Genomic DNA, 60,948 nt, shown 5'->3' with positions numbered 1-60,948 from the left:
GAGTTAGGTCATAAGTCATATTCATAAGTTCATTTTTCAAACTCAGTCGAGAGTTGCTGTGGGAAACAGTTACAGAAAACAAACAATTAAATTAAATGCATTTTATTTATTTAGAAAAATATTCCATTAAAGATTCAAAAGATTTTTCTTTATCCAGTTCATGAAGATGGGCATCATGTCAGGATTTTGCAAGTTGTTTAGTTTTGAGGAAAGCGGCTTTAAACTTTGTTTCATTGAAATAAATATGTTAAATGGATCTGTCTATCATCACAGTATAACTTCACATACAGTATGTGGGTGATTCTTCAGTTATGTGGCTCTTAGTCATCTTGGAAGCTTGACAATGAAACTTCTTCAAACTATATGACATGGTCAAATTGTATGATCATAATGACATAAGTTTTTTTGAGAAAAAGTTGGATGAGACTTGGACTAACACAACAAGCTAATGTAGCAGCCAAATAACTATAAGAAATATACAGTATGAAAATGTGCAATGTATTCCCTTGATTTTAACACTTTTTATTATAGAGGGGAAGTTAAAAATTCTGGGACACGCCCAAAATTGAGAAATTCTGGCAAAAGCAACCTTCAAAACTCTTAATAATTAGGAATATAAATTAAACATACACAACAAAAAGGTTTAAAGCTATTAAAATAATCATTTAATTAACTAATGGTTGATTTTTAAAGTGTTTTTCAATCACTATATAGGAGACATAAAAAATAAAAAAAATCCCTAATTGAAGAATCAATGACAAACAACTTTACATTATCTTTTAGAAGAGACACCAAAATTTAAGTCTCATTTAAGATTGTTCACTGAAATTATCCAGTAAAACATGTGATTATGATTCATAAGATCATAAGAAAAAGGGAAAACATAAAAAATGTGCTTTCTGTACAATTTAAATTAAAAACACTATACACTCATTCATTCACACAAAATTACTCTGGTGATTTATTTATTTCTTATTAAAGAGATAGTTCACCCAAAAATGAAAATTCTCTCATCATTTACTCACCCTCATGTTTTCCCACATGTGTATGACTTTCTTTCTTCTGCAGAACACAAATGAAGGTTTTTAGACAAATACAGGTGCATCTCAATAAATTAGAATGTCGTGGAAATGTTCATTTATTTCGGTAATTCAACTCAAATTGTGAAACTCGTGTATTAAATAAATTCAGTGCACACAGACTGAAGTAGTTTAAGTCTTTGGTTCTTTTAATTGTGATGATTTTGGCTCACATTTAACAAAAACCCACCAATTCACTATCTCAACAAATCAGAATACATCATAAGTATATGATATGTTCATTTACTGTATATGTACTCAATACTTGGTAGGGGCTCCTTTTGCTTTAATTACTGCCTCAATTCGGCGTGACATGGAGGTGATCAGTTTGTGGCACTGCTGAGGTGGTATGGAAGCCCAGGTTTCTTTGACAGTGGCCTTCAGCTCATCTGCATTTTTTGGTCTCTTGTTTCTCATTGTCCTCTTGACAATACCCCATAGATTCTCTATGGGGTTCAGGTCTGGTGAGTTTGCTGGCCAGTCAAGCACACCAACACCATGGTCATTTAACCAACTTTTGGTGCTTTTGGCAGTGTGCGCAGGTGCCAAATCCTGCTGGAAAATGAAATCAGCATCTTTAAAAAGCTGGTCAGCAGCAGGAAGCATGAAGTGCTCCAAAATTTCTTGGTAAACGGGTGCAGTGACTTTGGTTTTCAAAAAACACAATGGACCAACACCAGCAGATGACACTGCACCCCAAATCATCACAGACTGTGGAAACTAAACACTGGACTTCAAGCAACTTGGGCTATGAGCTTCTCCACCCTTCCTCCAGACTCTAGGACCTTGGTTTCCAAATGAAATACAAAACTTGCTCTCATCTGAAAAGAGGACTTTGGACCACTGGGCAACAGTCCAGTTCTTCTTCTCCTTAGCCCAGGTAAGATGCCTCTGATGTTGTCTGTGGTTCAGGAGTGGCTTAACAAGAGGAATACAACAACTGTAGCCAAATTCCTTGACATGTCTGTGTGTGGTGGCTCTTGATGCCTTGACCCCAGCCTCAGTCCATTCCTTGTGAAGTTCACCCAAATTCTTGAATCGATTTTGCTTGACAATCATAAGGCTGCGGTTCTCTTGGTTGGTTGTGCATCTTTTTCTTCCACACTTTTTCCTTCCACTCAACTTTCTGTTAACATGCTTGGATACAGCACTCTGTGAACAGCCAGCTTCTTTGGCAATGAATGTTTGTGGCTTACCCTCCTTGTGAAGGGTGTCAGTGATTGTCTTCTGGACAACTGTCAGATCAGCAGTCTTCCCCATGATTGTGTAGCCTAGTGAACCAAACTGAGAGACCATTTTGAAGGCTTAGGAAACCTTTGCAGGTGTTTTGAGTTGATTAGCTGATTGGCATGTCACCATATTCTAATTTTTTGAGATAGTGAATTGGTGGGTTTTTGTTAAATGTGAGCCAAAATCATCACAATTAAAAGAACCAAAGACTTAAACTACTTCAGTCTGTGTGCATTGAATTTATTTAATACACGAGTTTCACAATTTGAGTTGAATTACTGAAATAAATGAACTTTTCCACGACATTCTAATTTATTGAGATGCACCTGTATTTCAGTTCTGTAGGTACATACAATGCAAGTCAATGGGTCAAACAGCACATAAAGGCAGCATAAAAGTAATCCATAATACTCCAGTGGTTAAATCTATATCTTCAGAAGTGATATAATAAGTGTTGGTCAGAAACAGATCAATATTTAAGACATTTTTTCTATCAATCTCTACTTTTACTTTCACATTCTTCTTCTTTTGTTTTTGGTGATCCGCATTCTTCGAGCATATCGCCACCTACTGGGCAGGGAGGAGAATTTATAGTAAAAAAAATACTTTTTTTTATATTGATATAATATAAATAATATTGAAATATTGACCTGTTTCTCGCCCACACCTATAATATTGCTTCTGAAGATATACAGTAGATTTAACCACTGGAGTCGAATAGATTACAATTATGCTGCCTTTATGTGCTTTATGGAGCTTCAGCATTTTGGTACTTATTCACTTGCATTGTGAGGACATACAGAGATTAAATATTCTTCGAAAAAATCTTCGTTTGTGTTCAGCAGAAGAAAGAAAGTCATGCACATCTGGGATGGCATGAGGTGGGTGAGTATATGATGAGAGAATTTTCATTTTTTGTGAACTGTCCCTTTAAGATAACTGTTGGTGTTTAAGTGCACTTAGAAAAAGTTTGTTTAATTTGTATGATATTAGGCTGTATGATAGATGTTGAACATTGAGCATGGCTGATATTTTATAAATTTTCTGCAAATTTGTGGAAAATCTTTTTTTTCCTTGACTGAACTATTTGTTACATTGTTAATAATGCAGCAATAAGTAACCCATAACTTTACATTTATAACTGTACACAGGTAAATCTGGAAAAACAGTTCTAAAGTAAAAGTTTGACGGATTAGTTCCCCAGCCAATGAAGTGAGCAGCAGCACGTGCCAGAGAGGGGCGGATGACGTGTCTACGAAGGAAGACGGTTTTGTTTTTCATAAGGAAAAAAGTCGAGGAACAATGTTTAAAAATGAGATTTTTCAGCTATGTTTGATATCGCTATCATACGCAAATATTCCATAGAATATGGCTTCCTTCGGGATAATTAAAACACATTTCGGCATCTTGAAGGTTGTTTGACGCTGCTCCGTTTGGGAATTCGCAGAAGAAGAAGGGAATTGCGAAGGGACGGACTGAGGAGAAGTGATGGCTCCAAGTTGTTCCGGATTGGATTGAAGGGATCTCTGCAATGATTACCAATGTTATTCGGATGCATACGAAAGCAGAGATAATTTCTAAAACCCGTATTAGTCTGTCTGTTTAATTAATGCCATAATTTGGAGTGATCATTTGCGATCTAGACACTCAAAATGGCGGAGGGATGGCCCACCTTCCAGGTCCTGATCCTGTTCATAGTGAGTGTTGTGGGCCAGGACACTTGCCCTTCTCTTTGTATTTGTTCCAGTGGTCCAGGTGCGGTTCAAAGGCTGGATTGCAATAAGAAAAGACTGTCTACTGTATCCCTGGAAGCGCCAGCATGGATCACCCATGCGTAAGTAAAAGAGTCTCCTAAGTAAAGGTTGTTTACGTGCCCTGATGATCAGCCTCAAGCACATGTTAAGGGTTGCACTTGCACATGTAGAATGCTTACAGTAGTTAAGGTGCAATTTATGATTGGAGCTTCACAGGTATCAGATGTAGTTTTTAGTAGAGTGTTAAGTATGTAATATATTACCATATCTTCTGTCATGGAATGCATATATTCCATAACAAAAGATCCTTTGCACAAAAATCAGAATGACAACCATGCAGTCCTCCAAAATAACTTACTACAATACTACTGTATATGTGTGTTAGCTAAAACTGTTATTTTAAAAATGAAACTAAATCGCAAAAAGTTTGATGCCACATACATTTTTGAATTACGGTAACAATAGCCCAACTGTAGTAGTAACAATGTAACTTTTTGTGGGAATTTCACCCACCTTCACTTACCTGAAATTATCTGTTTCCCCCCTTGTAGTGTAGTTTGGGTTATTTTCATTGAAACTATATTCAAGTATAAAGTGGGATGAAATGGTGCAAATTATAGACCGGAATAATAGGCCTGTTCTGTAAACATGAAATGAATGGAAATGAAAAGTAACAAATAACTAGGGATCCACCGATATTATTATTTTTATATATATATATATATATATATATACATTTTTTAAATGACCGATATGCACTTTTAATTTCAAGGCTGCAGAAATAAAGTTTTCATAGCTGCATTATCATACTTCGTGGGAGTCTGTAATTATTTTGAGTGTTTTGTCATCAAAATGCAGCACATCATCTGAGTCTTCCAAAAGTGTTTCTGCCATCAAATGTCGCTTTTCTGCGTTTTGTATTGCTAATAAATGTAGCTCTATTCTCGGACATTGCTATAGTAATGTTTCATAGGGCTGGGAATCGATTCCGAGGCGTTGGGAATCGAGAACCAACTCGAAACGTTGAAAGTTCTGTTAGATAGGTTTATATTTTCTATTGGTGTTTATGTTTAATAAGAACACAAGACGCAGAACAGTTGAATGAAACTGAATGGCATCTCCTTTTCTGAGTTGTAACTTGACACCTCGTCTTTTAAAAGTGGCGCGATAAACATGACAACAGTCAAAGACGTCTGCCTAATGCATGTTATATGCAAAAAAAAAACAAAAAACGTCAAAATAGACCAGATTGGTCAGTTGGTTACACTAAGCCAGTCTTTCTCCCTCTGTTTACGATTCGAACTAAACGCCAGTGGGCTGGGCTAAGTGTGTGATGATGCATGTTGTGGGCCATGTAAATACAACTGAGCAATGTCTCATGACGTCACGAACACAGTTTTCAAAACGAGACGTTTCAGAAAGGTGGGAACTATAAATGCTCTTTTTAGATTGGGGAGGTAGTTTTGAGTTCTGAAATTTACAGTATGTTTTTATAGTACAGTTACCTCTTATATGTCTAAATATTCAGGAAAATTCGTTTTTCCATTTTATGACCCCTTTAAGCAAAATCAGAGTTGACGTTGTTAAATGCAATGTCAATGTTAATGCCATTGCATGGCTCAACTAAAGCGATGGTGACAGCGAGATTCATAACATCTCCGGACCCACTGCAGCCAAATTAGGTACATTTCTTTCAGGGCGCGCACTCATGAGTAAAAGACTAGGCTGAATCCAGCTTCTTTATTCTGATTCAGTAAAAGAATTGTGGTGCTGAAGTTCTTTGCCACTACACAACTCAATCTCTGGCGAGTAAAATCTGAATATTGTGGCTAATTACAGACATATTTTAGTCGCATAGCGCGAATATGATATATGATATTTTGATGCGTATGATATATATGCATGTGATATTTTGATGGTACTATATGATTAACATATTGATATACCATGATATGGTAAGGCACTTCAAAGAATACCATGGAACAAGACATTGTTGGCTGAGTCTTTTGCTACTGCCTTTTTATTTTTATTTTTATTTTTTGCAGTAGTTAGGTTCATAATTAGAGGTCAACCGATAGTGGATTTTCCTGATACAGATAATTTAAGTGGTGAAAAAAGCTGATAACTGATTAATTGGCCAATAGTTTTTAAAATCGATTTATATAATGTTAAAACATTTCTTAGTCTTTCCTTACTATGACAGGCGCAGACACAGAAGCTACAAGAGTCCAAAATGAATAAAATCCCAGATCCAGTTTATTGTTAAACCAAAATCCAGATAAACAAGCCAGAAACACACCATGCACTCTTATTTTGAAATGACGGACACTTGGCTCCATTACAACGCTCTATATTTGGCTCTATATTTAAGTATTTACTAAATGAAGCTATTTATTTTATAGCATGTGTATTCACTAGATGATGTTTAATAAGGATCAAGGTTTATTATTATTCATAAGATATCAAGTTGGAGACACGATGTATCTGCTCATGGAGTATGTTTCCTTTTTTCTTTCTTTTTTTTTTTTTTTGAATGCCCTTGCTTCAATTTAGAACACTTATCAAAAGAAAACAGAATCATATGTATTAAAATGATTAAAGATTTAGGTACACCAAATCCCTACGATGTGTCAGTGATTGTTTTTAGTTCACCTCTGCCGCTGTTATACTCTAGAATCCTGCAGTGGCCACAACTATCAGCATAGATTTTTACAGATAACCGATAGTTCCAAAAAAGGAAACTATCGGCAACGATTAACTGGTAAAACCGATATATCGGTCTACCTCCATTCATAATATTATCTCATATTGTTCTCTGAAACATTTATTAACTGAGATCGGTAGATCCTTTTTTTTAGACTCCTTTTTTCAGGTTTTAATCGCTCTCTCTGTTTGAATTTAGGTCCATGAATCAAAATGAACTTGAAGCGCTGCCTTTCCTTGGAGATGCCTCATCCAACATCACAGTGTTGTCACTGTAAGTTACCCTCCTTGTTTGCCATTATTCTGGTTTTACTGCTGTTTATGGCTTTTGAAATATGTGGAGGTGTTCTGTAATAAAGATTAGCTTTCATTCATAAAGCTGAAGGTTAAAGCCCAAAGTATACTTAGGTCACACAGGACAGGACAGCGTGACGTAAATTTCATCATCAGCAGAGTGCTCATATAATTGATTTTTCTAACAGAATGCATATACTTCTGGAATTATTTGAACTGAATAATGGGTCCACAAGGAGGCACCACTCACCGTTAAGCTGTTGCTTTCACAACAGGAGACGAATCTGGAAATAACAACAGTGGATGTGCATGTCTAGAACACGGGTCTAAAGGAATGTAAAGACAAGTTTATGGGTCTAAACTCTTGAAGAGAAATAGTCCAGTATGTCTTAGCAGTCTTAGCACGCATGCGCCAACTGCCTGTGTATGCGCACAGTCAAATTAAGTATACTTTGAAAGGCGAGCGTTCAGCTGTAGGCAGATGCTCCACGTTCACGTCAAAACAAAGTATACTTTGGGCTTAACGCTACATAGTTTGACTGATTGTTTACTATTTTAACATTTCTTTGAAATTGAATGGTCATTAACAAAGATATGAAATAAGTTTGATATGTCTGTAACTCATGTACCATCTGTTGTTTACAGTGTTCATAACCGAATCTCTGAAATCGTTTCGGAACAACTGTTGCCGTATTCATCGCTGGAAAGTCTGGATTTGAGCTCGAACTCTATAAATGAGCTCAAAGCTGGATCATTCCCACCCATGCAGCTGAAATACCTGTAAGTTTTTAATTTGTTATACAGGTTTTGTCTCCAGGCTTTTGTTTTAAAAAGTTACATGAATCCATCCATTGAAAGTCTCCATTGAACTTCTAGGCTAAACTAGAGTAAATAGAAATGCTTTCAAAAGACCTTGAGCCTTTAAGCAATCAGTTGCTGTGACATTACTCAAAAGATTGTGAATCCTCTCTTTTGATTAGTTGTGAGGTTCTTAATTGTCTTTCTATTTCCTTTCTCCATCACTATAGTAACCTGAGCAAAAACAAGATAAGTTCTTTGGAGCCTGGCTGTTTTGGAAACATCAGCTCCCTTCTGGTGTTGAAGATCAACCAAAACCGACTGTCTCTGCTGCCAGATAAAGTGTTCACCCTCTCTCAGCTCCAAGTCTTGTGCGTGTTCATGACTTAAAAATAGGATTTTATTGCATCACTCAATTAGATTGTATCTGACAGGATTACTGCTTGCTAAACACACTGATAATATCAAGTCGGGAGTTCCTTTTTTTGTCGATGTCTCTCTGCGATTGTTAGTACCATGCTTTCCATTATCACATCATAATGTGCCCCCTCTTGACATCTTTTTCCAGAGAGTTGAGACGAAACAGGATCCGTGTGGTGGAAAGTCTCATATTTAAAGAACTGAAGGCTCTTAAATCATTGAAGATGCAGCGGAATGGCATCACAAAACTGATGGATGGAGCTCTATTTGGTCTGGACAACATGGAGGAGCTGTGAGGCTTTCAGGGTTTCTATACATCATGAACTGCTCTGTGGGATTTCACATTTTAATCGATTACATCACTTAAAGGGATAGTTTACCCAAAAATGAAAATTCTCTCATCATTTACTCACCCTCAAAAATATCTCGGTAGGTCCTTAAAATGCAAGTGGATGGTGATCAGACCTTTTGAAGCTCCAAAAATCACAGACAGTCAGCATAAACATCCATATGACCCCAGCGGTTAAATTAATGTCTTCTAAAGCGATATGATCGCTTTTGGTGCAGAAAAGATCAAAATGTAAGTACTTTTCAACTATAAAGCATCTCTTCCGATCAGCAGCAGTATACCCATTCACGCTGAGTTCACGCGGTGTCTCGTGTGACGCATTTGCATGTTACGGACCTAATCTCATGTTCTTCTCTCGGTTGAGACATCCAGGATAAGCACAAAAATGCACCATTGTGAGTAAACAAACAGAAACAAATACAGATCTAAACCAAAACCAACAAAGCTTCTGTACAGTGTTCCTCCTACTCGGTTGTAAACAGCGCTGCTCTTCCGGGTGTGTCGCACGTGCGTTAGTTCTCGTGTGAACATGGCAACGCGATTACGTAACACGCATACTGCTGCTGATGGGAAATGTTGCTTTATAGTTAAAAAGTACTTAAATATTTATATTTTTTGCACCAAAAGCGATCGTATCGCTTTAGAAGACATTAACCGCTGGAGTCATATGTATGATGTTTATGCTGACTGTCTAGAATTTTTGGAGCTTAAAAGGTCTGATCACCATCCACTTGCATTTTATGGACCTACTGAGCTAAGATTTTTTTTTTTTTTTCTATTTTTCTTTGAATGCGTTCTGCTGTAGAAAGAAAGTCATATACATCTGGGATGGCATGAAGGTGAGTAAATTATGAGAGAATTTTCATTCTTGGGTGAACTAACCTTTTAAAAAAAAAGTTAAATTGAAACTTTTCATCTTTACGTTAAAGCCTGTGTTCCGCATGATTCAGACTCATTGGTTGATGGCTGTTTTGTGTTCTGTTAATGTGTCCCCCTTCAGAGAGTTGGAGTACAATAATCTAACAGAACTGAATAAAGGCTGGCTGTATGGACTGCACATGCTTCGCATTCTGCGAGTCAATCAGAACAATATCGGACTCATCCGAGCCGACGCCTGGGAATTTTGCCATCGCTTGGAAGAACTGTGAGTGACCTTAACTTTTAAAGGGATAGTTCACCCCAAAACTAAACTGTTGTCATCTTGTTTTTCACCCTCATGTTGTCCCAAAACTACTCATGCACTATTATAGTTTATTTCTTGACAGCTTTCTTAACATTTTAAATGTCAGCTCTTTAAATGCATCTTATGTCAGTCTCTCGTTTCTTTCATTTGTCTTTCTTTGTGTTTTTCCACTAGAGTGTGTCTGTGTGTTTTGTTTCCAGGGATTTGTCCTTCAATCACTTGAGTCGGCTGGAAGTTTGGGTGTTTACTGGTCTTAGCCTTATTCAGAGTCTGAACTTGGGTGACAATCAAATCACACACCTGGGAGAAGGAGTGTTCAGCAGCCTGGCTAACGTCCGCACACTGTGAGATAACCCACATTCCCACTCATTCTCTAATTTTATTCATATGGTCATGAACATTTTTATTAAGCCTCTAGCTTCTATATAACACATCAAAAAGGTATTCATAAAGGCTTGTAATACACCTAGTAATCTTACCACAGTTAAAATTCATAATGATACTTCTTCGTTGAGTAGTATTAAATGAAAAGTTTAAAGAGCACAGTGCATTGATTCCTAGTTTTATATCATGTGTTACACTGTTTAAAGCTCAATTGACAGCATTGGTGCCATAATATTGATTACCACAAAAAATATGTGCAACTCGTACCTTTAAAAGGTACATTCACCCAAAACAGATACACATTTGGGATTGCATGAGGGTGAGTAAATAATGAGATCATTTTCATTTTTGGGTGAACTATCCCTTTAATAAAATCTTGGTAATGCATTATTTAAACAGGCTTCCATACCTTCTTTACTACATTAGTCTTAAAAAAAAAAAAAAAAAAAAAGGCAACTTTACAGCCACAATACAAAAATACATTTTGACAAACACTGTTTTCCTATGATGATTATATACAGTATGTATGTATGGTAATATATATATATATATACACACACACACACATACAGTACTGTGCAAAAGTCTTAGACACATGTTTCACAAAAGCATTTATCTTAAGCTGGTTATTTATATCTTCAGTTTTAGTGTCAATAGGAAATATAAATGTTAGAGTCCCAAACATTACTTTTGCAAATAGAAAAGATTAGAATAGAAGAACAGGGAGCCTTGCAACAGATGTCATGGCCCCCACAAAGCCCCCCACTGAACATCGTGTCAGTCTGAGATTACATAAAGAGACAGAAGCAATTGAGACAGCCTAAATAGATAGAAGAACTGTGGTGAATTCTCCAAGAAGCTTGGAACATCCTATCTGCCAACAACCAAGAAAAACTGTGTCCAGGTGTACCTAGGAGAATTGGTGCTGTTTTAAAGGCAAAGGTTGTCACACCGATTTAGCTTTTTTATGTTTACTGGACTTTATATGACCTAAAGTGATAAATGAAAACTATTTATGTCATTATTTTTGGAGACATCCTCACTATACAACATTTTTCACAAGTACCTAAAACTTTTGCACAGTACTGTATGTGTGTGTTTTTATACTGTAAGTATATATGTAACAAATATTAATGACATGACTCTTAATAGCATGGAAGTAGTATAGTGCTCTAGCTCTACAAATTATATTGAGTAAATAGTTGTCAGTAGATTCAGTTTATCCCTTTAGTTAACACCAGCTCACTCCATAGAGAAAAAGAGCACTTTCAAATGTGCCCACCTTACTTAACCTCCAGCATGTTCTTTTGGCACAGTTGTTTACAGATGTCAGCCTTTTGAAACCAACAGTGCACGTAGACAATCTCACAAAACTCCCACATGCCAGCAAGTCTACACAAAACCTCCTCGTTACGCAATAGAGCCCTAGAAGCTCCAGTCCATTTCTTTATGTAGAACTACACTCTCAAAAAGAAAGCAACTCTGACATTGTAAATGAATCATTTAAAAAGCATTGTTCTCTGCTGCAGTTTGGAGTTTAATATTCTGATGGTTCTCTGTTTGATGTTTCTTTTTGATGTTTGTTCGTTCCAGAGATATTCGTAATAATGAGATATCCCTCGCCATCGAGGACTCAGTTGGCATGTTTGTTGGTTTGAAGCGGCTCAACTCTCTGTAAGTTTATTGGTGGATACAAGTCGTTTGATGCAACTCAGATATGAAGCGTGGCTTGACATGTGCATTTGTGTGTTTTTTAGGTTTTTACAGAATAATAAGATCAGGACCATCACTAAGAGAGCGTTTGAGGGTCTGATGGAGCTTGAGCATTTGTAAGTCTCTTTTAGCCCTTCAGAGTATTTCAGGAACATTATGTTTTAAGATAATGGATGCAGTCATATTTTTTGTGCCCGATACCAAAAGCTGATAACCGATGTGATGACACATTATTTATCCATTCTATTTTGTCTAGCAAACTTTGCATTACTATTATATACAGCATTCACTAAAGCGCCAAACTGCAATTTTTCTTGCTTAAGGAAAAATCAGGCAGCAAAATGTTATAAAATGAATACAGTAGAAAAGGAGGATAACACATACTTTTGATACCTTTACCTGGTATTGAAAAAGTATATTCGTTAAATTGGGGGAAAACTTGATTTCATCTGCTTTCGATATTGGCCTAATTGCTGATGCCAGAAAGCAGTTTGCAATTTATTTATATAGAACTGTTCACAATGCATATTGTTCTTTACCAGTTTTTAATTGGCCAATACAGAAATGGTCACTGATATACTGTGCATCCCTACTTAAAATGTTGTATGAATATTGTTAAAGATTAGATCACACAGAAATATATATTTAATACTTTTACATTATTCTGATTTGCATATGTAGAATTACACTGTGAAAAAAAACAACAGCTGTAAAACCCAATGTTATTGCTGAGTGACTCCAGCCAGGTCTCCTAAGCAACCAAATTGGCCCGGTTGCAAGGGAGGGTAGAGTCACATGGGGTAACCTCCTCGTGGTCGAGATTAGTGGTTCTCGCTCTCAATGGGGTGCGTGGTAAGTTGTGCGTGGATTGCGGACAGTAGCATGAGCCTCCCATGCTGTGAGTCACCGCAGTGTCAAGCACAACGAGCCACGTGATAAGATGCGCAGATTTGCGGTCTCAGAAGCGGAGGCAACTGAGACTTGTCCTTTGCCACCCGGATTGAGGTGGGTAACCGTGCCACCATGAGGACCTACTAAGTAGTGGGAATTGGGCATTCCAAATTGGGAGAACAGGGGTTAAAAAAAAAAACAATGTTATAACCAGTGTTCATTTTAAACACAAAAGATTTGAAATAATAATTTTGAATTTTGCTGCATCCTTTGCAGGGACTTGAGTAACAATGGTATCATGTCTATTCATCCGGATGCATTCTCCCATTTGAAACTTAAAATACTGTAAGTTTTTTTTTCCATCAGTCTATTGTAACAGACCATACTGACAAAATACAGGAATCTATATTGGAAGTATATAATGTTTTCATGTTAGTATAATATTTTTTATCTGTATTTTCAGTATTGCATGGATATTTGCCTTTTTACAGTGATCTGAACACCAGCAGTCTCCTGTGTGACTGTCAACTGCAGTGGTTTGGCCAGTGGTTGATTGACAGCTACTTCCAGCAATCCTGCACTGCTGTGTGTGCGCATCCCATCTCCCTAGCAGGATCTAGTGTGTTCATGGTAAAACCAGAGGAGTTTGTCTGCAGTGAGTGACCTGACTGTTGAAACTCTCTCTTGCACACACATCCACACACTTTTGTACAGTACTGTAAAGAACTGTCCTTGGAAATGATGTCTCGAACATCTAAATCCAGTGGACTTAGTCAGATATACTGTATGACGTGACCAGTAGCTCTGTGTAGGATGTAATTGCAATAAAAAGTGTTTGACATTATATAAGAAGAAATCTAGAAGCCCTTAACACATTTATTATTGTTTTTATGCTGTGAAACCTAAAGCTCTTTTTCTTTCTTAAGTATCTCATTTTGGCTTTGAGACATTTTGGCAAGTTCTTCTAGAAAATCGTCAAGTTTGTGACCCTCTCTAGACATTTCATTAACATTTGTTGTTCACTTTATAAGAGGTGTCTTTAACTACTATGTACTAACATTAAAATACACCATACAATGTATTTATTATGTAACTACATGATGTTCCGCAAAATTCTCACAAGATTTATATTTGCTTCCACTGAGGTTGAGGTATGGTTGGGTTTTAGGTTGAGGTAGGTTTAGGTTAACAGTGTCATTAAAGATGTAATAAAATGCAGGTACTTTAAATGTAAGTAAAATGTAACTTGTATCTGCAAGTACATTGTATCAAATTTTTATGTACAAGGTGGTTAAAGACACCTAATATAAAGTGAGTCCCATTTGTTAGATAATAAACATTTGTTACAATTTTGAGTTTATTCAAATTCTTCCTTTCTCCACATTAGTTGGGTTTCCATAAATGGATTTTATGCAAACTATAGGATATTGCATTAAAAATGGTGGAGGTAAAAAAATTTCATGTTCGTTACTTGAGGTGGATAGATTTTTTTATTCGGTAAGAAAACAACAATGGAAACAAAATTATACTGTAGAATAAATTCCTAGATTTGCATCAGAAATGTCATATGACTTTGCCTCAAGTCTTGTGACTGAACAGTTTGCTCATAGCCAAACGAACCAGCGGACCAATATCATCGCAAACCACTACTTTTTCTCCCAATTTGGAATGCCCAATTCCCACTACTTAGTAGGTCCTCGTGGTGGCACGCTTACCTCAATCCGGGTGGCGGAGAACAAGTCTCAGTTGCCTCCGCTTCTGAGACCGTCAATCCGCGCATCTTATCACGTGGCTCGTTGTGCATGACACCGCAGAGACTCCGCATGTGGAGGCTCATGCTACTCTCCGCGATCCACGCACAACTTGCCACATGCCCCATTGAGAGCGAGAACCACTAATCGTGACCACGAGGATGTTACCCCATGTGACTCTACCCTCCCTAGCAACCGGGCCAATTTGGTTGCTTAGGAGACCTGGCTGGAGTCACTCAGCACACCCTGGATTCGAACACGCGACTCCAGGGGTGGTAGTCAGCATCAATACTTGCTGAGCTACCCAGGCCTCCGCAAACCACTACTTTGAAGTTTTTGCGATTTATTGATTTTTCACAAAAAGTTTATTTGCAACTTGGATGGAAACCTGACTACTGAGTTTGAAATGGTATTTGACAAAACATGGACATGAACGTCATGGTTTTACACCAAATTTTAAATGTATGTATAATGAAAAGTAAGGTTTAACCAATTTTATGGTTAGTAAATGTTAAGCATTAAATAAATAAATAAAATGAACTCTTAAAAAGAGACATTTTGCTTTTTGTGATGTCTGTCTTGTCCTGCCCTTACAGATGACTTCCCGAAACCTCAGATCAGTGCTCACCCCAAGACCGCAGTGTCCTTACGCGGCACCAATGTCACTCTGAATTGTTCTGCGTTCAGCAGCAGTGACTCGCCCATGAACACCGCTTGGAGGAAAGATGGAGAAGTGCTGTATGAAGGTCCGGTGCAGAACTACGCTAGGTACCAGGACCACCACCTTCTCTACACCACCATACTTCACCTGCTCAACGTCAACTTTACAGATGAAGGACAGTACCAATGTGTGGTCTCCAACCATTTTGGCTCCAACTACTCCACTCTGGCCAAGCTCACCGTCAATGGTTAGTCACCGCTAATGGAGTTTTTAATTTATAGAAATGAGATGTGCTGTCAAAGGGCTGTTAGGATTTTCTTTTCTTTCCTTTTTTTGGATTTTTTCCCCTTTTTCACCCAATTTGGAATGCCCAATTCCCAGTGTGCTTTTAAGTCCTCGTGGTCGCGTAGTGAATCACCTCAATCCTGGTGGCAGAGGATGAATCCCAGTTGCCTCCGTGTCTGAGACCATCAACCCGTGCATCTTATCACGTGGCTTGTTGAGCGCGTTGCCATGGAGACATAGCGCGTGTGGAGGCTTCACGCCATCCACCGCGGCATACGCGCTCAACTCCGAGAACAAACCACATTATAGCGACCACAAGGAGGCTACCCCATGTGACTGTACCCTCTCTAGCGACCGGGCCAATTTGGTTGCTTAGGAGACTTGGCTGGAGTCACTCAGCATACCCTGGGATTTGAACTAGCGAACTCCAGGGGTGGTAGCCAGCGTCTTTTACCACTGAGCTACCCAGGCCCCCCCGTTAGGATTTTCTTATTTTTGTCTTTATTTTCTTATTCTTATTACTTATTCTTACTATATTTTGCACTTTCATAGCATTTCCTCCCTCTGAATTCTAGTTGTGTTTGTCAAGGTTTCTTGCATCAAAAACAGACATCATTTAGTTTGTCACATGATAAAATGTACTTTCTTACTCTTAGAATTAAATATGCTGTTTTTCTGCTGTACAGGCATTGCAAATACAGTTGTAAAAGCAAGCACTGCTCACGTTTTCTTTGGAAAAATGAAAACTCCAGTCACAGAGTTAACGTGTCTGATTTTCTGTTAAAGTGTTGATTATGCTGCATTAGGATGAATTTGTAAGTGTCTGTAGGGCTTTTGTTTTGGTGTATTGCTGAAGTACTATAATCTTTCCATTGCTGTGATAAGCATTTTGGCTCTTGTTCTTTTTCGGCCGTTATTTACCTTCATTTCCCCAAAGCGGTTTTCAGAGCTCTTTAATGTAATTTTCTATTTCTGTTGTACAAAGACTTAACAACTCTCTGGGGTGCAGACCTCGGTGACGTAATTATTCTGTTTATACCAGTTTATAATACAGATGTAAGAGCAGTTTTGTTCGCTAATAATAGAATTTAAGATTATCAAACATGATTCAAAAACTAAATGAGGTTTCACGATTCTGTAAATGGGAATAGTGCTCTTTAAAAGTTTGATTAGCCAGTGGCCTGCATGTTTTGTGCTAGGTGTCCAATCAAGAAATTATGCTGTGTTCATGTCAAAATTCAGAGTTTTTGGAAGTTGGAAACTCTGAATTTTATGAACACTCTGACTTCTCCTACTTGACTATTGTGATGTCATGTAAAAACTACCAAAATGTCAGCGGCTTCATCAATTATCTTAAGGTAGTTAGATTGCAACCTCTATACATTTTTGTGTGATGTGACATTTTACTATAGCCACTTTCTTTGTTTTTCAGTATTTTCCAAGAGAATATATAGGCGAATTAATGTAGTGATTAAGTATTTTGCTGTCATTATTACTAACAAAGGTGCACAAATGTGCCATAGAAACAAGTAATTTGTCTAAATATGTAAACCTTTTTTTTGTACATGTAAACATTTACTAACCCAAATGTCCATTAGGCAATAAGTAGGCAATGACATTATTATAATTTAGATTTTCATTAAAATAGTTTTGGAAACAGTCTAACTGAAGTTAAAGGAAGAGTTAATCACAAAATGATAATTCTCTAATCATTTACTCACTTTAATGCCTTCTCAAACTCGTATGACTTTCTTTGTGGAACACAAACAAATATATTTTTAAGTAAACATGATGTGTGTTTGTCTATAAATTGTATGTCAATGGGGTCCAAAACTTTTAGGCACAAAGGCAGCATACAGGTAATCTATACGACTCGAGTGGTTTAATCCATGTCTTCCGAAGAGATATGATCGGTTTTGGGTGAGAGCGCTCTGTGCATGCAAGAAGCACAAGGGCGTTTGAACGAGCTTCTCTCACGAACGTGCCAAGGAGACTGCAGATGCTAAAATGTATAGCAAAAATGTTATATTGTTTCTCACACAAAACCCATCATATTGTAAAAATGCCACCTTGTTGGCCCAATTGCGGAATTCAAGTGGTGAAGGTATCAGCACATTCATCTTTTTTGTGCACGTGTGGCTGTAGCATCATAACTATTTGAGTTGGTTAAGACCAAATCTGACTCCATTAATAATTTAATCTGACTCAAGTTATATTAGATCTCAAATTTAGATTGAGATTCTAATCATTATTGATCATCAATTGAGATCTTATCTAGATTTGGATACTTGATTATTCTAGTTAATTCTATACTTTTGCACTCATTCATTTTGATTCCTTTTAGTAGAGTCTACGCACCGGCCGAGTATATACGTGATCATTCCACAAACTGGCCAGTATTGGGTCATTATCCAGAGGTAATTGACTAATACTATTCAGACAAGTTGCTCCCTGCATGCTTTTATCTGAATAATAGTTTTGTTTGGTCCCCCTAGATCTGCATACACTTAATTCAAATAACACTACTCTCAGCCTGAAGGAGTGTCTAATACTATCTGGGTAGGCCGACCAATGCTACCGTATCTAAATAATACATCTAATTAGTCTCCATTGTTTCGTATGTACCCTTGGCCAGAATAATGTTAACAGTAATCAGAGATAATGACCAACATTATTTTGGTGAGTCAACCAAAATTTAGAAAACATTTTGTTGTTCTAAATAGTGATTATATATAATCCCTACAGTCTAGGTACCCTTATTTAATGTTGAATAGTTAGCCAGAAAGCTAAGGTCTCAGAAGACATGCCCGATGCTCTATCAACGCTGAGCTGTTAGTTTGTACTAACACTGATCACATATTTGTGTCAATAAGAACTTAACATAATCTGCTAAAGCAAGAATATCTGAATAACTCAGAATCAAGTCTAACAATTTATTAGTCAGGTAAATATGTATCAAGCCAATTACATAATCAGTTCAGAAATAATACAAAACCTCTAATGCTCAAAGATGAATCTTAAGAGTAACAGATGCATTCCTGACTTCAGCAGAGTACTTAGTTTGTAAATACGGGGATTTATGGCTACAGAAAATTCCAATAAACAATGTGCTAAATTTCCTTAAATACCCAGACCACAACCAAATGAAGTGACAATAAGAATTTGGGGATGAATAGGTTTGGAAGTCCTGGGGTCTCACCTTATCTGCATACAGGAGGTAGGCACGCCCACCGAATTTGGTCAGACATTCTATACTCTCATAACTGTGTTAAGATGTATTTTACAGTTAAGGTAATGAGACCTTTTCAATGATATGAAACGTGAATAGCCAGACATATAATTAGACATTTGCTACCTACAAGATTTACATATGTTTCAAGGTGATTTTGAGCTGAGAGGGACAGGAGGGGGTAGGAGGGGAGAGACCAAATATGAGAAGGAAACAATGAGGCAATTCTCAGTTGGGTGTGAGATGGTGTCTTTGCGAGAAAGGTTCTATGATGATTTTCTCAGAGATTATATATTTGCTCTTTGCCTACCTGGGGAGTTCTGTCCTTTGAATGCAAACACCTTGGCACCCCGCCTTACAGTCATATGATTTCAGAAGACATGGATTAAATTATTACCTTTATGCTGCCTTTATGTCCTTTTTGGAGCTGAAGTGTTGGACCTCATTGATTTGTATGGACAGGCACACACCATTTATCTTTCAGAATTTCTTTGTGTTCTGTAGAGGGAAGACATTTTTGGGTGAACTATTCCTTTAACCTTGGATAAAGTATATGACAATACATCATTTTTCAAAATGATGTGAAAATAATAACGCATAATTTATGGCTTTCCTCAGAGCTCCCTGCCTTCTTGAAGACGCCCATGGACCTGACGATCCGCACGGGCACGGTTGCTAGATTGGAATGCGCTGCAGAGGGACACCCGACACCCCAAATCGCCTGGCAGAAAGATGGCGGTATCAATTTTCCCGCCGCTCGCGAAAGGAGGATGCATGTCATGCCAGATGATGACACTTTTTTCATCGCCAATGTGAAGGCCGAAGATATGGGGGTATACAGCTGTACGGCCAAAAACGAGGCGGGCAGCCTCTCGGCCAATGCCACTCTTACTGTGTTGGGTAAGATGCTGATCTTACATCATTACAAAATGAAAAAAAGATCCTCTGGGTCTTTTATCAAACATCACAAGTCTTTATTCTCAGAAGAGTATATAACTATGATTTGATACCTAAAAGCTTCACTACGGAACTTTGGACTTTGTCTTTCTATGGGGTTGAAATCTAAAATTGCAGAGGAAGATTTTACGCTAGTTGTGTTTCGGCACAGCTGTTTTGTGCAGATGAAACTTATGGCTTGAGGTGACCTGGACTTTGCCTATGATCACTCCGAGATATTCACCTGCAGAGCTAGAGTAATAACTAGGGATGGGCGATATGGCTTCAGAAATTCTCTCTCTATATTTTTCAGCAAATTGACAGTATTCAGTATATATCTTGATAATTATGTTTTTGCTCTGAAATAGCATGTGTGGTTTTTTTTTGGTTTTTTTTTCGATCAGAGGAACCATCATTTCATCTAAACAGCCATTGTAGCCAAGTAAAATTAATATTTCAAAGGTATTAAATAACAATCTATTTAAAAATAATGAAGGCATGTTTCCCACAGTTTTTCACTAAATTAACACAAGGAGAGTAAAATGTAATCATTTTCATTAATTTGCACGTTTATACTATATTTAACAAACAATCATACTTGAAAGCTTAATAAAAATCTTATTTACCTTCATATATTTTACTAAAACATTTGGCTTTGTGAATGAACAAGGTGTGCAAAAATTACTTATTTTTTGGAAACCAGATGAATATTGCATCGTATTAAATGATTAATGTGGAACCCAGTCAAGTTTATTATTATAATGAGGGGGGCCTGGGTAGCTCTGGCTACCAAATTCGAACATGTCAGCGGTCATGAACAAATCTGCTGTCATCCCTGCTTTGCGCCGACAAAATAGTTAAAGCTTTGAAAGAGTACAGAATATTTTTTTTTTTCGTTTCAACATTGCTGTTGTGTTAACCACAAAAACTTTTGAGTTATAAACTTTATACAACGATGACGGTCAGACCACTTATTGTTTTGAAAATGAATTCACAACTAAGAGTTGATAGTTGGTTAATTTTTTAATAATTCAACAATCGGAGAATGTCATGGAATATGACATATTTGGATGAAAATGAATGTTTGAATGCACAATTAATCAAATAAAAATTGCAAAAGTCTGTGATTTAATTGAATAAATATATAATCTGCAATTTATACACATTTCAAAGGGAATCTGTGAAGCCGGCTGCTCTTAAACTGGAAACACCTCATGATCATCACGCACGCTCGTGTGTGAGAGATGACAGAGAGCAGAGCACTCTGAAGTATGCAGCACAAACAGACTATGTATTTAATTAAATCACAGTTTATGGGGATTAATAATCACACTGGGCCATGCAACACACTACTTATTTGGAGGTGAGAAACTACCATTTAAAAAAAAAAAAATAAAATCGCAATTTAAATGGAAGCATGTGTTTTAACCCTGGTAAACCATAATACAATAGTAGACCTATGCACATGATAAAACTATAAACTAAAAATACAAAAAGGGGATTTAATAATGGAGACTAATTATACTTTATTCAACATTAATATGAAGAAATATGCAAAATAACAATTACAATAATTAATCGTTCCTTTGGAAATAAAAAGAAATAATAGAGAGGTGGTCACACGTTAAACAAATTAATATGCACATTACAGTGCTATGAAACGGTATTATAAACCACTTGAGATGACATTGCTGCAGTTTTGAGGTTCCCTAAATCTGTGTGTCCTGAAGTATGTATGTGTGTGCTGTTGTTTTCTCATTTCTCTTATTTAGTTGTTTTGTTACTTTACATTGCGCTATCTGCGACAATGAGTCTTAGGCATGGACAGAGTTTTAAATACTTTTTTTTTGTTTTTTTTTTTTGTGCTTGCTCAATTAGGGACTTTTGTTCATTTTAACCGAAAAGTCTTCCAAAGTGCAGCTTGATTAATCCAATATTTTCTGGTAATCAGGTATATCTCAAGCCTGTCAGAAATGTTGTTCCGTTACATATGGTGTATTTAACACTAATTATTCATATACCATCATCCTAAACTGTTCAATAACTAATGATAGTTCATACTTTTCTGTCTTTTTCAAAGAAACTCCATCGTTCCAGCGCCCTCTAGTGGACCGTACCGTCACCCGAGGTGAAACTGCTGTCCTCCAGTGCATAGCTCGAGGTAGCCCCGCCCCCCGCCTTAACTGGACCAAAGACAACGCCCCATTGGTTCTGACAGACCGTCACTTCTTTGCCGCAGCCAATCAGCTCCTCATAATCGTAGATGCCGGCCCGGCTGACGCAGGGAAATACACATGCATCATGTCCAACACACTCGGCACAGAGCGCGGCCATATCTACCTCGGTGTCTCGCCCTCGACCAACTGTGACCCGGTGGTCAGCGTATACGGTCAGGATGCATGGACAATGGTTGGCATTGTTGTGATGGTGGTTGTCTGCTGTGTGGTTGGCACCTCACTTGTATGGGTCATAGTCATCTATCACATGAGACAAAAGAGTGAAGACTACAGTATAACAAATACAGGTCAGAGGACAACAAACATTTAAAAGCATTCGTAGAAGCATTTGTGAAATGTCCAGTTGAGTTAGACTTTTCATCCTCCTTGTAGGTGATACAAAGGCATTAAAACTGTTTGACAGACTTTTGAAATTATTAACTTTGTACTAGTTATTGCACACAAATCAAATATAAAATGTCAACTTAGAAAAGTCTGTTTGTGTTACAGATGAGATGAACCTACCAGCTGATATTCCCAGTTACCTGTCGTCTCAGGGTACTCTGTCTGAGCCGCAGGAGGGCTACAGTAACTCAGAGAATGGAAGCCACCAGCAGCTCATGCCCTCTCATGGTAACGGTTATGCCCACAAAGGCACTGACGGTAAGATCATCCTGTTCAGGCCTGCTGTATCCCTCTGGCAAGAGAGAGTCCATTACATTACTGACATTTATTTTAATATAAAACTTGTGCAGTCAAGAGAGAAAATCTTACAACTCTTGATGTAGTTTCAACAGGTCTCAGGTCTGACTCTGGGCCTCAGTTTATTGCTCATGTAAAGATTATCAGTATTTCACACAGAAATCATGATTCACATTTATTCTAAATTTACAATAAAGTGCAGAACGAACCGCAACAACACATGCTCCTGAGGCTCTAAAAACATGGAATGTTTTGAGCCAAAATATATATATTTTTTATACATATTATTAGTTGTAATAGAATAACTAAGTTAACCTACTATAAGTCTTGCTTGGCATTATAGCTCGATCTGCATTAGATTCTACATAAAAATGCAGATGAATACATGTAGTCTTGATCTATTCACCTAATTAAAAGATGTTTATTACTTGTTTTGAGAGCGGCACACTTTTTATTATTGACGCGTCTGTGCGAGGGTGCGTACGGAAAAAAAAAAGTGATGGAGATTAGTGCAACCACTGTTGTACAAGCAATTTTGGATCATCTGTTTAGGATGTGTGACATGCCAAGGGAATGCATAAACAAGACTTAAGGATACGTTTGCAGAAAGTGACAAATGGCTGTACAGCTGTGTGGAAAGCTCCTTATGGAGATAATTATCAACATTAGAATGAAAGTGAACCAATTTGTTTGCGCGAATTCGGCGGAAATTTTGCACGAGTACTTTTTCTGCACATACAAGTGTGCAACTAGAAACAGATCTACCGACTGTGAGCATTGAAGTGTATATAATAAATGTTTAATACTATAATGTATACATAATGTATGTACTCTACAGGAGTATGTTATGGTGAAGTGAGCAGTGAGGTGGACCCAGAGTCTAATGGAATGATGGGGAGTCATGTGGGCTCTTTATTTGCTGGACTTAGCAGCTTCCACCGCAGTGAACCCAGAGAGGGACAGGCAAATGTACCCAATGGTCAGTACCCAACAGTAGGCTGCGTGCATAAATATTAGGGTTCCCACATTCATGGAAAACCTGGACATTTCCAGGCCTGGAAAAGCTCAGCTCTAAAATATTTCACTGATTAGAAATGGCTAATTGTCAGTGTAATCTCTATAAAATGATTTTTAAACATCTGGAGATTCCTGAATCGTCATGCATTAACTAATCATAGTTAAAGTTGCATACAAAACAGTTGTTTGTCTTTTCAGGGGGAACAGGGCCTCTGATCATCTGCTCAGATTGCTATGACAATGCCAACGTCTACTCTCGTACACGTGAGTACTGCCCATATGCCTACCTGGCTGAGGATGACCCATTGGTGGCGCAGCTCTCCGGGCACCAGAATGACCATCAAGAGCGGGACCAGCATATAGGCACAGCACTGGAAAGTTTGACTAGTCGGCAGAACACATCAGTTTTCCTCACAAACCATGTACCACAACTGCAGGCTTCAAAACACTATAACACTGGTGAGGATGAACACAATTATACACTTGAAAATAGTGCCACATAGTGCATTGATTTATTTGTGTCTTAAATATCCCATATTACATTTTCTTTGTTCCAAAACCTGATTTGGCCACCAAGGCAGCTTGCTCCCAACACAGGTTGTTCCAAAGAGTTAAAAGATAACCTATAAGACACACTTTCTTTTAGCTAACATTAAAGAGAGCATTTTTTTTTTTTTTAAAGGTGAAGTGAATAATTTCTGTTCTACTAGTGGCACCAAACGGAATTACAAAAATAAAGTGTTTTCAAACAATCTTTGGCAACACCCCTTAGACTCATCATGCCCTTTTGCGCTCTCTAATTCTCTGAACAAATAGGCAATACTAAATAAAAAGGTTAAACGTTTAACATCGTAATGAACAAGACCACTAAAACAAATACACCGGGCAGAAAGCATGACAGAGGAATCCGGTCGTCCGATAACATCGCCGGATTGAACGTCAGTTGGTGTGCGGGGGATCTAGCACAAGAGGTAGGATAATTCTTGGTGACTAGTAAGCGTAACAACAGCACTGTTTCTGACCATTTTGGTGCCCTAGGCAATGAACAGTGGGGAGGCAGCGGTGTATTAGCAACTTGTACGGCAATCTCGTTGTTGGCGCTTCCATTTGCCAGAGCGATCTCATCATTGGTGGTGTGTGTGTGTGTGTGTGTCCTTCTCCTTGTAAATGTGACTCCAATGTTCACTCTTGTTTTACTCCGTTCTTTGTCTCCATGTCTTTTAGCAAGTCTTTGAATTTTGGCTTTAACATCTGTAGACGAAGCAAAATTAATTTTCCTCTGTACAAGTCTGCCATGGTTGTTCATATTCTCCCAGCTGAACAGCTAGTTCAAGTAGCCACACCCCTAACTCAAGCTATAGGTTTAGATACAAAGAGATTGGTGGAGCTGAGTGGGCTGCTCAAAATCTAAACATCAGTGTTATTATAGTGCCTGGGAGGCTCAGTGTTTATACTTTTGGGGGATGTAAACCCACAAATGGCTTACTTATAGTTGTCAATGAATAATAAACTGGGAAAGTAGAATGTACCAATCAGCCACAACATTAAAACCACCTGCCTAATATTGTGTAGGTCCCCATCATGCCTCCAAAAATGCGCCAACCTGCATCTCAGAACAGCGTAAAGGTTCTGCCCTATTCCATCCAGTGTTTAGCACTCACATGGAGCTGAATAAAATGTTAGAATCTAATGTGAAAATTGGTAATTAAGAAACATTTGCAATTATTTCTATGGTTCATACGTAGGAATTCAAATCCATAACCTCAGGTATTAAACTTTGGACTCTGCATTTACTAAGGACTTACTATTTTTGCCTGTTGGATGAAGAAACTGAAACAATCTCATAGACTTCCATTGGAGGGAGCCGAACCATCTAAGGACATCAGAGCTTTGAGTGTTGGGTCTTTTGACTTGGACCAATCACAACCTTGAAATAGCAATGCACTAAAAAGCAGTGTTATTTCATAGTTTTGAAGAAAATAGTAATAATAAAGAATGAGGTGGTGTGAATAAAACCTTTGCCTGGTAGTGTATCTATTTTCAGTCTCTCTATTTCTCTTCTCCCAGATGTCCCTAGCAGATCATTTTGGGGTGGAAAAGAAACTCACTCCTCCATCCTTGCCCAGGGCTCAGTGACTGTACACAAGTCCCAGACGGATTTGCCTACTGGGGACAGCCGAGAGGGGAGGAGTGGGGTGCTGGAGGAAGAGACATACAGGACTAACTCACAGGAAACCAACTCTGCGCCCACATAAACCCATCCAATTCTGCCTTCCCCAATGCCCTTGACCCCAACATCACCACTATCCTCGTCATGGTCAACCCCCAGTGCCCTCAGCCCACTACCTCTTCTGAGAAGCCTCATTATCTGCCAAATGAAATGCCTCTCTTTATAATGTTTACACACCTGTTTCTCCCCACCATGTTACTTCGTAGTCCACTGGGATGTGCGTGTTTTGTGGAAAACTCTCAGAACTGGGAGACAAAATTCCTTTTTACCCGTTCCTCAACAACCGTCTGGTCAGAGCCGTGGCTCTGAATGTAACATTTCCAAGAGTTCCACTAGCCCTACTGAAACTTTTGACAGACGAATCAGCCATGTTTCTCTTTTTCCCTACATACTTCAGAAAGATGAGCCTTTTCGCATATGCCAAATCTTGACCAAGATTCCCTCGTTAACTTCCTTTTATCTGGGAAAGGAGCTGTGTGAATTTGGACTGTGAAAATATTGACCCTTTCAGGGCGAGAACTGGGCAACCAGCCTGCCTTAACAGGGCAGATATGTTCTCTGAGTGACAGAGGGCCAATTATCTGTTTTGTATTTCTCATTCCTGTTGGCAAATTGTACTGACTGATTGCCATTAATATAATAGAGTTAATGGCTCTGTTCTTTTCATTGTACGCCGAAGTTACTGTTGTTATGCAGTTATTGTATTTTGTGTAGTGCTTTTCACAAATGCAAAAATATTCTTGAATATTCCTTTCTCCATTTTCTTAAGGCACTAGATTAGTCAGAAAGACAGGATATTGCACCTTTGACAATCTGCCCAGGACAGCCTTAAACGAATCAAGTTTTTTTTTTTTTTTTACGGTTCTCTCCCATATTAATCCTGTCTTGCTATTTTATTTGTCTTTTTCAAACAAAATTTTAAAGGGTTATCATTAAAATAGTTTTGTGCCCACTATGTGTACTATAGAAAACAAGCTATAGGGCCTATCTATGTATATACAGTGCTGTGAAAAAGTATTTGCCTCCATCCGGATTTCCTCTGTTTTTGTGTATACTGTATCATACAACATTGTTTAAAAAATTTCAAACAAAATCAAAAGGCAATTGGAGTAAACACAAAATACAATTTTTAAATGATAATGTTAATTTATTGAAGCAAAAAAGTTATATAATACCAACTGGGCCTGTGTGAAAAAGTATTTGCCCTTTCCTTACTAAAGTTACTAAAGAACCACAGTGAGTGCCATTATCTCCAAATGGAGAACACTTGGCATAGTAGTGAACCTTCCCAGAAGTGGCCAGCCTTCCAAAATTCCTCCAAGAGCACAGCGATGACTCATCCAGGGAGTCACAAAAAAGCCAAAGACAGCATCCAATGAACTGCAGGCCTCTCTCGCATCAATAATGGTCTCTGTTTATCACTCCAATATCAGAAAGACACTGGCCAAAAATGCCATTCATGGAAGAGTGGCGAGGCGAAATCCACTGATAACCCAGAAGAACATTAAGGCTTGTCTGAAGATCATCAAGGTGTTTTGGCAAAATTCAAAGCTTTTGGGAGAATGTTCTGAGGACTGATGTGTCGAAAGTGGAACTGCTTGGAAGACAGGGTCCCATTACATTTGGTGTAAATCAAACAGAATTCCACAAAAAGAACATCATACCTACGGTCAAGCATGGTGGTTGTAGTGTGATGGTGTAGGGATGGTTTGCTGCTTCAGGGCCAAGGTGACTTGCATTAATTGTGGGAAACATGAATTCTGCTCTTTACCAGAAAATCCTAAAGAACGTCCGGTCATCAGTTCGTGAGTTGAAGTTCAAGCGCATCTGGATTATGCAGCAAGTCAGTGATCCAAAGCATAGGAGTAAGTCCACCCCTGAATGGCTCAAAAGAAGCTAAATTAAAGTTTTGGAGTGGCCTAGTCAAAGTCCTGACTTGAACCCGATTGAGATGCTGTGGCAGGACCTTAAACGTGCAGTTCATGCTCAAACTCTCCAATGTGGCTGAACTAAAGCAGTTCTGAAAAAAAAAAAAAAAAAGAATATCCACCAAAATTCCACCACAATATTATGAAAGACTGATCTCCAGTTATCGGAAGCGTTTGGTTTCTGTTGTTGCTGCTAAATGTGGCACAACCAGCTATTAAGATTAAGGGGGCAGTTTTTCACATGTGTGATATAGGTGTTGGATAACTTTGCTTAATTCAAAAATATATTTAAAAACTATTTTGTGTTTACTCAGGTTGCCTTTGTTTTATGTTATATTTCATTTGAAGATCTAAAACAATTTAGTATGAAAAATGCACAAATATAGAAGAAATCAGGACTGTATTTCACAGCACTGTATACAGTTGAGTGCATAAGTTTGCACCCCTCTAGCAGAATCTGCAATATATTTATCGTTTTATAAATTTTAAAACTGATTAGTAAACTAATCTTGAACTCATCTGGAGTTCTTTGCCTTTTTCAAAAAATATTAATTGTGAAACACAAATGCTTGCAACCTTCACGATTTTAGGCCTAAAACAAAATTAGACATATTTAGGCATAGCCATGCCTGCTATTAATATTTTAAATTGCATTTGGCCTTAAAAACAAAACCAAAACAAAGAAAAAACTAGATTTTGACCTCCTTGTTTGTGAACACTGAATTAAAAGGATACATTTACTCATCCATTTGCCATCTCAAACTCAAATGTGACTTTATTTCTTCTGTGGAACCCAAACAAAGATATTTTGAAGGATATATGATGTGTTTTTGTCCATACAATGCAACCCAAAGGGGGTCCATAACTTTCAAGCTCCATAAAGAACATAAAGGTAGCGTAAAAGATACGATTTACATGGTTTAATCCTAGTCTTCTGAAGCTGTATGACTGGATTCGGTTGAGAAACAGACCAAAATTGTAGTCCTTTTTACTATAAATTTTGACATCTGCAGTGTCCTTGGCACATCAAGAGCAAAGAAATGTGAATGAGCTTCTGTCATGAACCTGCCAAGGAGCCTGCTGATGTCATAGTGAATGTTATGGACTTGCATTGTATGTGCAAAAACATGCATCATTCAAAGTGCTTTTGTCTGCCACAGGAAAAAAAAAAAAAAAAAAAAAAAGTCAAACGAATTTAAGATGGCATAAAGGTGAGTAGGTGATGAGACTTATCACTTTTGGGTGAACTATCCCTTTAAGAGAAGTGGGCTGTGTCACAAAATGTTAGTCAATGATGTAACAGAGAGCCTTTCCTTAAAAGGCATGTTTTAAGAATACTGTTTTCACGCTGAATTTTAATGCACCATAACGTCACTTTGAATGATCTTGGACAAATTTAAGTGAGTTTAGGGAATATTTAATTATCAAAATGCTTATCTATCTGTAGAAATAACAAATTGAAATTGATTTCAGCCACTCCATGAGATGCTATTTTTATAGTTTAGGCAGTATTTTTCAAGTTTCAGACACAGTCTTTCTATTCTTTGAGGTTATTGCTTTAAGACGAGCTACTTTTCACATTCAGCCTAACCAGTTCTACTACGGATGAATCATAGCCATGCTGATATTCAGTACAACAGCACTCTTGCTTCTGCATTATTGCTTAAAGGGATAGTTCACCCAAAAATGAAAATTCTTTCATCATTTACTCACCCTCATGCCATCGCAGATGTGTATGACTGACTGTCTTCTGCAGAACACTATTATTTTATTTATTTATTTATTTTTTAAGAATCTCTCATCTCGGTAGGTCCTCACATTGCAAGTGAATGGTGACCAGAACTCATAAGGTCCAAAAAGGACATTCAGGCAGCATAAAAGTAATCCAGTGGTTCAATCCATATCTTCTGAAGCCATACGGTAGGCGTGGGTGAGAAACAGATTCATATTTAAGTCCTTTTTTACAATCAGTCTCCACCTTTGACCACTCATTTTTGGGTGAACTACCACTTTAAATGGCCCAAATCATGTCTCATCCAGTGGCTTCCGGCAATCTCTCAATTTAAACATTTGAGCTATACTTTTTGTTCACAAGGCTCCACAACACGGCAGTACACGGTTTTGATTTTTGCACTTTCTTTGAACTTACAAAAGCTTATGGATATTCACAGCAGCAGATAACTGTGGTCACTGTCCTGTTATTTTTTTAGATTCCATTTCTAAACGCTTTCAACCACTATCCAACTGTGATAAAGACCCATAGATTTGCATATTCATTTGTTGCATTTTGCACAGTTTTTTGCCTCAGTTTGCTGTACATTTATACTAATCAGAGACCTTTATGCCAAATGATACGACTGACTCCACGCTGTGTCAGTTTCTGTTGTTGATAGCAGAGGATTATGTGTCATCCAGTGGCTTCCGGCAACGTTTAGGATATCTAAACTTTTAGGATTACTGTTAATGCTTGCTTTGCCTATTACAGTAGTCTCAGAGTGACACTGTTCATCTCTCAGGAGATTAAGGCAAAACAATTTAATTTAAGTGAATGGCAGTTTTATTCTACTCTGAATAATACAGAACTTTGTTAGGAAATGAACTGTTTAATACACTTGGCAAGTGTGATTTCTGTGACTTTACATTCATTTGCAATTCTATTCAGTTTACGCCAAAGAACAACAAACATGCATCAAACAATCCGTTTTCCACCAACAGAAAGAAACTTCTATCTCTGCAGAACAAAAATGTGCTTTTCCCAATCAGTGGGCATTTTCAAACCATTGAGATTCCCTACTTTCACTGGATAGTTTAGAAATGCCCATCCTGGTTTGGAAACGCCCACTGATTACTACACTGGGATTCCCTACTTTCATTGAATAGTTTAGAAACGTCAATCCCGGTTTGAAAATGCCCACAGATTTGAAAAAACCTATTACTGTTCTGCTGAGACCTATACTTGAACAGAAACCAAAAGTTTAGCGCTAATGCTAATTTAAATGCTGCTTTTTAAAATGTTGTTCAATTTTTGTTTTGTCAAGTGTAATGTTTATATGATACAACAGTACATTCTGTAAAGCATGTATAAAGAACATCGTGTTTCAGGAAATGCCAACAATTAGCTGACATTTAAACAATAAAATGAAAATTCAGTTGCACCAGAAGTGCATTATATTATTCAAATAAATTGTTGGAATCTTAAAGTATTTTCAGTCTGATTACAGTACGAGTTACTACAATACAGTGAATCGCAAAACACTTGAGTGAAAGTTGCAGTGAGTACAAAAGAATGCAGATGTTTGAATGATGAATCCCACTAAATACTTAAACTGACAGTTTGGGCTAAGAGAGAAATGATAGTTGTAAGATCAAAATATGTACCTCTGCTTGCTGCTTACCCCATTAACTGATCTTTATCAATAATTCATTTAAACAGTACACTTGTTGTGGATTATTACACTTACCCATTGTGAGCGTGCTGTTCCTCTGCATGCAGCGCCCCACACTAATCTCAGTCTATTGCCATAATTTAGACCACAACCAAGACTATACTCCCTTTGAACATTTTTTTTTTTTTTTTTTATTGAGACTTGATCTAAACTGCTTGTTGGTTTTAGAACTACCAATAGATATCTATTAAACTAGGTGATTAGTATCCAGAGACTTTTAGTTTCCAGATTTATGTGGTTTAACTGTTAGGCTTTGAAATAGAAGTCCAATTACACAAATGTTTGTTTTCTCCGAAAGAGGTTATCTATGTTGGTTTCAAACAGGTCAAAATGTTAAGTTAGGATATTATTTGTGAATTCGAGCCTCCAAAACTAATACCAATTCCATCATATAGTAAGGTTGTTGGATAAACTAGTGAGCACAATAAACCATTGGAATACATTCAGGCAAGGATCAACTATATAATCAATGTTAGGTATCTGGGCATGTGGTTACCTGCTTTAATTGTTGCAGTTTTACACAGTTTTAAATACAAATGTTGTGGATGTTGGTCTTTCATACTTCAGAAATGGGTATTCTTTAATAAACATCCAGTTCCCATTGTGACAGCATGCCCCCTATATAGGTCAATGTGTGGTAACCCTTTCAGAAAATAATTGTAAAATTGTGCACATGGGGACAAAAATCTATTTATTATGTGTGTATGTATATATATATGTGTGTGTGTGTGTGTGTGTGTGTGTGTGTGTGTGTGTGTATATATATATATACACACACACACATAATAAATAGATAAATAGATTTTTGTCCCCATGTGCACTTGCAAACTGTATTCTGGCTTTATGGCAGTTTTGGAGCAGTGGATTCTTCCTTGCTGAGCAGCCTTTCAGGTTCTGTCGATATAGGACTCATTTTACTGTGGATATAGATACTTGCCTACCTGTTCCCTCCAGCATCTCCACAAGGTCCTTTGCTGTTGTTCTGGGATTGATTTGCACTTTTCGCACCAAACTACGTGCATCTCTAGGAGACAGAATGCATTTCCTTCCTGAGCGGTATGATGGCTGTGTGGTTCCATGGTGTTTATACTTGCGTACTATTGTTTGTACAGATGAACGTGGTACCACCAGGTGTTTAGAAATTGCTACCAAGGATGAACCAGACTTGTGGAGGTCCAAAAAAAATTTTCTGAGGTCTTGGCTGATTTCTTTTGATTTTCCCATGATGTCAAGCAAAGAGGCACTGAGTTTGAAGGTAGGCCTTAAAATACATCCACAGATACACCTCCAATTGACTCAAATTAGCCAATTAGCCTATCAGAAGCTAATTGCCTAAAGGCTTGACATAATTTTCTGGAATTTTCCAAGCTGCTTAAAGTCAGTTATCTTAGTGTATGTAAACGTCTGACCCATTGGAATTGTGATATAGTCAATTAAAAGTGAAACAATCGGTCTGTAAACAATTGTTGGAAAAATTACTCATGTTATGCACAAAGTAGATGTTCTAAACGACTTGCCAAAACTATAGTTTGCTAATATGAAATTTGTGGAGTGGTTAAATAATGAGTTTTAATGACTTCAACCTAAGTGTATGTAAACTTCTGACTTCAACTGTATGCTATATATATATATATATATATATATATATATATATATATATATATATATATATATATATATATATATTATTTATTATTTATTTCAAAGGAAGATTATTTTGTTCACAAATTAACAATACACTGATCAGCCACAACATTAAAACCACCTTCCTAATATTGTGTAGACAGCTCTGACCCGGCGAGGCATGGACTCCACAAGACCTCTGAAGGTGTCCTGTGGTATCTGGCACCAAGATGTTAGCAGCAGATCTTGTAAGTCCTGTAAGTTGCAAGGTGGGGCCCCATAGATCAGACTTGTTGGTCCAGCACATCCCATAGATGCTCAATCGAATTGAGATCTGGGGAATTTGGAGGCCAAGTCAACACCTTGAACTCTTTGTCATGTTCCTCAAACCATTCCTGAACTATTTTTGTAGTGTGGCAGGGCGCATTACCCTGCTGAAAGAGGCCACTGCCATCAGGGAATACAGTTGCCATGAAGGGGTGTATGTGGTCTGTAACAATCTTTAGGTAGGTGGTACGTGTCAAAGTAAAATCCACATGAATTCCAGGACCCAAGGTTTCCCAGCAGAACATTACCCTGAGCATCACACTGCCTCCGCCGGCCTGCCTTCTTCCCATAGTGCATCCTGCTGCCATCTCTTCTGTAGGTAAACGACACACACGCACCCGGCCAACCACATGATCTAAAAGAAAATATGATTCAACAGACCAGGTCACCTTCTTCCATTGCTCCATGGTTCAGTTCTGTCGCTCACATGCCCATTGTAGGCGCTTTCGCCGGTAGACGGGTCAGCATGGGCTGATCAATACGCATCAATCTGCGATGCACTGTTTGTTCTGACACCTTTTTTCTACAATTTTTGCTACAGTAACTCTTCTGTGGGATCGGACCAGACGGACTGGCCTTCGCTCTCCACGCACATCAGTGAGCCTTGGGCGCCCATGACCCTGTTGCCGGTTTACCGGTTGTCCTTCCTTGGACCACTTTTGGTAGCTACTAACCACTGCATACCGGGAACACCCCACAAGACCTGCCGTTTTGGAGATGCTCTGACCCAGTCGTCTAGCCATCACAATTTGGCTTGTCAAAGTCGCTCAGATCCTTATGCTTGCCCATTTTTGCTGCTTCCAACACATGAAATTCAAGAACTGACTGTTCACTTGCTGCCTAATATATCCCACCCCTTGGTAGGTGCCATTGTAATGAGATAATCGATGTTATTCACTTTTGACTGGAATAGATGCAGGGTCTGAAAATGTTAAATGAACTGAATAATGGTGGAATGATGTTCAAAAGCTTTTTTTTTTTTTTTTTTTTTGCCTATTTGCAGCAAAGATTTCGCAAATAACCTGGCAATGTTAAAGCTACATTTTGTAACTTTTGGCCCTCGGTTGAAGCATAGAACTTCAAGTTACTTGCAGAGGAACATTGTTTTGCTAATTACGTGAGCTGAGCATTGGCTCTGCTCTTTTGTGCGGATGAATCTGATGGTTTGAGGAGTACTGGTGTAACCATTGTTACAGGTGATCAACTTATCAGAGCAAATTTCACTAACAACAACCAAACTCGCCCCCTCCCCTAAATAAATAAATAAATAACAAAGGGAAGAAAAAGACGGATATCTGAAAAATATGTCTTATTTGCACATAAGTAGCATATCTTCTGCTGTTGTTTCGACTTATTGAAAACAATTGTTTAAAAAAAAATAACGTTACAAAAGTTAGGCTATGGAGACTTTAGATGTCAATTTTGCTCATTTGTTGTGGCTAGAAGCTTTCAGCTTCAAACTACTTCCACACCTATCACTGCACATATACACGCACTGCAGTAGCTCCGGATCTTCTTTTCTTTATTTACAGACGAAGACAGAAGACACATTCAACATCTGCTGCTGCATTTATTGAAAAACCTTGTTTTGGAGGTATGAAAGTAATTTTTTCATGAGCTGTATTTTTGTCATACTCTCCTGAACCTTTGTATGAATTTATAAAAACTTAGTTTCAATCATTGTTTTATTGACTTCTAAGTGACATGGTTAGCATGTGTCAAGGTCAGTGCGTCTAGCTAGCACATGATGTTCTGTCATGGCTGATAGGGTTAAGCAGCCATATCAGAAAAGACCACACAACAGTATTTTTCATTGTCAATGTGGGGTACATAAGGATAGCTCACCCAAATACAAATTTGTATTGTGTTGTTTTTTTTTTTTGTTGTTTTTTTTTTAAAGATTATGTTATAACGTATACATTTATAGTCATTGTGATGTACTGTGGTGGTGGGGGCGTGGTTGAGCGCCGGCTTGTGAAGGGAGAGCAAGATCAGGATATGAGAACGGTAAGGATCATCACCTGGCAATGACTGTCTCTAACGCGCACACACACACACACACAGAGCCTTTGCTGACAGTCCGCTTAAAAGTGAGTTTTGATGAGTTAAAAAATAATTTCTCATCTCCCGCTTCCTCCTTGCACCCCATCATGAAATTTGTTTCATGTACATAAAAGGATAGATTTTTTAATTAATAATTTGTATTGTATTTTTTTTTATTTTTATTTATTTATTTTTTTTTATACATAAGTCATTGTGGGGTACATAAAAGGATAGTTCATCCAAATATATAAAATTATCAACTGTCTTCTTCTCCGGTGATATTGATGCCATTACAAAAAATAAGATTACGTTATGTGCATACATGCACAAGTCATTGTGAGGTACATATCATTGGAGTTAATAATATAATAACGCGATCATTTCATTATTTCTTATTAACGTAATCGTATTATTGTAATGGTCCATTAGCAAATAGTAAGCCATTATTTTTTTGTCATACAGTGAATAAATCATCTAAAAGTAGAAATTGTATTCTGTTTGTTTTCAGTATGACAAGGCCTATGTTCTACACATAAACAAACAAAACTCAATAACTGTTATTTGATAAATATATGCTCATTGAGACAAAAAGCAAAAGTTAATTAGTGAAATGCAATGTATTTTTAACATGTTGCAACCGTCCCTTATCATGTTGCAACTGTTCCCAGGGTTGAGGTCAGTTGCAACATCTGACTTCTTCCATTCAAATAAATATTGCGAACGATATGTAATCATCTTTAAATGGTATGGGTAATTAGCAGACAGATGTAAGTTTAATATACAAATTTGGTTGGTCTAATCCAAATAGTAACTGACAGAAATGCAAAAAGTGTTGCAACCATCCCCAGTTTCCCCTACTTGCTCATTAATGAAATTTTGTTCATTTCTAACAACAACAAAATCTTACTTAGTGTAGCTTTAACTGTACTAAATGAATAGTAGAGAAGTTAATATTTTTTTATTTTTATGTTTAATTTCAGAGGTTAAATCTACCTAACACATTGAAATTAGTTTCATGTCTGGTCTTGTGATAGAGTAGCCTGTAATTAACCATGTTTATACACTTCCTGCTGTAATTCCTGTGTTTGATCTCCATACTCAAGGGAAATGCAAGCATTCTGAGTTTTGAGGAGCACAGCCATGATTGGGAATTAAAAGGGATTCATTAGAAACTTGAGAAGGCACTGCTTTGGATTTGTCTAGACTTGTCTTTAATTAATAACAGTGTGTCATCATGCCTGTTTGAAACCATGGCAGATTGAATAATGTCTGGTGCAGTTACAACTACACACCAGAGTGTGGCAGCTTTGAGGGACTCGAATCTCATTTTCAATGACAAGACTGCTATTAAGATAAGTGCCCCTATAATTTGATTAAAAGAAGAGATATTCACAGGAGCCAAATGTTTCACACTTATTACTTATATCCTCTCCTATAACAAGGTTAAATTAAATAATTTATAGATTAAATTACAAAATCATATTACAATGAGAAAGAAGCAGGCACACATTGACATTGCATACATTACTGTATTATTTTAGGTCACAGGAAATAATGTTATACACCATAAGGCATCCTATTGTGTAATTTTCTTAACTTTGCAGAATGACTTTAAATGGATATTAGGTGCAATAACAAAATGTTTGTTTTTTTTTGACATATGACCATCTGATAGATCACTGTACCATGATATTGCTAAAATACATTTTGTAAGGGAGTCTTTTAGACAGAAACATACTTTAGTCAAATGCAAATGCTTGGCCAATGCTTTTCAAGCATGCAGTACTGCTGCAGTATTTTCTTTCTTGCCTTACTGCACTCAAAAAAAAAAAAAAAAAAAAAAAAAAGAAAAAACATTCCTATTTGTAAGATTTACACATTTAAATTTCATAACAAAATTCCATCAAATTGAATTTTGTATTTTTTTTTTTTTTAACATTTAAATGAATAAAGCTTAAAATATGTGTATTTATTTTATTTTGTTAAAACTCAATTACTCAATTTAATTTGATGGAATTTTGTTATGAAATTGAAATTAGACTTTTTTTTTTTCCATGTGTGGTGGTAACATACCTCAGCACTCAAGGGGGTGATAGTTCCCTTCAGATGTCAGTGCTATTATTACACTTTATTATATTCAGGTATCTAGCAATAAGAATGTCAACAGATAAATTATTTAACTGAGATTATGCTGTTTAATAGTGGTGGAGTTTTTGGGGATTCACACCATGAGTCGTGTCTTTTGAATCCGTTCACCAAAAAGATTCATTCAGTCACCATTTCTGCAAATTACTTTGCGTCAATAGGTGGCGACAAATCAGCGTCTTTTGTGAGTTGTGAATGAGTCACTGAATCATTGGTTTAACTGATTCTAAAAAAACTGAATCGCTCATGACCATAACAATGGAAGTGAACAGAACGATTGGTTTACTTAAAAGATTAGTCAAAAAACAGATTAATTCAAGAAAACAACTCTAAAAGTGAAAAAGATTGGATCATGCTAAATAATGAACCACGTCAACAGTGTTTTGCATGTTCTTAATTGCTAGCAAATGACTAATAAGACACACCAAACACCCACAATTCTAAATCGGTTGACTTCTGACATAAAGTCAGAGTTGACAAACAAAACAATGAGCCACATTTTCCATACTTCAAAATCAAGTACCGCTCACGTTTATTGACAATGGATGACAATTACTACTAGTTGTGTCCAGTGTTTAACCACGGATTGGCACGATGTGTTCTCAGAAATATGCTCTCACCCCGGCCCTAGGGTGGTTGCCCAGCCTCCCCTCCCTGTAGTTACACCCCTGGCACAGATGATGATCTGCGAGTCGAGAAAATCTGGACTGCGTGGACTGGATTATGACGAAATTTACGTCACGCATACTGTGTGCAGAGCATACTGTGTGCTCATCCAATCAGAATTTAGAGTTGGAACCATACAATTTTTAATTGGTTCAAAAATCTTCCACGGAGTAGTTTATTAGCCTTACTCAAAGGAATAGTTCACCCCAAAGCAAAAATTCTCTCATCATTTTCTCACCATCCCAGATGTAGTACAAAGATTTTTAGAAGAATATTTCAGCTCTGTAGGTCCTGACAATGCAAGTGAATGGGTACCAACATTTTGAAGCTCCAAAAGCACATAAAGGCAGCATAAAAGTATGTATCCATATGACTCCAGTGGTTAAATCTATGTCTTCAGAAGTGATATTATAGGTGTGGGTGAGAAACAGATCAATATTTAAATCCTTTTTCACTACAAATTCTCCTGCTTGCCCATTAGGTGGCAATATGCACAATGAATGCGAATCGCCAAAATCAAAAGAAGAAGAATATGGAAGTGAAAGTGAAGATTTATAGTAAAAAAGGACTAAAATATTGAACTGTTTCTCACCCAGACTTATCATATCACTTCCGAAGAAGTGGATTTAACTACTAAAGTCGAATGGATTACTTTTATGATGCCTTTATGTGCTTTTGGAGCTTCAAATCTTAGGCACCCATTCACTTGCATTGTGAGGACATACAGAGCTTAAATATTCTTCTTAAAATCGTTTGTGTTCAGCAGAAGAAAGTCACAGATCTGGGATGGCATGAAGGTGAGTAAATGATGAGAGAATTTTCAGTTTTGGGTGAACTATAATTTTAAGGCTGTTTTATTGTTGCCGTGGCGTGCAGCATAGCAATTTGGCATTAATGTAGAATTCAACAGTCACAGGTGCGTGGATTTTTACAACGGCTCAAATTTGCAAATCCAATCGGAATTTAGAGCAGGAACTATCCCCTTTTTAACAGGTTCCTTTGGGTCTCAATCTACCAGATGAGCTGATTGCTCACTCTATATAACCTTATTGCTGCCGTCCAGTAATGGACCGCGTTGGATGCTCTTGTGTGTGTGCGTAAAACACACACACCATTTGACATACAAGCTGAGAGCAACAGTAGCAGCCGCCGCGTATTACACAATCACAGCGACCATTTGAGGCTTCACGGGGCGATAGAAACACCATAAAAAGAATGTCGACAGTTTCATTTTCTAGCAGGTTATTTGTCAAGGGTTCATAAAGGTGAGTTGAGCTGACCATTCAGTCACAGCCAGGAATGAAGACGCGTCACACACGTCCAAACACGGACTGAGCATCACGTTTCGAAGAGCGGCGAGGATACTGAGCTTCGGTCGTTGGACGGTCCATACAAGAACCGAATCTAATTCTGTGGCTTTAAATAGTGAAACAGTTATACTAGACAAACTGTGTTGTTTTTTTATCGCGCTGTAGTGACAGACGTGTATCTTAAGTGCGAGTATGTGACAGTCTGCTGCGCGTGATGTGCATGCGAACAAACCTGGATGAACTTAATAGGTAAACACAGTTTTACATTACTGTTCCTGTCGTAGATGTGTTATTTATGCCTGTTAATAATTTGCATAATGTAGCCATAACAGCAGCTTCACGTTACGTGGAGATAATAACGTTTTGAAATACGCAAAAATAAGGCAATCTAAATGTTGTCTTGAACTAATAATGCTTGCACAGAAATTTGATATGGACGCATATATCTTTCTAAAGAGATGGGCTGGATGCAGTTAAACATGTTGTCATCTCCATCTCCACGTCCGGTGAAGTGAACAACACACCGGAAAGCAAGGCTTAAACGTGCTCAATTGATTCTGCACTGAAGCTTAATGGATAAATGATGTCTAAAACTTTGAAGAGGAAGAAACACTGGTCAACTAAAGTGCAGGAGTGCGCCGTGTCGTGGGGAAGCGTCGGGGAGTTCGGTGATGTTGTGGAGATCCTCGGAGGCGCCGAGCACGGGGAGTTCCCGTTTCTTGGTCAGATGAACTTGGACGTGCTGGTGTGTCACGTCGGGAGACTACCGTACTACGGGGATGTATTATTGGAGGTGAACGGAACACCTGTCAGCGGGCTGACGAACCGAGACACGCACGCGGTGATCCGCCACTTTCGAGAGCCGATTCGCATTAAGACCGTCAAACCAGGTATGCTGAGAAAACGTTGTTGTTGTTGTTGTATTGTTTTGTTTTTTTGCTCGTTCATTTTACTTTTCTAAGACTTCAGTTCCACCAACATAACGCTGTTGTTGCCAAATAATTTTGTTGTCATGGAGATAGTTTTGAGAAGTGAACCTGCAACACACCGGAGTGCGCGTGACAGCGCGCGCATCTTGCTCGGAGTGCACCTGTATAAACAGGTGCTTTAATTGATGTGTAAATTTAGAGGAAATGTTCACCCCAATATAACAATTTTGTCATCATATAATCACCCTCATGAGGTTTCAAACCCCATATGATTTTCTTTCTTCCGCAGAACACAAAAGAAAATGTTTTGAAGAATGTTCACGCTGCTCTTTATCCACACAATGAAAGTGGATGGGAATGGAGGTGTCAAGCTCCAAAAAGGACAAAAATTAAAAGTATTCCAAATGACTCATGTACGATGTTCAAAGTCTTCTGAAGCCAAATGATAACTTTGTGTGAGGAACAGACTGGAAATGGATGATTTTCACAAAACCTTTCAAGAAAATGTCCTGGTCCTATTTTACCCCAAAAATCTAAAGAAACTCAAGTAATAAATAATATTGAAATTAAGTCTGAAGCCTATTTTTTAGGGCTATATAAACTCAGCAAAAAAAAAAAAAAAACATCCCTTTTTCAGGACACTGTATTTTAAAGATAATTTAGTAAAAATGCAAATAACTTTACAGATCTTTATTGTAAAGAGTTTAAACAATATTTTCCATGCTTGTTCAATGAACCATAAACAATTAATGAACATGCACCTGTGGAACGGTCGTTAAGACACTAACAGCTTACAGATGGTAGGCAATTAAGGTCACAATTATAAAAACTTAGGACACTAAAGAGACCTTTCTACTGACTCTGAAAAACACCACAAAAAAAAGATGCCCAGGGTCTCTGCTCATCTGCGTGAACGTGCCTTAGGCATCCTGCATGGAGGCATGAGGACTGCAGATGTGGCCAGGGCAATAAATTGCAATGTCCGTACTGCGAGACGCCTAAGACAGCGCTGCAGGGAGACATGAAGGACAGCTGATCGTCCTTGTAGTGGCAGACTACATGTAACAACACCCGCACATAATCGGTACATCCGAATATTACACCTGCGGACAGGTACAGGATGGCAACAACAACTGCCCGAGTTACACCAGGAATGCACAATCCCTCCAAAAGTGCTCAGACTGTCCGCAATAGGCTCAGAAAGGCTGGACTGAGGGCTTGTAGGCCTGTTGTAAGGCAGGTCCTTACCAGACATCACCAGCAACAACGTCACCTATGGGCACAAACCCACCTTCGCTGGACCAGACAGGACTGGCAAAAAGTGCTCTTCACTGACGAGTCATGGTTTTGTCTCACCAGGGGTGATGGTTGGACTCGCGTTTATCGTCGAAGGAATGAGCATTACACCGAGGCCTGTACTCTGGAGCGGGATCTATTTGGAGGTGGAGGGTCCGTCATGGTCTGGGGCGGTGTGTCACAGCATCATCGGACTGAGCTTGTTGTCAATGCAGGCAATCTCAATGCTGTGCGTTACAGGGAAGACATCCTCCTCCCTCATGTGGTACCCTTCCTGCAGGCTCATCCTGACATGACCCTCCAGCAAGACAATGCCACCAGCCATACTGCTCGATCTGTGCGTGATTTCCTGCAAGACAGGAATGTCAGTGTTCTGCCATGGCCAGCGAAGAGCCCGGATCTCAATCCCATTGAGCACGCCTGGGACCTGCTGGAGTGGAGGGTGAGGGCTAGGGCCGTTCCCCCCAGAAATGTCCGGGAACTTGCAAGTGCCTTGGTGGAAGAGTGGGGTAACATCTCACAGCAAGAACTGGCAAATCTGGTGCAGTCCATGAGGAGGAGATGCACTGCAGTACTTAGTGCAGCTGGTGGCCACACCAGATACTGACTGTTACTTTTGACCCCCCCCCCTTTGTTCAGGGACACATTATTCTATTTCTGTTAGTCACATGTTTGTGAAATTTGTTCAGTTTATGTCTTAGTGGCTGACTCTTTTTATGTTCATACAAATATGTACACATGTTAAGTTTGCTGAAAATAAAAGCAGTTGAAAGTGAGAGGACATTTCTTTTTTTGCTGAGTTTATATAATATATATATATATATATATATATATATATATATATATATATATGTACACACACATACATTGTGACATTATTTTCATGATTGTTATGCACATTTTACCCCAAATTCTCATTACCCTAATGCTAAAAATATTGTCATTATGATATTACCATTACCACAATGTGAAAAAACGATATAGTATTTCAATTAAGTTTTTAGCTTAAACATCATAGTAGTACTAGCTCCCTTGGCGATGCCGTTCATTTTAGCAGATTTTAATAAAAAATTATTGTAGAACAATTTTTTTTTTTTTTTTTAACTGTAATACATTATGAGAATCATTATTGAAAATAATTGGAATAGTAAAGTAAAATGTCTGGACACGTTACGGTAATCAGAATTAGGGAGTAAAATGGGTTTGCGTGTCTTAAAAATAATGGCAAAATGTAAAAACAAATCTTAAGGTCATCTTCAGATGTCAGTGCTATTATTACACTTTATTATATTCAGGTATCTAGCAATAAGAATGTCAACAGATAAATTATTTAACTGAGATTATGCTGTTTAATAGTGGTGGAGTTTTTGGGGATTCACACCATGAGTCGTGTCTTTTGAATCCGTTCACCAAAAAGATTCATTCAGTCACCATTTCTGCAAATTACTTTGCGTCAATAGGTGGCGACAAATCAGCGTCTTTTGTGAGTTGTGAATGAGTCACTGAATCATTGGTTTAACTGATTCTAAAAAAACTGAATCGCTCATGACCATAACAATGGAAGTGAACAGAACGATTGGTTTACTTAAAAGATTAGTCAAAAAACAGATTAATTCAAGAAAACAACTCTAAAAGTGAAAAAGATTGGATCATGCTAAATAATGAACCACGTCAACAGTGTTTTGCATGTTCTTAATTGCTAGCAAATGACTAATAAGACACACCAAACACCCACAATTCTAAATCGGTTGACTTCTGACATAAAGTCAGAGTTGACAAACAAAACAATGAGCCACATTTTCCATACTTCAAAATCAAGTACCGCTCACGTTTATTGACAATGGATGACAATTACTACTAGTTGTGTCCAGTGTTTAACCACGGATTGGCACGATGTGTTCTCAGAAATATGCTCTCACCCCGGCCCTAGGGTGGTTGCCCAGCCTCCCCTCCCTGTAGTTACACCCCTGGCACAGATGATGATCTGCGAGTCGAGAAAATCTGGACTGCGTGGACTGGATTATGACGAAATTTACGTCACGCATACTGTGTGCAGAGCATACTGTGTGCTCATCCAATCAGAATTTAGAGTTGGAACCATACAATTTTTAATTGGTTCAAAAATCTTCCACGGAGTAGTTTATTAGCCTTACTCAAAGGAATAGTTCACCCCAAAGCAAAAATTCTCTCATCATTTTCTCACCATCCCAGATGTAGTACAAAGATTTTTAGAAGAATATTTCAGCTCTGTAGGTCCTGACAATGCAAGTGAATGGGTACCAACATTTTGAAGCTCCAAAAGCACATAAAGGCAGCATAAAAGTATGTATCCATATGACTCCAGTGGTTAAATCTATGTCTTCAGAAGTGATATTATAGGTGTGGGTGAGAAACAGATCAATATTTAAATCCTTTTTCACTACAAATTCTCCTGCTTGCCCATTAGGTGGCAATATGCACAATGAATGCGAATCGCCAAAATCAAAAGAAGAAGAATATGGAAGTGAAAGTGAAGATTTATAGTAAAAAAGGACTAAAATATTGAACTGTTTCTCACCCAGACTTATCATATCACTTCCGAAGAAGTGGATTTAACTACTAAAGTCGAATGGATTACTTTTATGATGCCTTTATGTGCTTTTGGAGCTTCAAATCTTAGGCACCCATTCACTTGCATTGTGAGGACATACAGAGCTTAAATATTCTTCTTAAAATCGTTTGTGTTCAGCAGAAGAAAGTCACAGATCTGGGATGGCATGAAGGTGAGTAAATGATGAGAGAATTTTCAGTTTTGGGTGAACTATAATTTTAAGGCTGTTTTATTGTTGCCGTGGCGTGCAGCATAGCAATTTGGCATTAATGTAGAATTCAACAGTCACAGGTGCGTGGATTTTTACAACGGCTCAAATTTGCAAATCCAATCGGAATTTAGAGCAGGAACTATCCCCTTTTTAACAGGTTCCTTTGGGTCTCAATCTACCAGATGAGCTGATTGCTCACTCTATATAACCTTATTGCTGCCGTCCAGTAATGGACCGCGTTGGATGCTCTTGTGTGTGTGCGTAAAACACACACACCATTTGACATACAAGCTGAGAGCAACAGTAGCAGCCGCCGCGTATTACACAATCACAGCGACCATTTGAGGCTTCACGGGGCGATAGAAACACCATAAAAAGAATGTCGACAGTTTCATTTTCTAGCAGGTTATTTGTCAAGGGTTCATAAAGGTGAGTTGAGCTGACCATTCAGTCACAGCCAGGAATGAAGACGCGTCACACACGTCCAAACACGGACTGAGCATCACGTTTCGAAGAGCGGCGAGGATACTGAGCTTCGGTCGTTGGACGGTCCATACAAGAACCGAATCTAATTCTGTGGCTTTAAATAGTGAAACAGTTATACTAGACAAACTGTGTTGTTTTTTTATCGCGCTGTAGTGACAGACGTGTATCTTAAGTGCGAGTATGTGACAGTCTGCTGCGCGTGATGTGCATGCGAACAAACCTGGATGAACTTAATAGGTAAACACAGTTTTACATTACTGTTCCTGTCGTAGATGTGTTATTTATGCCTGTTAATAATTTGCATAATGTAGCCATAACAGCAGCTTCACGTTACGTGGAGATAATAACGTTTTGAAATACGCAAAAATAAGGCAATCTAAATGTTGTCTTGAACTAATAATGCTTGCACAGAAATTTGATATGGACGCATATATCTTTCTAAAGAGATGGGCTGGATGCAGTTAAACATGTTGTCATCTCCATCTCCACGTCCGGTGAAGTGAACAACACACCGGAAAGCAAGGCTTAAACGTGCTCAATTGATTCTGCACTGAAGCTTAATGGATAAATGATGTCTAAAACTTTGAAGAGGAAGAAACACTGGTCAACTAAAGTGCAGGAGTGCGCCGTGTCGTGGGGAAGCGTCGGGGAGTTCGGTGATGTTGTGGAGATCCTCGGAGGCGCCGAGCACGGGGAGTTCCCGTTTCTTGGTCAGATGAACTTGGACGTGCTGGTGTGTCACGTCGGGAGACTACCGTACTACGGGGATGTATTATTGGAGGTGAACGGAACACCTGTCAGCGGGCTGACGAACCGAGACACGCACGCGGTGATCCGCCACTTTCGAGAGCCGATTCGCATTAAGACCGTCAAACCAGGTATGCTGAGAAAACGTTGTTGTTGTTGTTGTATTGTTTTGTTTTTTTGCTCGTTCATTTTACTTTTCTAAGACTTCAGTTCCACCAACATAACGCTGTTGTTGCCAAATAATTTTGTTGTCATGGAGATAGTTTTGAGAAGTGAACCTGCAACACACCGGAGTGCGCGTGACAGCGCGCGCATCTTGCTCGGAGTGCACCTGTATAAACAGGTGCTTTAATTGATGTGTAAATTTAGAGGAAATGTTCACCCCAATATAACAATTTTGTCATCATATAATCACCCTCATGAGGTTTCAAACCCCATATGATTTTCTTTCTTCCGCAGAACACAAAAGAAAATGTTTTGAAGAATGTTCACGCTGCTCTTTATCCACACAATGAAAGTGGATGGGAATGGAGGTGTCAAGCTCCAAAAAGGACAAAAATTAAAAGTATTCCAAATGACTCATGTACGATGTTCAAAGTCTTCTGAAGCCAAATGATAACTTTGTGTGAGGAACAGACTGGAAATGGATGATTTTCACAAAACCTTTCAAGAAAATGTCCTGGTCCTATTTTACCCCAAAAATCTAAAGAAACTCAAGTAATAAATAATATTGAAATTAAGTCTGAAGCCTATTTTTTAGGGCTATATAAACTCAGCAAAAAAAAAAAAAAAAAAACATCCCTTTTTCAGGACACTGTATTTTAAAGATAATTTAGTAAAAATGCAAATAACTTTACAGATCTTTATTGTAAAGAGTTTAAACAATATTTTCCATGCTTGTTCAATGAACCATAAACAATTAATGAACATGCACCTGTGGAACGGTCGTTAAGACACTAACAGCTTACAGATGGTAGGCAATTAAGGTCACAATTATAAAAACTTAGGACACTAAAGAGACCTTTCTACTGACTCTGAAAAACACCACAAAAAAAAGATGCCCAGGGTCTCTGCTCATCTGCGTGAACGTGCCTTAGGCATCCTGCATGGAGGCATGAGGACTGCAGATGTGGCCAGGGCAATAAATTGCAATGTCCGTACTGTGAGACGCCTAAGACAGCGCTGCAGGGAGACATGAAGGACAGCTGATCGTCCTTGTAGTGGCAGACTACATGTAACAACACCTGCACATAATCGGTACATCCGAATATTACACCTGCGGACAGGTACAGGATGGCAACAACAACTGCCCGAGTTACACCAGGAATGCACAATCCCTCCAAAAGTGCTCAGACTGTCCGCAATAGGCTCAGAAAGGCTGGACTGAGGGCTTGTAGGCCTGTTGTAAGGCAGGTCCTTACCAGACATCACCAGCAACAACGTCACCTATGGGCACAAACCCACCTTCGCTGGACCAGACAGGACTGGCAAAAAGTGCTCTTCACTGACGAGTCATGGTTTTGTCTCACCAGGGGTGATGGTTGGACTCGCGTTTATCGTCGAAGGAATGAGCATTACACCGAGGCCTGTACTCTGGAGCGGGATCGATTTGGAGGTGGAGGGTCCGTCATGGTCTGGGGCGGTGTGTCACAGCATCATCGGACTGAGCTTGTTGTCAATGCAGGCAATCTCAATGCTGTGCGTTACAGGGAAGACATCCTCCTCCCTCATGTGGTACCCTTCCTGCAGGCTCATCCTGACATGACCCTCCAGCAAGACAATGCCACCAGCCATACTGCTCGATCTGTGCGTGATTTCCTGCAAGACAGGAATGTCAGTGTTCTGCCATGGCCAGCGAAGAGCCCGGATCTCAATCCCATTGAGCACGCCTGGGACCTGCTGGAGTGGAGGGTGAGGGCTAGGGCCGTTCCCCCCAGAAATGTCCGGGAACTTGCAAGTGCCTTGGTGGAAGAGTGGGGTAACATCTCACAGCAAGAACTGGCAAATCTGGTGCAGTCCATGAGGAGGAGATGCACTGCAGTACTTAATGCAGCTGGTGGCCACACCAGATACTGACTGTTACTTTTGACCCCCCCCCCTTTGTTCAGGGACACATTATTCTATTTCTGTTAGTCACATGTTTGTGAAATTTGTTCAGTTTATGTCTTAGTGGCTGACTCTTTTTATGTTCATACAAATATGTACACATGTTAAGTTTGCTGAAAATAAAAGCAGTTGAAAGTGAGAGGACATTTCTTTTTTTGCTGAGTTTATATAATATATATATATATATATATGTACACACACATACATTGTGACATTATTTTCATGATTGTTATGCACATTTTACCCCAAATTCTCATTACCCTAATGCTAAAAATATTGTCATTATGATATTACCATTACCACAATGTGAAAAAACGATATAGTATTTCAATTAAGTTTTTAGCTTAAACATCATAGTAGTACTAGCTCCCTTGGCGATGCCGTTCATTTTAGCAGATTTTAATAAAAAATTATTGTAGAACAATTTTTTTTTTTTTTTTTTTAACTGTAATACATTATGAGAATCATTATTGAAAATAATTGGAATAGTAAAGTAAAATGTCTGGACACGTTACGGTAATCAGAATTAGGGAGTAAAATGGGTTTGCGTGTCTTAAAAATAATGGCAAAATGTAAAAACAAATCTTAAGGTCCCAAATGTAAGCTTAATCTTTTTATGGAAAAAACACAATTTCATATATACATCACTATATCCCTATATGTGAACTTGCCGTATGAAAATGTGTCGAGCCCAGTTTGACATCAGTGATTGGTTCTGGCATGTGTTGTAAGTACTAATTATAATGCTCCAAGTTTGAATATGCAAAGCACAAATAAGATCTGAGAGCTACGGCCGAGGCCAAGATTTTCAGCAAATAACGACCTTGGTCTTTCAGTCACACAAAGCTATTGTATGGTTCTAGAAGACTTGGAATCAACAGTCCTTGTCACCATTCACTTTTCTTTAATGAGGGGAAAGAACAGTATGAACATTCTTCAAAATATCTCCTTCCATGTTCCATGCCCAAATGAAAATGATCTGACTTGGAACAACATGTTGGTGGGTAAATTTGGCAGAATTGTCAGTTTTGGTGACCTATTCCTTTAAGATTCTGTTAAAATACTTTATAAATCACCCCAAGAACATGCACAATCACTTTGCCATATGGCATTCAGAAGATTCTATGTTCTCTCCCCTGCTGTGGTTTCACCACATGCCCTCTCCGTGACTTAGCTGTGCTTAAAGGGCCATGATGTCAAAATGCTCAGGCTTTTCATCAGGGCAGTAAATACTCTGCACACATATGAATGCATGAGCACCATTTTTAAGGACACTGACTGCACCATTGGGATGTATATTGACCACAGCGAGGGAATCACCTTTCTGTAGGACAGTACTGTCACTATAGAAAAGTAATTGTACCATGCTGGTATGAGGATGGAAATGGGGAGGAGAAAGTTGTTACCATGGATACCGTATTTCTTAGCATTACTGATGGGCCGAAGGAGTGTGTTCTTAGCAGGAGGAGGGGTAGAGACACAATATGTCAGAGTTGTTATGGAGATAGGCGAATGTTATTAGCATGTAGATGTGAGAGTTGTTGCCATGGAGAGAGGGCACAGGAGGATAGCATTAACTGGATGGTTGATTGTTGAATAAATGAGCAGTATCTGGGATTGTGCGAACACTTACATTTGTAGCAGCTGAGACCCAAGCCTGAAGACATGTGCAAGTTTACGTGTTGATTTTGCGGTTACGTAGAGTGTGCGTGGGGGATTTACAGGCACGTGATGAGAATCATAAGGAATGCAACGATTGTTGTTCTGATATCCGATTCCACTTAACGATTAACTTTTTTAATGATTGTTCTTTTGAGTAGGGATGGGATTCAAAAGGAATTTAACAAGGACTTCGTAAGGAATTCGGTTCCTTAACAGTTCCATTAATTAATGTGAGGAAGAACAATTTTAAGTCTTAGTAGATTTACTGCCCTCAGCAGTCTGTTACCAAATTATGAGATAATTTCATAGTTTAACAGAACAGAGTCTTGCAAATGGTGTTTACACAAATGTTTAAATAAAGTTATATTATTTTTTATAAAACACCATTAATTTCAACAAAACTCATAATGTGTATCTTTAACTACACACACTGTCATTTTAACAACCATCCAGTAATTGCTCTGAATTTTTTGGTTCATTTCATGTTGGATATGTCGATACGAATGACTTGCGGTTCAGTAAGTTTTTGATTCACTAAAAGAACGGTGCTGATAAAAATAATTTGTATTGTATGAAGTGCTGTTTTCCTTGGTGTAGATTCAAAAGAACTGACTGATAAGAGTAATTCGTTTGGGAATCAGGATTCAGTGGTCATGCTGAATGTTTAAGTAAGTCAAGAACTGATCTTGACCGATTCAGTCTTTTTGACCAGTTCATTAAAAGCATGACAAGCAATATAAGCTTCAACAAACCTACCAGAATACATATCCAAGCATTATAGCAGGTAAACAACTTCGCCAAACGGATAACAGATAAACATCCATCTGGACTGCAATGATGCTGTCCTGAACTGTGTGATTGTTACTGAGCTGAGCTGAACAGCATAGTTCGTTTCTCCATCAGGAACATGAGACAGCCGGCTCTTCTTTCCTGTGTGTGCAGACATGACTTGATGCATGGATGAACGTCGTAAGCTAGTGATTTTGAGCCAAATCGAACCTGACAGCTCATAGTACAAATCATTTTTATAGGCTTACCATAGTGAATCGTGGTAAGGTAAGGACATTGTTTTGAACACTGATTGTTTATGTACTCAATCAATAATGGCAATTTGTTCATTTTTAACCAAAAAAATCTTACATAGTGCAGCTTTAAACTTGTTCATGATATAATGCATTGAGCACTGCTGCAGTTTCGTTTCGAGAAATCAAGTGTAGCATCAGTTCAGGCAGGTCACGTGACGCTCAGCTGATCACAACATCTACCAATACAATTGAGACGCTTATCAGAGCAGTCCTATTTAAGTCCTCCATTTATTCATTGCCTTAGCTGCCTTTCCATTGCATGGATGCAAGCTGCACTTAACACCCTCTTCCATACTCAGCTCCAACTCTTGTAGGACAACTTTGCTTTTTAGTTTTCTCTACGCACATCTGTCTTGTGTTCTGTGACCGAAGACTACAATTGTTTGCCAGTTTGGAATTCCTATCTTAAATGTGTTATTACGCCTTGTTCTTGATTCATCAACGTAATATTTTATGTTCTTTTAAGTTTCCATTTAATCTATTATGCAATGAAGGATTGTTCCACGTTGCATTGTCACAATGTTTAAAAAATGGAACAAATGTATAATTCTGCTTGATCTGTCCTATTACCCCTTGGGGACTTTTATTCACAGCACTTCCTGCTCTGTCCATGCATAGATGGGCAGAGAGTTTGCCTAGAACAGAACCATACCGCCAACACCAACAGATTGCTTTAATTGTCTATTAAAAGTCACGGAAGTGGTCCTGACTGAACTGATTAATTATCAAATTAGAATGATGTGCCAGAAATTGTCGCCATTCTGTGTGAGTTTCATTCATACATTGATAGATTGTTCATTTTGTTAATAATATGATGCAGTGAGTACTGCTGCAGGTTATATAAAACACTCTACCTGCAGACTGTTCATTTTAAGAGGCAAGAGAACTGATTCGTAGTCAAATTAGAATGATATCTTAGTTTTACCGGCAGTACATTGTTTTTTGAAGATATGGCCAGACGTGCAGTCCACCATTAACGTTAACGACAAAGGACACAACTAACGACTGGCTTGTGACGTAAGTTGCTGGAGGTGTGAACGTGGCTAAACTCTTTTATCCCACACTCTTTTCCCATTTGAACAAAAAATTTTCCCTTTTGAAAAACTCATTTACCAAAAAAGGTTTTGTTACTTTACTGGAACCATTGTTGTGGTGTGTGCGTATGATGGTTTGTAGGCGGCTTGTGCGTGTAAGCATGTGTGTCTCCTAGGTCCATATAGAAATCCAAGTGTGTGAATAATAGATGGAGTGAGTGAAATGCCTCTACATACAAACAGAATAAAGATGAGCTAATAACAGGAAATTATGTCACAGTTATTGCCACAGGCTCAAACACAGTAGTGCTTCCTTCCCCAGCTGTTTCATCTCTACCTAGACTACCTTTGCTTTTTTATAGTGGAGTTTGGATTGAGTGTCTCTTTGTATCATTGGAGAATATGTTTATGTGTGGGTGGTGGTGGGATGTTTTTTCACAGTACAACTGAACATCACTTCCTCATCTTCATGTTGTTCCAAACCCTTATGACTTTCTTCCATGGAACACACAAAAAGATGTAAGGCAGAATGTCAGCCTCAGTCACCACTCACTTGCATTGTTTGGAAAAGACGCAGTGAACATGAATAGTGACTGAGGCTAACATTCTGCCTAACATCTAATTTTGTGTTCCACAGAAGAAAGTCTGTTGTCAAATTGCATGTCAAGTATGGCTTTGAAATAAAACTTTCCAATTGGAAAATGAAGTGATAGACAATCGCGATTGATGTTTTATTATTTTTAAACGGGGCCTACCTTTGTTCTTAGCCTTAGGTTACTTCTGTTGGACTACCGTGTGTATACTGTAAGTCACTTTGGAGGAACACTATTTGCTAAATGACAAGTAACTAACCATAAAATGTTTGTTAATTTAAGTCAAAGCACAGATGGCATTTCTTTCAAAGTGTTATAGTTCCATCTCTCTTGGAGGGGAGCACTGACTGCAAGCCCAGCAACAGTTTTAGCCCTTTGATATGGAAATCAACCATGGGCTTTAATTCCAAAGTTAATATAATAAGAAACTGCAAGGCTTTGTCCAAATAGTAATGCTTTGATTAGAACATATGAAAGGTTAATTCAGCCTTTTATCTAGGCCAAATTAAGTATATTCATGTATAGAATATCACCTCCTAAGGGCCTTACATGCATATAAGGACATATTAAAACGATGGAGGCCTGGCAGGTCTGTGGCTTATAATTGTAGCAATAACAGTGTTGACTGTTTAAATAGATAGCATGCCAGGCCAAAGGAGGGGGTTGTGTCATTTGTGGCTACATTCAAACATTCCCAGTTTTCTGCACAAATATATATATTTTTTTCCATGAGGTTGTTCACATGAAATTTTATATCAGACACCGGTCTGAACAGGTAACATTTATTTGATTTATATTTTATTATATATGCATATATATATTCATTATTAATTAAATTAATGTTAATTGCATTTTTAATTGTATTTGGTCCTATTTTATGAAAATATATACAATATATATATTTTTTATTAACATAGATTTTATTTTTGAATTATTTTTTGTTTGTAATTTAGGTGTATGTTTTATATTATAAATATGAGGTGCTCCATACACTGTCACAGTCTGGCCTGACTGTGCCTCCCCTGATTATCTGTTTGTCTCGTCTGAATGTGTTTCCTGTGTTTAATGTGCCTCTTACACCCTCCATAGGTAACTTATGGGCCGGGCCAATAGGGCCAGTGCCCAGGGGCCCGGCGGGGCTGCAAGGTCTCACGGCCCATCAACTTTGAAAACAAATGTTTATATATGCTTAAATATGTAGGCCCCAGAGTTTATACAAGGCCCCCTCAGCAGAGCCCTGTTTCCATTCAAAATGTTTCAAATGTTTTAAGCGCATTAATAAACCTTGGACTTAAGAAAATATGAATTGTTGTGCATTTCCATCCACTACGTAATGTGCATTATCATGAGGGATGATGGAGCAGCTGAATGACCTCTCCCTGCTTTGTGGACAATTTTATTTGCAAGATTGGAGCAATTATCTCATTTTATTAAATGCATCCACAAGACACTGCAGAATAAGTGTAATATCTAATATAATGGGGCCTGAAATAGCTGCGATGCCCACACACCGCCAGTCTCCGTATACCTGGGAGCGCCCGCTCTCAAAACTGTTCTGGTGGATTGTGAGGACCCACTTTATCGACCAGCTGTGGGATAAATACTTCCGAATGACAAGCGCTACGTTCAAAGAATTGTGTGCCAAGGTCGGACCTTTCTGTGGGCTAGTCACATCAAGCTATCGCACACTCATATCATGCACATATCGTCAAAATACATCACCGTTTTGTGAATAAATCATTTCCATCACCTTAATGCGCATTTTAACTAACGCGAAACTCTAGAAAATCCATCTCCTCCTAGCACATTAAATTTTAAGCGAATTTAGGAAGTTTATTTGCATATCAAGCGTTTCCATTCAGGATTTCTTTTGCACAATTTCAAAATGTGCATAAAAATAGTTGGATGGAAACCCACAGTTTGAGGGCCCCCAGGTCTCTTATAGGACCCTTTTGCCTTCCTGTTTCTAATAAATGTTTTTGAGCAACTCTTTAACCTTATAACGCTGCACTTTTCATATTTGCTACATGACTTTTTAAAGCCTCTACATCATCATCATGATGTGTATGAGATGTCTACTGTGTCCTGGTGAAAGTTTTCATGCTGTTCTGGAAGTAGAAGACCTTGTTATACAATTTTCCAAAATAGCTACCGTCATGTTTTGATGCACTCATCTTTTTTATGTGAAATCTTTGCTGATTTCTAAGTAAAATTAACAGTAATGATATTTCAAAATTAGTATTTATTGAATTCAAGCAATATTTTGTATGCATAATTTGTAGTATTTACATTGAGTTTACATTATGTATAACAAACGTTAAAATGGTACTGTCTCTTTAAGAAGAGTGCCTGTTCAGCGACGTGTTTGCGGATTCTTTACCACATCCATGATGTGTGTTTGAATTAATCTGACTGTACATAACAGAACAGGTATTAAGAGACTTAAATCAATGAAAATAGATTGCGTAGATCTCAACTTTAAAAGATAATTGGACCGGGGGGGGCCCTAAAAGAAAATTGGCCCCGGGGCCTTTTCTAGTCATAATCCGCCCCTGACGCCCTCTTGTGTCTTGCAGGTGCCACGTTAAGTTTGCCAGCTCCAGTTGCCTTGACAACGCTCGTTATTCCAATCAGACAATCATCCGCAGCACCTGCTTCCCCAATTACCTCTCCATATATCAGCTCCCTTCAACTCTAGTCCTGTGCTGAATTGTTTTGTGTGTTTGTTAGTGTGTTCCATGAGTCTGTCAGCTTGCTATTGAAGCTTCGGTCGGTTCTAGTAATTTACTAGTTCTGTTTTCAGTTTGCCTTTTCAGTTTTTGTTTGTATTTTGTCTTTGGTTAAATAAAGCTCATACTTTGCCTCATCTCTGCAACTGGGTCCTTCTTCCCTTAGACTACCATGACATACACTGAGGTCTAACACTGCCTTTTCGGTTTTGTTGAACTCTATCATTTTCACGGTAAATCAAGTGCGCAATTGGGATGGATGTTGAGTTAGACTGACGTAAAAATTGTATTAATTCAGAACTCGCTGCTAACAATGAAGTCGTATGCAAAAAAATGTTATGGTATTTCACATATGATTGGATTTTGAATTTGAAATTGACTTAATGTCACATTCAGTATGATTTATACTGTTCGCATTGCCATAAATAAAAACATATCTGTGAAGGGAAACGGATTTGGACTACATTAATCTTTGGTGTGAACCTTGGCTTTAATGAGCTTATTGAAGGTTTATTTAAAGGTTTTATTAAATATTCCTCTGGGTGTTCAGTTATTTTGATGAATGACTTTGTCATATCAAAACTTTGTATCAGCAGTAACTTCAGAGGTGTTAACGATGGCACATCCCATTGCGCTGCCTGCGGTTGGCTATATTTCATATCAACAATTTGTAGGCAGGGCGCCAGCTTGCTTATTTACTTGAAGAACAAGTATATGTTGCATAGGGGTATTTTTCCTATATAAACAACTCTATAAAGAATGATAAACCACTAGCAAAGAGACATAATATTTCACCCTCTTGTACAGAATGTCTCTCCAGCCTCTAATTATCATTGCAAGCATAGGACTTTGTGGTATTGTCTAGTGTTTACAGACTATGAAAAAAGTCTGCACATGTCACAAATGCACTAATTAGCTTAATTTAACCACCGGCAGCCTCCTGCAATCAAAAGTACTGGTATAATGAGGAGCATCGAGAGTTTGTCAACTTGCCGTGTGTGTGCTTACGGCAAAGCAAAAAACCTAACAATTAGGAGTCAAGAATTCCCAGTGTATGAAGATCACATAGCGCACACACATTCACTATTAACAAGCATTTCTTTCCTTGCATTTTCAACATTGTTTTCTTTATTCTTTCTTTATTCACCCTCTTTTCACCCTCTCAACACCTTACTTCCTGTTTGGTCCTTTGAAGATGCTTCGAATATTCCATCTTGTTGGCAGGTGCAAGGCAACCAAATGAACTGTCAAGTACAGTAGCTTGTCAAAGGTATGAATTGATTGAAAGCCGAATGCATTCATTACACCATTGATGAAATCATCCAGAACTGTGCTAGGAATCTTACGACAGTCAGACATCTTATCAGGAATAGTTGAATACGCTTGACTCTATGAAATTGGCCAAGTCCTCCTGATAATACAAGGTAAAAACCGATTTGACTTTCTATTATATTTAGTTGAAGTTGCCAGAAGTTCCTATTTGGAGCTTGCTAAGGCAAGCATCTCTATCACCCTTGTTTATACGGTTAGGGGTTTGTTAAAATCCCTTAACTTATGTATAGGGTTGGGAACCAAGAACCGGTTCTTATTTACAATCTGTTAAAAATAATAATAATAATAATCAAAACACCTTTAAAAAAAAATCTGGAACCAAATTATTTTCATGACTTTTGGTCATAGCGCAAAAAATACAGCGCAACCAGTGTATCCAGATTCTCAAATGAATGATTCACATTAGCCGGTTCTTTTGAATCTGCACCACAAAATATACAGCGCTACCTCCAAAGTTTATTGTATAATTTCAGTGAATCAAAAACTTACTGAACCACATTCATTTATTAGACTTTAATCATGTAACAATGTGCAGTTAAATATACACATCATGAGATTTGTTGTGATCATGAATATTTTATGAAAATGAATGAATTTATAAAATATCTTCATTAAAAGTCTGTGTAAAACAATCTTCTGCAAGAAGCTGTTCTACAATACGCAATGATCATCATTCGGTAACAAACTGTTGAAGGCAATAGGCCCTAAATCCAATAACAATTGCATTTTCTCAAAAATTGTCTTTCTCAAAAGTACTTATATAATCATGAATGGAACCAGAATCGATACGAGGAATCGGAGTTGAAACCGGAATCGTTAAATTCCTTATAGGATTCCCATCCCTGCTTATATGTTAAACTTTGGTGCATTACTCATCCTACACCATTTGTGCTTTAGACATTAATTCCTCAGATCAAACGGCTTGTTGAGGAGTAGTGTGCTATTATTTTCCAAACTATCAGATGTATGGTTTTCAACTGGAAATCACATGGACTCGATTTGAAGAAGTGAACCGAGCCATATCTAGGGATCCAAATATGATAGAGACTTGGAGATGGGCTTCAGAACACCCTAGCAACCACACTAAACCCTTGCCCATAAACTAGCACCACCAGCTGTGTTTATGGCACAACAGATTATCTTGTATCACCTACAAATGGCACATGTGGCGGGGTGGCCGTTTGAACGTCCCTGTTGTTAATTACTAGCATTACGATTGATAAAACTGATGCATTGTGTCCACATAAAGCAGTTACATCAGAGAAAACGTTGTTTGTATTCTTCTGTTGGAATACGTGCCAGATTTATGCATGCCATCCCTGGATTTAATATTTGACAATGCTAAGATAGCAGATTTATGGAAGGGGCATGTGTTTCATGGAAGAGGCTGATTTTTTTGGTGGGTGTTACCTTTAACTTTACTAGGGTTTTATACATGAAGATGTTTGTTGAGGGGTGTGACAGTGTTGCAAGTGGCAGGTATGTAGTAGTGAAAGATTAATGAATGAATGTATTTGAATGAAGGACATATTTTGAAAAACAAGTAGGTGTATTAAGGGAAGTGTTATATATGCAGAATTATGAATGAATTTAAGGAGGATACTGCTTTAGAAGAAAATTAATGCACATATTACAACCATGAGAAAAAATGAAGAATAGAGAAAGGGAGGAAATAGAAGATAACATGAATCATGAAGAAGATATGAATGCGGAGCTTGCTAAGAAAATGCAGCTAAGAAATGTAAGTTTCTTTGTGAGTGACAACCGCATTTAAAGGGATGGTTCACCTAAAAATGAAAATTCTGTCGTCATCACCCTCATGTTGTTACAAACCCATATGATTCTGTGAAACACAAAAAAAGGTGTTGGTAGAATGTTCAGTCTCAATTTACATTCATTTCAGTGTATGGAAGAAAAATGCAATGACGGTGAATGGTGACATTCTGCCTAACATCTCCTTTCTGGAAGAACAACGTTTCACACAATAGAAAGTCAATATTAACAATTTTAACTTCCAAGTTTAAATTAATAGATTAAATCCCAGATGGTCTCAGCTGTTCAAAACCACTTTATCATTATTGGCAAATTCAACATTTTAGGTAATTTAGTGACAGACCAAGAATAAATGCAAAAGACTGAGAATCAACACCAAAAATGTCAATACCATAGTCTAAATCAGACCAAACCCTAGAAGCAGAGCAGCACAGAGGTTGCTCTTTGTTGTTGCTAGCACAGAAAAAGGCACAATGCCAGGCAGGTCCCACTGGTATAACATTTCTTTCCCACATGTACGCTACAAGAGCTGAACAACAGTTGGCTGTCTCAACTGTTGGTAATGCTGGCAAGAGCCAAGTTATGATGTGTGTATGTGTGTCTACATAAATACCAATGACATAATGGAGATGAGGGTGATACAGTCCATGTGCACTAACTTATCCTGACAACGCAGAAAATAAAATGTGTGGGGTGACTTAGGTGAAGTGTGTAATGTCTGCACCACTTCCAGCACCAAACAGAATTGCAATTGCAGTTTTCCCAAAGAGTATTGCCACCCCTTCTGCCTTGTCCCCCCATCTTACATTGTTGAGACAAACAAGTAGTCCTGCCCCAAACTCATAGTGCTATAGTGCCCCTTGTGGAAACGGTGAGAATGCATTACGTACATGTGTTGGGTTATGAATTGCGCACTTAATGTGATAGTTCATACAAAAATGAAAATTCTCTCATTATTTACTCACCTGCATGATATCCCAGGTGTGTATGACTTTCTTTCTTCACCAGAACACATTTGAAGAAAAATTGAAAAATATCTTATCAGTAATCACAGACAGTCAGCATAAACGTCATGGATACAACTCCAGCGGTTAAATTAATGTCTTCTAAAGAAATACGATCACCTTCTGGTGAAGAAAAGTAAGTCATACACACCTGGGATATCATGAGGGTGAGGAAATAATGAGAGAATTTTCATTTTTGGGTGAACTATCCCTTTAACACATTTTGGACTGCAAATACGCATTAAATCAAGCTTGCATTGCTAGAAGCATCTGTGTTCACATGCTTTTGTAGAGTATGTTTTGGCCTTATGAAAACCTACCAGGTAGGTATTTTCACAAAATGTTCACACATTTTGAAAGTTTAAGTTGTATTTGCTACTGAAATAAAACTTTTCTCAATGTTGAAATTAAGCCTAGTTCGAATTTTTTGATACTTCAAAATTGTCTTGGTTACATTATTTATTTTATATAATGTGTGGTTTCTAGGATGTTTTTAAAACATTGCTCAGTGACAACCTAAATGCAACCAAAGTACAACATTGTAAAAACCCATAGTGCTTCCTGGGAAACTTCAAAATTGTTTAGGGGATCTTCCGAATGCTTTGCCTATAGCTGTATCTGCACATTTAAAGGGGATAGGAGAAAGTATTTTTACATAAAAATACACACTTTACCTTTAAGGAATAGTATTGTATCACAGAGATACACATAGTTGGGTGTGGGTGGATTCATAACCCTCCCTGACATATGCTTTGCTCGCTTTCTCAGTCAAATGGTCTCCTTTTCAGTCTTTTCCTCATACACACGTACACATACAGCATATCTGGGGATTATGGAGTATTATATAACCCCTGTGCAGATGTCCTCATGGGGAGATTGCTTTCTGCTTGCCTGCAGTAATCCAGAATGGCTGTGTCCCTAAACACGACAGAGACTGATAACGCGGCTGACGTATAAGGGCAGTATAGGTCATAAACACTAAAAGCTGGACATACATGGGTCAAAATGCCATGTCCATGTAGGATTGAAAGATTGACATTAGGATATTATCTACACAGGCTGCATAGTATCTCTCTGTGTGCCTTGCTACATGATTTTTATTTATTAATATTCAAACACACACTTACAGCTACAAACGGATACAGTATACAGTTATGCTCAAAAGTTTGCATATCCTTGGAGAATTGGTAATATATGTACCATTTTTAAAGAAAACATGGGTGAGCAGGCAAAACACATTTCTTTTATTTCTTATGGGATTCATATTCAACTGTAGGTTATAACAGAATGACACAATCATAAAACAAAACATGGCAACAAAGAAAAAAATGAAATGACCCCTGTTCAAAAGTCTGCATACCCTTAGTTCTTAATACTGTGTATTACCCCCTTTAGCATCAATGACAGCATGCAGTCTTTTGTAATAGGTGTCTATGAGGGCCCAAATTCTTGCAGGTGGTATAGCTGCCCATTCGTCTTGGCAAAATGCCTCCAGGTCATGCAAAGTCTTTGGTCGTCTTGCATGAACCGCACGTGTGAGATCTCCCCAGTGTGGCTTGATGATATTAAGGTCAGGAGACTGTGATGGCCACTCCAGAACCTTCACCTTTTTCTGCTGTAACCACTGCAGGATCAACTTGGCCTTGTGCTTAGGGTCATTGTCGTGCTGGAAAGTCCAAGAGCGTCCCATGCGCAGCTTTCGTACAGAAGAATGCAAATTGTCTGCCAGTATTTTCTGATAACATGCTGCATTCATCTTGCCATCAATTTTCACAAGATTCCCCGTGCCTTTAGAGCTCACACCCCCCCAAAACATCAGTGAGCCACCACCATGCTTCACAGTGGGGATGGTATTCTTTTCACTATAGGTCTTGTTGACCCCTCTCCAAACAGCGCTTATGGTTGTGACCATAAAGCTCTATTTTGGTCTCGTCACTCCAAATTACAGTGTGCCAGAAGTTGTGAGGCGTGTCAAGGTGTTGTCGGGCATATTGTAACCTGGCTTTTTTGTGGCATTGGCGCAGTAAAGGCTTCTTTCTGGCAACTCGACCATGCAGC

General features: G+C 38.2%; 3 protein-coding genes across 3 annotated transcripts in view; all 3 read left to right on the top strand.

The window, feature by feature from the left end:
- The first annotated feature begins 3,555 nt into the window (after window positions 1-3,555).
- LOC127449188 (leucine-rich repeats and immunoglobulin-like domains protein 2) lies at window positions 3,556-30,953 on the top strand. The gene is made up of 18 exons (XM_051712436.1): window positions 3,556-4,143; window positions 6,966-7,040; window positions 7,706-7,840; window positions 8,089-8,229; window positions 8,427-8,570; window positions 9,628-9,771; window positions 10,011-10,154; window positions 11,788-11,868; window positions 11,952-12,023; window positions 13,075-13,143; window positions 13,290-13,453; window positions 15,146-15,457; window positions 19,343-19,624; window positions 21,741-22,184; window positions 22,387-22,539; window positions 23,417-23,557; window positions 23,794-24,054; window positions 25,663-30,953. The coding sequence occupies exons 1-18, from the start codon at window positions 3,962-3,964 to the stop codon at window positions 25,848-25,850; spliced, it is 3,132 nt and encodes a 1,043-aa protein (XP_051568396.1). The 5' UTR covers window positions 3,556-3,961; the 3' UTR covers window positions 25,851-30,953.
- Window positions 30,954-39,168: 8,215 nt separating this feature from the next.
- LOC127449514 (membrane-associated guanylate kinase, WW and PDZ domain-containing protein 3-like) lies at window positions 39,169-40,849 on the top strand. Its single transcript, XM_051713002.1, has 3 exons — window positions 39,169-39,562; window positions 39,770-40,203; window positions 40,532-40,849. Exons 2-3 carry the CDS (start codon window positions 39,894-39,896, stop codon window positions 40,585-40,587), a joined length of 366 nt encoding a protein of 121 aa, XP_051568962.1. The 5' UTR covers window positions 39,169-39,562; window positions 39,770-39,893; the 3' UTR covers window positions 40,588-40,849.
- Window positions 40,850-44,687: 3,838 nt separating this feature from the next.
- LOC127449513 (membrane-associated guanylate kinase, WW and PDZ domain-containing protein 3-like) overlaps window positions 44,688-60,948 on the top strand; it is a 171,379-nt gene continuing 155,118 nt past the window's right edge. Inside the window, exon 1 of the mRNA XM_051713001.1 lies at window positions 44,688-45,703. Within this exon, the coding sequence (XP_051568961.1) occupies window positions 45,394-45,703 (310 nt within the window). The 5' untranslated portion in view covers window positions 44,688-45,393. The remainder of the gene's footprint in view (window positions 45,704-60,948) is intronic.

The sequence above is a fragment of the Myxocyprinus asiaticus genome, chromosome 12, assembly GCF_019703515.2.
Source record: "Myxocyprinus asiaticus isolate MX2 ecotype Aquarium Trade chromosome 12, UBuf_Myxa_2, whole genome shotgun sequence".
Taxonomy (NCBI): Eukaryota; Metazoa; Chordata; class Actinopteri; order Cypriniformes; family Catostomidae; genus Myxocyprinus; species Myxocyprinus asiaticus.
Note: the sequence above shows the minus strand (reverse complement) of the source record. Positions and strands in the feature narration are given on the sequence as shown.

What these genes read in the sequence shown, in the direction of transcription:
- LOC127449188 (XM_051712436.1), top strand. Translation starts at nt 3,962, where the DNA reads ATGGCGGAGGGATGGCCCACCTTCCAGGTCCTGATCCTGTTCATAGTG. An exon ending in TGCCCACAAAGGCACTGACG is followed by an intron (nt 22,540 to 23,416) that starts GTAAGATCATCC and finishes TGTACTCTACAG; the next exon opens with GAGTATGTTATGGTGAAGTG. An exon ending in ACAGGCAAATGTACCCAATG is followed by an intron (nt 23,558 to 23,793) that starts GTCAGTACCCAA and finishes TTGTCTTTTCAG; the next exon opens with GGGGAACAGGGCCTCTGATC.
- LOC127449514 (XM_051713002.1), top strand. Translation starts at nt 39,894, where the DNA reads ATGATGTCTAAAACTTTGAAGAGGAAGAAACACTGGTCAACTAAAGTG. An exon ending in CATTAAGACCGTCAAACCAG is followed by an intron (nt 40,204 to 40,531) that starts GTATGCTGAGAA and finishes TTTCTTCCGCAG; the next exon opens with AACACAAAAGAAAATGTTTT.